Below are 72,089 nucleotides of genomic sequence, written 5' to 3' on the forward strand. Positions count from 1 at the left end.
CACCTGTATAAACATGCAAATTTCTCCACCGCTATCTGTATAAAAATGGAAATAACTCCACCGCTATCTGTATAAACATGGAAATACCTACACTTTGATCTGTATAAACATGGATGTAGCTACACCATTATCTGTATAAACATGAAAATATCTACATCGCTATCTGTATAAACATGGAAATATCTCCACTGCTATCTCTATAAACATGGAAATATCTACAACACTATCTTTATAAACATGGAAATATCTACACAGCTGTCTGTATAAACATGGAAATATCTACCACGCTCTCTGTGTAAATATGGAAGTATCTACACAGCTATCTGTGTAAACATAGAAATATGTACACTGCTATCTGTGTAAAGATGGGAATAACTACACCGCAGTCTGTGTAAATATGGAAATATATACACCGCTATCCCTGTAAACATGGAAATAACTACACTGCTATCTGTATAAACATGGAAATATCTACACCGCTATCTGTATAAACATGGAAATATCTAAAACGCTATCTGTATAAACATGGAAATACCTACACCGCTATCTGTATAAACATGGAAATAACTACATCGCTATCTGCATAAAAATGGAAATATCTCCACCGCTATTTTTATAAACATGGAAATATCTACACCGCTATGTTTATAAACATGGAAGTATCTACACAGCTATCTGTGTAAACATGGAAATATGTACGCCGCTAGCTGTGTAATGATGGAAATATCTACACGGCAATCTGTGCAAATATGGAAATATCTACAGCTCTATCTCTGTAAACATGGAAATATCTTCACCGCTGTCTGTATAAACATGGAAATATCTACACACCTATCTGTATAAACATGGAAATATCTACACTGTTATCTGTATAAACATGGAGATGTGAACACTGCTATTTGTATAAATATAGGAATATCTTCACCGCTATCTCTATAAACATCAAAATTTCAACACCGCTATCTGTATAAACATGTAAGTATCCACATGGCTATGTCTATAAACATGGAAATGTCTACACCGCCATCTGTATAAACATGGGAATACCTACAGAGTCATCTGTATAAACGTGGAAATATCTACACCACTATCTGTATAAACATGGATATATCTACAATGCCATCTGTATAAACTTGGAAGTATCTACACAACCATCTGTATAAACCTGGAAATATCTAAACAGCAATCTCTATGAACATGGAAATATCTACACAGCCATTTCTATAAACATGGAAATATCTACAAAGCTATCTATATGAACATGGAAATATTCACACTGCTATCTGTATAAACATGGAAATATCTACACCTCCATGTGTATAAACATGGAAATACCTACACTGCCATCTGTATACACATGGAAATATCTACACAGCCATCTGTATAAACATGGAAATATATACACCGCTCTCTCTATAAACATGGAAATACCTACACCGCAATCTTTACAAACATGGAAATATCTACACCGCTATCTGTATAAACATGGAAATATCTACACAGCTATCTGTACAAATATGGAAATAACTACACGGCTATTTCAATAAACATGGAAATATCTACACCGCTAGCTGTATAAACATGGAAATAACTACATGGCTATCTCTATAAACATGGAAATATCTACACCGTCGTCTGTATCAACGTGGAAATACCTACACAGTCATCTGCATAAACATGGATATATCTACACCACTATCTGTATAAACATGGAAATAACTACCCTGCTATCTGTATAAACATGGAAATATCTACACAGCCATCTCTATAAACATGGAAATATCTACAACGGTATCTGCATAAACATGGAAATATCTACACCGCCATCTGTAAAACATGGAAAGATCTACATTGCCATCTGTATACATATGGAAATACCTACACAGCCATCTGTATAAACATGGAAATATCTACACCGCTATCTCTATAAACATGGAAATACCTGCACCGCCATCTGTATAAACATTGAAATATCTACACTGCTATCTCTATAAACATGGAAATATCTACACCGCTATCTCTATAAACATGGAAATATCTCCACCGCTATCTGTATAAACATCTAAATATCTCCACTGCTATCTGTATAAACATGGAAATATCTACACCGCTATCTGTATAAACATGGAAATATCTACACCGCTGTCTGTATAAACATGGAAATAACTACACCGCCATATGTATAAACATGGAAATATCTACACCGCTATCTGTATAAACATGGAAATATCTACACCGCTGTCTGTATAAACATGGAAATATCTACACCGCTCTCAGTATAAACATGGAAATAACTACACCGCCTTCTGTATAAACATGGAAATATCTACACCGCTATCTGAATAAACATGGAAATATCTACAACATTCTCTGTGTAAACATGGAAATATCTACACAGCTGTCTGTGTAAACATGGAAATATGCACTCCGCTATCTGTGTAAAGATGGAAATATCTACACCGCAATCTGTGCAAATACTGAAATATCTACAGCTATATCTCTGTAAACATGGCAATACCTACACCGCTATCTGTATAAACATGGAAATATCTACACCGCTATCTCTATAAACATCGAAATGTCTACACCACTATCTGTATAAACATGGAAATATCTACACCGCAATATGTATAAACATGGAAATATCTACACAGTCATCTGTATAAACATGGAAATATCTACACCTCCATCTGTATAAACATGGAAATGTCTACACTGCAATCTGTAAACACATGTAAATATCTACACAGCCATCTATATAAACATGGAAATACCTACACTGCTATCTCTATCAGCATGGAAATAGCGGCATCGCAATCTGTATAAACATGGAAATAACTACACCGCCATCTGTATAAACATGGAAATACCTACACAGTCATCTGCATAAACATGGAAATATCTACACCGCTGTCTGTATAAACATGGAAATACCTACACTGCCATCTGTATAAACATGGAAATATCTAAACAACCATCTCTATGAACATGGAAATACCTCCACTGCTATCTGTATAAACATGGAAGTAGACACACCGCTATCTGTATAAACAATGAAATATCTACACTGCCATGTGTAAAAATATGAAAATATCTACACAGTCATCTGTATAAACATGGAAATATCTACACCTCCATCTGTATAAACATGGAAATATCTACACTGCCATCTGTATACATATGGAAAGATCTACACAGCCATCTGTATAAACATGGAAATATCTACACCGCTATCTCTATAAACATGGAAATACCTACACCGCAATGTTTATAAACATGGAAATATCTACACCACTATCTGTATAAACATGGAAATATCTACACCGCTTTCTTCATAAACTTTGAAATATCTACACTGCCATCTGTATAAACATGGATGTATATCCACCACTATCTATATAAACATGGAAATACCTGCACCGCTATCTGTTTAAACAGGGAGATATCTACAACATTATCTGTATAAACATGGACATATCTACAAGGATATTTCTATAAACACGGAAATACCTACACCGCAATCTGTATAAACATGGAAATATCTACACCGCTATCTATATAAACATGGAAATATATACACGGCAATCTGTATAAATATGGCAATATCTACACCGCTATCTCTATAAACATCGAAATGTCTACAACGCTATCTGTATAAACATGGAAATAGCCACACCACCATCTGTATAAACATGGAAATATCAACACCGCCATCTTTAAAAACATGGAAATATCTACAAAGTCATCTGTATAAACATGGAAATATCTACACCTCCATCTGTATAAACATGGAAATATCTTCACTGCGATCTGTATAAACATGGAAATACTTACACCGCTATCTGTAGAAACATGGAATACCTACACCGCAATCTTTATGAACATGGAAATATTTATGCCGCTATATATATAAACATGGAAATATCTACACCGATATCTGCATAAATATGGAAATATCTAGTCCGCTATCTTTATATACATGGAATTGTCTACACCGCTATCTGTATAAACATGGAAATATCTACACCGCTATCTGTATAAACATGGAAATATCTACACCACTTTCTGTATAAACATGGAAATATCTACAGCGCTATCTGTATAAACATGGAAATATCTGCATGGATATCTCTATAAACATGGAAATATATACACAGCCATCTGTATAAACATGGAAATACCTACACAGTCATCTGTATAAACATGGAAATATCTACACCTCCATCTGCATAAACTTGGAAATATTTACACTGCCATCTGTATACACATTGAAATATCTACACAGCCATCTGTATAAACATGGAAATATCTACACCGCTATCTCTATAAACCTGGAAATAACTTCACTGCAATCTGTATAAACATGGAAACAACTGCACTGCTATCTGTATAAAAATGGAAACATCTAAACCGCTATCTGTATAAACTTGGAAATATCTACACTGCCATCTGTATAAACAAGGCAATATCTCCACCGCTATCTGTATAAACATGGAAATATCTCCATCGCTATCTGTATAAACATGGAAATATCTACACCGCTATCTCTAAAAAAACATGGAAATATCTTCACCGCTTTCTGTATCAACATGGAAATACCTTCACTGCTATCTCTATAAACATGGAATTATCTACATCGCTATCTGTATCAACATGGAAATATCTCCACCGCTATCTCTATAAACAAGGAAATATCTACACCTGCATCAGAATAAACATGGGAATTCTACACTGCAATCTGTATACACATGGAAATATCTACAGAGCCATCAGTATAAACATGGAAATATCTACACCGCAATCTCTGTAAACGTGGAAATATGTACACTGCTATGGGTATAAACATGCCAATATCTACACCGCTGTCTGCATAAACATGGAAATATCTACAACGCTATCTTTGTAAACATGGAAATATCTACAACGCCATCTGTGTAAACATGGAAATATCTACACAGCTATCTTTGTAATCTCGGAAATATCTACACCACTATCTGTGTAAAGATGGAAATACCTACACCGCAATCTGTGCAAAGATGGATATATCTACACCGCTATCTCTGTAAACACGGAAATATCAACACCACTATCTGCATAAACATGGAAATATCTACACTGCCATCTGTATAAACATGGAAATATCTACACAGCCATTTGTATAAACATGGAAATATCTACACCGCTATCTGTATTAGCATGGAAATACCTACACCGCTATCTGTATAAACATGAAAATATCAACACCGCTATCCGTATAAACATGGAAATATCTACACCGCTATCCGTATAAACATGGAAATATCTACACCGCTATCACTATAAAGATGGAAATTCCTACACTGCTATCACTATAAACATGGAAATATCTACACTGCTATATGTATAAATATGGAAATATCTACACCGCTATCTCTATAAACATGGAAATATCTACACCACTATCTCTATAAACATGGAAATGTCTACACCGCTATCTTAATAAACATGGCAATATCTACACGGCCATCTGTGTAAACATGGAAATATCTACACCGCTACCTGTATAAAAATGGAAATATCTACACCGCTATCTTTAAAAACGTGGAAATATCTACACCGCTATCTGTATAAACATGGAAATATCTACACCGCCATCTCTATAAACATGGAAATATCTACACCGCCATCTTTAAAAACATGGAAATATCTACACACTCATCTGTATAAACATTGAAATATCTACACCATCATCTTTATAAACATGGAAATATCTACACTGCCAGGAGCTCAAGAGCAGCCTGGGCAATACAGCAAGGCCTCATCTCTACAAAAAAATTAGAAGTATTAGCTGGCCATGGTCTTGTGCTCCTGTAGTCCCAGCTTCTTGGGAGGCTGAGGTGGGAGGATCCACAGAGCCCAGAATTTTAAGGCTGCAGTGAGCTTGGATAACGATTGCACTCCAACCTGGATGACAGAACAAGAACCTGTTTCAAAAAAGAAAAAAGAAAAAAAAACCTAAAAACTATAAACTGGATGTAGTTTGCTAGTAACTAAACAGCAAATTAATTGTAACATGCTTACATATCAACGATGTCTTTCTTCTTTATCATCAACCTGCTCACTAAGAAGCTGCTGAAGTCCATGGTAGTGACAGGTACATGTCTGAATCCTTGTCCTGACCTGCATCTTCTTTGATTGTCCCCATCTGTGTCTCCGACTGGCACTGCCGAACCGTCTTGCTACCTGATCAATGTTGTACTGAACCGGACTGCTAACTGATCAATGTTGTCGAGCTCACTGCATAAAGCTGTTCTTACAAGGTAGATTTCTGCCTGGAATAGCCATACTTACACTGTTTATATTCCTTACTCCTGACCCATCCAACGCAGCACAAGTTCTATTTATTGCCATAGAAACATAGGTCATTTGGAAACACCTCCTTCATTTCTATGGAATGTTCAAACATTTCTGACATTTTGGACTCTGTTCTAGCCTCTTGTTAAATATATCCAGAAAAGAGACAAAGCTTTATGGGGGGGCTATATGCACACATATGCTATAGAATAAGCTATCTAAATGCTTAAAAATACTTTCCATCTGTCACCGCACCTTAATAGGTACACAGAAATTAAGTATGTGTATATCTGTCTGTATAGATACGTATAAATATATATCCCCAAAACAAAAACTCATTCTCTTACTTATACATAGGTAGAATATAGGTGAATATACATATTCATTTATAGGTAGAACAAAAAAACCCTCAGCCTCTTTAGGGCCATGTGTTTTCTCTGAGTAATTGTCACAATTAATTAAAATACATGTGTATGCCTTTTTAGATAAATTTCATCAGACCAGTTTCTGTCTGGTTGGAAAATAATAACTGCCTATTTGCTAAGTGCCCCTGCCCCCATACTATGTTCCAGTGAATTAAAGACCTCTGGCAATCATATATTTACAACTCAGCAAGATTAAACAATTTATTGTTATTTATGACATCCAAGCTGTATCTTCTGTATTATATTCCACATTAGCATCTATCACCTTACATTTGGGAGATCCTGTCCAAAAAATGATTATGCCTCCTAACCAAACATTCAGCAGGGCTGCAGGAACAGGCCCCCTGAACAAACATCCTGCCAAAGTACTTTAAAGCACCGTGAGCTCCCACAGCTGTGCATTTTCAGATGACTCAGCAGATTAGCGTGGAGTCTCTTAGCCTCTGCTTGGTCTGTTCCTTTCAGTGATCTCTCACATGGCCCAGTCCATTCGGTTTGAAAATCCTCATGAAATGAGCAGATTATGATCTGGCTTCAGTAGAGGGCCATGGGGTGGGCATGGAGGGGAGAGGGTTTGCTCTTAACACAGCCTGAGCCTCAGAAAGGTTTCAGATGGAAAAGCATGGCACTGACTCAGCTCATGCTTAACAGGAAATAATGCACAGACCACACCAAAAAAGCCCTTTATGTTGTGTGAAAGTCTATGCCGGAGCAGCTGCTGCCACCTCATGTACTGTGATAGAGTGTGCATGTGTGTGTTTGTGTGTGCATGAGTGTGAGTATGCACACAAATGTGTGCTGGGAGGGGGAGGAGATCACACCTTCCACAGTCGCCACCTCAGCCTTAGCTAGCAGCGTGGAGAATTGCCAAAAGTCAACAGGAAGCTGCACCAAAGCAACTGTGATCACCACATCAGCAGGAGCTTTCTGGTTAGTAAAGCTACTGGGACTGAAAAACACACACGATCTCGTCCTTCTTTTATTTTAATCAGAGCAAAATATTTTTATAATAATTGTGTTATATGAATAAATAATTCATAATGCTGTAACCCATTATCACATTCAATCCTCCCAACAACCCTAGAAGATCTGTAGACAAGTATTATTACTTTCCCTATTTTTATAAATGAGGAAATAAACCCCAGGAGGCTAGGCGACTTCCCCACGGTCATAGAAGTTGCAAACAGTAGTATCATGATTCAAATCCAAAGCTTCTCCTTTTGTCTTTATCATTTTAATTTTGAAGGTAATGCATATGCATGTATGATCTTTTAAATCCAGAGATGTATATGGAATAGATAGGAAAAGGGACTCTCCTTCCCCATTATACACCCTCTCCACCCAAGCTATATACACTGTTGACTAGAGTATGTCCTTTCAATCCTATTTTCTATGCCTACATTATATACAGAAAAGCAGGATTACGTTACACACAATATTCCAGTCATTGCTGTTTTTCACCAACAAGCTATCATTCACATCTTTTTCATACTACATATAAATTTATATCCTTTATTTTAGTGGTGTATATTGTGCAGTTGTGTCATAAATTATGTACCTGTTCTCTGTTGAACATATAGATTTTTTCTGAGTTTTTCCTTAGCAAAATGCTGCAGTGAGTACCCTTGTACACAGATGTTTGTACATTTGTTCTAGAAAAATCTACAGCAAAGATTCTTAGATTAAGAGATTCCCAGGTTATTAGAAAACTACTCTATTAATTTAGATATATACTTCCAAATTGCCTGACCAAAAAGTTATGTCAATTTAACTTCTATGAACAGTATACAAACATGACAATTTTCCATCACCTACACCAACTCTGGGTAATTTCATCTTTTTTACAAGTTGATGGATTGTTTTAATTGATATTTCTCTGGTTATTAATAAGGTTGGCCACCTGTTCATGTCTTATTATTGATGATATTTGTATTGAATTGTTTGAATTTTCTTGATTTCAAAAAACGTTTTACATGTCATAGATATTAAATATTTGTTGTAAAACTCTCCTTCCAGTATTGTGTATGTGTTTGGTCAAGTAGAATAAACTCTCGTCCTCTGATTTCAGATTCCTTTCTCTTTCCATTAGAAATCCCTAAATGTAAAACTACATATTGATAGCTAAAAACCAGGATGTTTACTAGAGAAAAAGAATACAAAGGCAATAATTAAATATTATATTTATACAAAATACCTACTAGTACAAACTTAAAAAGAGAAAGTAAAAGTCAAATGCTTCTACGACTTCAGACTAAGAAAAAGAACTTTTGAGGTTGAATGTTCCTGAAATTTTTCTTTTCATACAACTACGGACATGACTTCAAAAGTTGATGTGACTAAAAAATGTAAGATATGAAAGATATTTGAAGACTCCGAGAAGGTGGATTTTCATTTTAACAAGTCACATATATATTCTAGATATCCTCTTATTCGTAACTAAGAGAGTCAAATCAGATGAAAGAATCTAAAAATTTCCCTTTGACTGTGTTAAGTAGAAGTAGTAGAGGCATATTGGCCAAACCTTGAGTGTTTGCAAATTGACTCTTAAGGCTATAGGCTGGCACAGGTCATTGAAGCCCTAGCTTTTTATCTTTAATTTTAAAATCCCCAAACAATTTATACTAATTTTTCTTGTCCATTATTTCCAAATAATCTTGTTTAAAGGTTATTACAGTGCTTGCTCATGTTACTGTTGTCTAACAGAAGGGTATCCGGGGCCTTAAAACTGAGAGGGTTAGGATTAATGATTCCAATACCTATGCTTGGACATCTCCAAAAGTGGGTTCCAACTTCTTGTCCTCAAGTCTGTATAGAAACTAGCAAACTTCCAGAGTTCACAAAAGGCTCAAAGAGAACAGATGTTTTATAGAAAATTCTTAGAGCAAGTTTCACGCATAATGTTGCTGATGCGTGTCTGCCTTTTCAATAAACATCACTATGCTTTATCACAAGATTTAATAAAGCAGCTTAGTTAAAAATGCCATCTGGGTCTCTGGACACATTAAACAAAGCTTAAAATAACCACCCCAGCAACTGGGAGGACCCAGCTGTTCTCATAATCTGTCCCACTCCTTTTACTTCCCCATAAAAAGAGTGAATGAAGACCACAGACTAAAAGCATCCAGAAGGAACTGACACAAACAGGGAGATAGATGGAGCCAAGGGCTCCTGTAAGTTTGCTATTGCTCACATAATAGATTTGCTAATTCCACAACCTGCGGATGGTGATTAAGAACGGGAAGCAGAAAGAGGGAAGAGAGAATCATAGAAGGGCTCATTCAAGTTTTCTAATGTATCACAAACCTGTCCTCCCTAATGTCTGGATCATAGCAGCCCATTCCATTCACCTATTCTCTAGTGAACTCCAATAGAAAATACAAAGCCATCACCACCCAGTTCTTTCTCCCTTCTAGAGATGAGATATTAGCCACCCAATCCCAGATTCTCAGATCCATTCCAGGAAAGAAGCCCTAGGTATTGAAGCACAGCTTTCCCTCCCTCCCTTCTTTCTTCCACCCCAAGATTTGTTCCCCAGATAGTTCTAGTAAATGCAAAACCAAGTATATTCTCATTCTTTAGAGCAACCAGCTTTTCATGGCCAACTGGAATCAAACACAACCTGCACAAACATCTATCTGGAGGACACTCCCAAGGCTCCTACTGAGCCAGCCTTCTGCATACCACTGCATTTCAGCTTCCTAGTTCACAAGACACTGAGACATTCTTGAATTCTGCAAGGTGCACTGTGTGTTAATATCTTGGCTGCTCATCATGTGGCCAATAAAGGGCATGACTAGTCAACAAATAAATTTTCTCTTGGCTAAAACTTGCAACAAAACTGTAAGCTGTTTACCAAGGGGCCCACTACAGGTTATATTCAATATATACAGTCAAATCCTAACTATCTGAGATATATTCAGTTGACCATACACCTTTATATTTCAGTAAAAGGTCTTTACATTTCCCAGTGCTATCGATGTTACAAAGTGCTTTCATATGCAGTGCTTCATCTGATTTCCAGGATAATTAAATGATCCTGTCATACCTGATTTTTAGATGAGGAAACAAGTGGTTTCTGGGTATTTCAAGAGGCTAACGCATCTGCCCTCCAACTTGTATGTGAAAACCAAAAACAAAATTCCAAGGCCCTTCAACCATCTGAATGGACTTTGACTCTTTTGGTCAATATATGGCAGAGCTAGGAAAAGAAGGTGAGTCTTCCAGCTGCTGATACAGGGTTTTTTCTGCCATACTCCATTACCTCCAAGGCTAAAGTCAAAAGAGGGTGTGGTTATCACATGAAAAAATCTGGTTTGGATTTCCCAAATGTGTATGTAGTATTTGGGGATTTACCTTAATTTAACCTACAGTTCTTTTGGGTTGTAACAGTCTGACTCCATTTTTGAAAACAAAACAAAATCGATTTTAAATGCTGAATTATAGATCTTTACTGTCCAGTATGGTAGCTACTAACCACTTATGGTTATTTGCATTTCTATTTTAATTAATTAAAATTCAGTAAAATGCAAAATTCAGTTCTTCAGTTGCTCTAGCCACATTTCAAGTGTTACAGTAGTCACATATGGCTAGTGGCTGGGACAATGCAGATTATAGAACAGTTCCATCATCAAAGAAACTTCTATTGAACAGTGCTATTATATAATGTCATCTCCAGAGAAAGAAGACTTTAGAAAAAGTCAGAAACGGCCGGGTGCAGTGGCTCACACGTGTAATCCCAGCACTTTGGGAGGCCAAGGCAGGCAGATCCCTTGAGGTCAGGAGTTCAAGACCAGCCTGGCCAACATGGTGAAACCCCGTCTCTAGTAAAAATACAAAAAATTAGCTAGGCGTGGTGGTGCATACCTGTAACCACAGCTACTCAGGAGGCTGAGTTGGGAGAATCACTGGAACCCAGGAGACAGAAGTTGTAGTGAGCCAAGATTGTGCCACTGCACTCTAGCCTGGGTGACAGAGCAAGACTCCATCTCAAAAAAAAAAAAAAAAAGAAAAAGAAAAAGTCAGAAACATCTTGAGGCAGGCATAGTGCTGTCATCTGTCCAATATTGAAGATGATTTAAGAATAAGAAAGAAGAAGAGAACAAAGAAGAGAAAAAGAAGTTGCCTTAGGTGTACCTAACCAGAAAAGGACAAGGGCATTCCTGTAGTCATTGTGTTGTATTTTAGCTCTTAAACTTTTTAAGAGATTAGAATAATTTGACACACAGAAGATCTAAACCACTGAAGAGGCTCTGAAGCAGATAAAAGTAGAAAGAAAATAAAAAACTAATTAGGTACAAACTAAGCTTAACCACAATTCGTTTAAACGATACTATTTACTCTTCACATGATTGGTTTTTCTTTTGCTTTATAGTATGACATAGTTTATATCTTTAAAGGGGAATTAAAATATTTCTGGGAATTTTTAAAAGTAAGATCACACAGCCACATAAAAACTACAGAAACAGATAAAACCTATCTTCTCACTTATTCCCTAATCCATTCAAATTAAATATAAAAATCCAAGCAGCCACAGTGATATTCAAAAAAGCAAAAGTGAGACAAAACAAAATTCATTTGTCACCTGTGGAGGTAGTTAGCTCACCTAATCTTCACTCCAAACACCAGTAATTTTTAAAAGACAGAAATAAACATATGTTCTGCCTTCCCGGAAGGAACTATGTTTCAGGGTAGCCAAATAACCCAGTTGTGAAGAAAATGGTCTGCTTATAGAAAAATGCCAGCTAAAACATGTAGATAGAATTAGAGAATTAGAAATTCACCATTTTGAAACCCCTAATGAAATAATCAACTCAAGCAAGGATCATTAATAAATGCTAAAACAATCAAGTAACTATTGATACAGAATATAACTGAATATACACATGGTACAAAGTTCACGTCACAGACTACTGGCTTGACCCAAGGGGGAATATAGCAGAGGAGATAGGCAGTGATCACCCTAACCTTGCGATCATCTCACCATCACTAATGATGGGATGTGAATACACATTATTGCCTATGAAATAGTCTTTAAAAAAAGAAGTTGAACCTGAATCTAACTAAACCTTGCAATGGGCTGAACGTGTATGTCTTCCCCAAATTAATATGTTGACATCCTAACCCCAAAGGTGCTGGTATTAAAAGGTGGGGCCTTTAGGGGGTCATTAGATCATAAGGACAGAGGATTCATGATTGGAATTAGTGCCCTTATAAAAGAGGCCCCAGAGAGCTAGCTAGTCTCTCCCACTATGTGAGGGCCCAGCAAGAAGGCCAATCTATGAACCAGAAAGTTGGTCCTAACCAGATATCAAAACCACATGCTCCTTGATTTTAAACTTGCTAGCCTCTAGGACTGTGAGAAATAAATTTCTGTTCTTTATAAGTCATCCAGTTTTTGGTATTTTGTTATAGCAGGCCTAAAAGCCTTTAGAACTAACTTCCAGTTAACCAGGAAAAAACAGAGTGAAAAGTTAAATGACACCATAAAAAGCAACCAGAAAATTCCAGAAGGGGAAATATTCTACAGGACAACTGACTAGTTTTTCAACAAGTCAATTTCACTAAATAAATACATAAACAAAGAGTATGGGTATTTTCCAGGTTAAAAAAGTCTTGAGCTAAATAATCAAATGCAATGTGTATCCCTTGATTAGAAGAAACTAATTTGAACAAACCAGCCACAAAAGATATTTCAGGGAGACCAAGCTGGAAGGATCACTTGAGGCCAGGAGTTTGAGACCAGCCTGGGCAACGTAGTAAGACCTCCATCTCTACAAAAACAATAAATTAGCTGGGCATGGTGGTGTGCACCTCTAGTCCTAGCTACTCAGGAAGCTGAGGCAGGAAGATCACTTGAGCCCAGGAGTTTGAGGCTGCAATGAGCTATGATTGTTTCACTGCACTTCAGGCTGTGTGAAAGAGCAAGACTTTGTCTCAAAAAATAAAAGGACATTTCATAATAATTGAGGAAATCTGAATGTGGACTGGGTAATAAATGATATAAAAAAGCCATTTTTTATTTTGTTTGAAAAGATGATTTTGTAACTATACAGGAAAATGTTCTTATTTTTTTAGAAATCTGTACTAAAGAATTTAGGGGTAAAATATCATTTTCTTTAATATACTTTCAAACACAAGCAAAAAATAGTCATGACACAAATATAGCAAAATGTTTACAATCTATGTTCTATGCTTGCCTGTGAGTGCCATTAATCTCATCTCTCTGCTTTTCTGAAAGTTTGAAAATTTCAAAGTTTTATAATAAATTTTTTTACATCCCATAATTTTATAATAATTTTTTTAAAGTTTGAAGCAAATCAACAACTATAGCTTCAAAAATATCCTGACCCACAATAAACATTGAACAGGGTATATTTCTCCCATTTCCTAAAAAAGTTGGCCCAGGAAGGAGTATGAGAGCTGCCATAGCTCTCCCAAGGCTCATTATTCTCCATCACTCCATGGGAAATCCCAAAATAAATTTTTAAAAAACTTGTTTAAATTTATAATGTTTTTGATTCTATAATAATTTGATAAAATAATTGTAAAATGTTTTTGATTTTATAATTTATAAAAATTTTTATACATGTTTATGTTTGAAATGTCTATTTCAAACTTTATGAGATATTAAAATATAAGTAATATAGTTCATCATTTTAGAAATGCCATGCTTTTCTTCTCCAGCAATTACATCATCAAAGAGTAACTGTAGTTTTTCCTAGAACATTGCTTTGTAGGCTGGGCATGGTGGTTCATGACACTTTAGGAGGCCAAGGCAGGCAGATCTCTTGAGATCAGGAGTTTGAGACTAGACTGGGCAACAGAGAAACCCTATGAGTAGTAAAAACACAAAAATCAGCTGTGCTTAGTGGCGTGCACCTATAGCCCCAGCTACTCAGGAGGCTGAGGTGGGAAGATCACCTGAGTCTGGGGAGGTCAAGGCTACAGTGAGCCAAGACTGTACCATTGCACTCCAGCCTGGGCAACAAAGTGAGACCCTGTGTCAAAAAAAAAATGAAATTTAATTGAAAAAAAGAAAATTGCTTTGTAAAATTAATTTTTCAATCAAAACCAAGATTTTTCAGATATAGAGAATGCAGCCCACTGGTCAGATTTGTCAGTTCAAAGAGAATAAATTCTAGTTTCCTATTTTTCTAGCCTGCTTATGATTATCCAATAGGATATCAAAAAAGACCAAAGCCTTTGGGATCCATGTTCAGTATTCCTGAGTCTAACTCAGGATGCCAAATCAGGAGACAAGCACATTCTCATCAATTTTCAATCATTCGAGACCAATTTTGCTTATAATTATCCAGTTCTTTTAGACCACCTTTCTCCTGAAGCCAGCCTTATGGCTATTCACTTCACTTTAGCATAAGCCCCCAAGAAGGTGAACAAAATGAGGAAACGATTGGTTAAAGTTGGCATTTGAAATTCTGAAACATGTCCACCATTCCCTTCACCCATGCCCGCCCCTCTTAGAAGTAGTACTTTCAGATTATTTAAGAGTCGATGCTTCTATGTGGATTTTGTCAGCTGTCCTTTATAACAGCTAGTGCGTTTAATTTGACTCTATTTTAAGCATATATTGACCTATGCTAATTATCTGTTAAAATAAATTCCACTCTTAGAGTTAATAAAGTGTGTGTGTCATGGAAGACCCATTGAAGTAAGAAGCTGAGGAGCCCTTATGGTAAAGTGGGACAAGAAATAATAAGACATAATAATTTTCCCATGCAAATCAACTACCGTAGCTTCAAAAATATCCTGACCCACAGCAAGTATTGGACAGGCCATGTTTCTCTCACTCCCTAAAAAATTGGCTCGGGAAGGAGTATGAGAGCTCCCATAGCTCTCCCAAGGCTCATTATTCTCCATCACTCCACAGGAACAGCCTGTCAGAGAAGAGTGAAAGACCATTTGTCAACCTCTCTTCAACTCCCTGATTCTAGCCAAACTTCATCAATCTCAAGTGAGGAGCCAGAGAGAAATCAAACCCCATATATCCAGCATCATTGTCTACTGGAGTCAAAAATCACAATTCCACTACCCACCCCAACACCACTGGCCCTGTTTCTCCCAATTGCTTTTTATTGTGTTTTTTAAAAAATCCTCTTTCCCTATCCCTGCAACACCGAGAAGGAGGAATTATAGTAGATAAATATGAAGCATGGAGATCCTTTAAAAATGTTTTTAATAATAAATGAGAAAATGAAAAGGAAAGGGTTGGGAAGGAAGGAGGGAATACAAATGCCAGGGAAATGTTCAGTTTTGCTTTTAAAGATGTTAACACTCATTTATACATCTGCAAGACACTCCCCTTAAAGACAAGTTCTATGAGTGTGGGTCTGGTTGCATGAATAAGGATAAAATTACCTTTTTAGACGACGTTTCCCACATATCATTCAGAGACCCCTGAAGTTAGGTATCCCTCTTGTAGATGTCCTTGAGATGCTGCTGGACCTGGGAAAGAGGAAACTGGGATACGGGTCTATGCCAAAAGGTGCTTCTAGTTATAGGACACAGAGGAAAGGGGCAGAGGGAGAAAAACCCGAAGTCTGAGAATCTGGATTGCAGAAGACTACCGAGGTCGTGGGAGAAGGGAGAGAAAACAAGGATGAAAAGCGAAAGGGGAAGAGGCATGAAATGTTGTCAAATGTCAAAAGGCATTTGGAGAGAAGTTGGGAATTGCATTAAGAAAACCACTGCAAATCTCATTTCAGACCATTTAGAGATATGCCCCCTGGGAACTGCGAGCTCAGGCTGTTTAGCATCAAACAAATGGATCCACTCCATCCCTACCCTAATTAAATAAATCATTCAGTAATTCCACTGGGTTAAAGAACCAAAATATTAAAAACCTTCAGGAACTACTCTTGCCAAATATGTCAGGGATCGTATGTGTTTGTGTGTGTGTGTGTGTGTGTGTGTGTGTTCTGAGACACCACTACTGTTAAATAGGCAGAGCTAAGACTTAGGGGACTGGCAGATTATTGCAAAAAGGGCACGGGGAAGAGGGACTATGTTGTGAGCCTGGGAAAGAAGTTTGTGTGGGGACTGTGGGCAGTGAACGCGTTGGGAACAATATGGAAAACTGGGAGCTGCCTTGGAATCTACAGGGCCGGGTAAGAGAATGTCCGAAAGAAAAATGAGCAGGTGCGGGATGTGTGCAGAGTCGGAGAAGAGTCCAGGGCACCCGGAGTGGCTCCAGGAACGACGGACACCCCTCAAGGCTTTTGGGGGCGGTGGGTACTAATAGAACCCAGTGTCCAGGGTGCGCCGGGGAGGCTGCGAGCGCGGCGGGAGTGGGGCGCTGGAGGGTGAGGACGCAGGAGTGAGGAAGCAAAGCCTGGGCCGGGCAGGGGCCTCCCAGCTGGGCCCGGAGGCAGCAGGGGGAAAAGGGCTAGGAGAGGGCATGGCGGCAGCACGGCGGGAAGCGAGGGGCATCCGGACACTCACCCCGTTGGCCGCAGCCATCTGCCCCACGATCTCGATGGCCGTCCTGCTAAACTACCTGCCGTCGCTGCCCACCACCGTGGTGCAGCCCCGGCGGTCGCGCAGGTCGATGGACGATAGCACGCTCTGGATGAATTTGGGCAGGTAGTTGCGCTGGCCCTCGAAGAGGCCGGTAGGTCGCCGCAGACCTCCGCCGCCGGCCGGCCGCCGGTCCTCGTAGGGCACGGTGGGCACTGTCAGCACCGGGATGGGGCTCCCCTCCGTGGCGCCTCCTGGCCGGTCCTGCTGAGGCTTCCGGGGCCGGAGGCAATCTGCAGCCTGCCAGGGGCCTCCGCCCACCTGGCCGCTCACCGGGACTCCGCCTCGCGCCCAGGCCCCCTCTCCGGCAGGTCGGCACCCTGCGCCCTGCACCCGCCCGCCTGGGGACTGCCCGCCCCTCCTCTCCGTGCGGCTGCTCGCTGACTCCCTCGGCGGAGATAGCTTCTGCCTTCCTGTAAAGTTTTCTCCCGCCCACCTTCTCCGCTGACAGACCGCCCGAGGTGTCCTCAGTTTCTCCCCAAGTTGGACTCACTTTCGGGGTGTCCCAAAAGCCTGATTCCAGGGCCTGCTAGCCCGACCCCGGTGACACCTGCACCCGCGCCTGGCCCCAGCCTTCACGCGCGATCGCCGCCCTCCGGGGCACACCCTGTGCCAGAAAACAGACGGCGGGCGGCGAGACTTTGGGCAGAGTCCGGGTTCCTCTCTGGCGCCAGGCCCGTCTCCCTGTCTCCCTGGGAGTGCGCAGCCTACACGCACCAGTTTCTCTTTAGAACAAGCACGGGGAGGGATTTAGGAGGGGGCTGAAACATTTTGCCATCAGCGAACAGCCTCAGCCAAAAATAACCCTGGAAAGGCGAGCTAAGAATGGTTATCTCCTGCCAGCGCTGAAATCGGAGGCTGGGCGCTGCATGTGGGGTGTGTGTGTGTGTGTGTGTGTGTGTACCCTCCCACCCCGACCATTTGTTGAAGGGAATCACCACTGTCAGACTTCAATCCAACAGGACCCACTCGAGCCATCCACACTTTCCCCAGCCTCCTCCAAAACAGCACACTTTCTGGTATGGACAATTCTTTTTTTTTTTTTTCACTTGTTTGTTTGTTTTGGTGGTTGCAACAGCAGCAACACAGACGACACATATTTCCCTATTCTTCTCGCCCTTCTCACCCTCCCTACCCAGCTCCTGCCTTAGAAACAGGCTTGGCCTACACTGTATCTGTCCACACTGCCTGAACTCTTCCCTGAATTAATCGTTTTCAATAGGAGGGGGCTAAATCCCTTATTAATGCCCTACCAGGAGTGAATGAATAAAGCCAAGTTAAAGGGGAACTGGGTACCACATACTGTGCTAGGTTCCTTTGCATGTATCCTTTCATTCTGCTGGAGCTAAAGATGTTCTGCCTCCTCTCCATAAAACGCACCCAAACTCCAAAACCAGGAAATTCTCCATAGAAAATAGGAGTGAAGAGAGACAAGACTAACAGGAGAAACCCCAAAGCAGGAAGAAAGTTTTGTCTCCCATTTCGCTCAAGGAATTTTTGGACCCACCAAGGCTACTGTCCTGAAAGATCCTGCTGCTTCTCCTTCCCCAAATATTGTCCACTTCCTGAGAGTAAGGCTGACTTGCCGCAGGCTTATAAAGTGTTTGGTCACAGTAAGACAACTGTGAGTAATAACACACATTGTATACTGTTTTGCATTTTGCAATTGATAAAAGGCTTTGCATCTGTTTTTTCTTTGGAGGCTGAAGAAAAGAAGAATGGTATTCACGCAGTTCCCATTTTACAGATGAAAACAAGAGGACTTTTTCTGTGAAGTCAGGAAAGTGGTTACAATGGTACTTTCTGCCTGTCCGAATTATGTATTGCCCCTCCCCTTTCTATTAATAACATTGAAGTGTGATGGGACAACCACTGAAGCTGTCAGTTGAAACCTGCTGGGACTTTTTAGCCATTCTCTTCAACATAAAGAATGGGTGTTTTTGGAGGGGGTGAGAGGAATGGGGAAATGTTGTCAAAGAGTACAATGTTTTAGTTGAGACAGGAAGAATACATTTTGTTGAGATCTACAGCACAGCATGGTGACTGTAGTTTACAATGAAGTATTGTGTATTTCAAAATTGCTAAGACAATAAATTTCAAATGTTCTCACCACAAAAAAGATAGGTTTTGAGGTGATGAATCTATTAATTCTCTGGATTTAATTATTCCACAATGTATACATATATCATAACATCACATTATACCTCCGTAAATACATACAATTTTAATTTGTCAATTAACATTTTTTAAAAGAATAGTGTGGACAGTTGGGGAGGTAGTTTTTTTTTTTTTTTTTTCCTCTAGTCTCTACTCAGTCTCCAAGATCCCATTCCCCATAAAGTTCCTGTCACCCAGGTGGAGTGCAGTGGCACAATCATGGCTCACTGCACCCTCTCCCTCTTGGGCTCAAGCGATCCTCCCGCCTACAGGTACATGCCACCACGCCCAGCTAATTTTTGTAGTTTTTGTAGACATGGGGTTTCACCATGTTGCCTAGGCTGGTCTCGAACTCCTCAGCTCAATCAATCTGCCCACTTTAGCCTCCCACAGTGCTGGGATTACAGGTGGGAGCCACCAAGCCCAACCCATAAAGTTCCTAACTTTTTATCTCCCTGGGAGTGCACAGCCTACACACACCAGTTTCTCTTTAGAACATACTTAAGAGTCTTGGCTTAGCATCCAACAGACAGAACTTTAACACTTCTACGGATCTGTGCACCTGTCTATGGTGTGGGGTTTTTAAGATCTCTTTCTAATGACACTTTATTTTGCAAAGCAGGACAGTTTCATTCCCAGAAGAGCAGGTATGGTAAATCCTTTGTTCCAGTAACGAAGACAATGATCCAAACCCTAAGCCTCAGAGAAGCCCAGAAACCCTCCAGGCCTCCATGTCTCTGCTCCTAGCACCTGCCTCTCTCTTGACATCAACATCATTCTCCCCTCTCACAGCCCAGCTCCTTCCACAGACCCAGGGATTAGGCACCAGCACCTCAGACTAGATTTTAGAGAATTACCATTCAAGAGGCAATCCTCTTCCCTTGGTTCCAATTTCAAGGTTCTCAAAGACGGGAACAGGGCTAGTTTGAGGCAATGTGCCCCATCGCATAGCCAGAAAGAACCTTACAGTGAAAAGGAAAACAATTCTTCCAAAGTAAGGGGGTGCTGATCCCAGAGGGAGGACAGATGGGCAACCAAACAGTAACCGGGCCACCACATGCTTCACACTCACTGATCAAGGATTTCTAAAACCACTTTTCTTTTCTCTGAATTTACATAGGACTTTGTATCACTCATAAAGGAATGTCTTAGAGGCTAATAACACCTTTCTATTCATGCTTATACTTAACATTTAGGCTAGGATAATTTCCTAACCTCAGTGTCCTCACTATAAGATGGGAATTATTATAATCCCTACCTCATAAATTGTTGGGAGGATTAAAATACTTAGTAAAGTGCCTGACTAATAGAAAAGCATTCAATAAATGTTAGCTATTCATGGTGTCATCATCATTATATTTACCATTATTACTAATCTCCTGTATTGCAAGAATTACAGTTTATATTTTTGTAGACCATCACTGTAGCTAAAGGGTCTTTGGGCCATAGGTGATATTCCATAAAGGTTGGTTAAATTGATCTGTGGTTTTTGACTATGGAAACTCAGAACTCCCTCAAAATGTACAAAACAGATTTACCTGCTAAATAAATCTCTTCAAAGCTGACCCCAGGTTTAATTGAATTAATTCCAATGAATTTGTCACAATGATGGAGAAAGGAAACTTAGAGGGCCCCACAGTTGTTTGCTGGTAAAATGAGAAGTTTGGATTAGATCAATGTTTCCCAAAATATTTTCCTCAGAATGTTAGTGCCCCTCGAATCCTGCACAAAGCAAGAGTTTCATGACCAAGTAGCTTTTAAAACTCCTGTACACTCTACTCCCATTCTTCACAATGCACACTTTCATATTAAAAGTTCTGAGAGGTCCTCAACAGAAGACATCACTTAACTTTTTTTTTTTTTTTTTTTTTTTTTTTTAAGACAGATTCTCACTCTGTCACCCAGGCTGGAGTACAGTGGCCACCACTCCTGGCCTAAAATTTTTTTAACCTGGTGCTTCCCAATCTAAACTCACAGGGACCAGTTTTCTTAATGAAAGAGAATCAGACTAGCTTGTAACCATAGCTGGTGACACTCCCCTGCCCCATTCCTTGTATGTCCTCAGTGGACTAGGTCAGGAATAAATAATCCTGATTCTCAAGGGCTGGTCACTCCTTTGCACTGAGCTCAAAGCTTCTCTGTAGCATGGGTCACAATGAATGGTAGCCCTGATAGCCTAGAGTAGCCTTTCAGCCTTCTCTGAGCCTCTAAAGACTGAGGATCCTTGGCATGAAATGGAGCAACTGATATACCCTTGCTTCCCCTGGGGACTCTCTTGCTCTCAAAAAGGAGTCAGCCATCATCTCCATCTAGAGAATATACTATCTGACTCAGCTTGACCAGCCTGTCCAAAAATGAGAATCTGGGTAAAATAAGCATTGAAACACTTCATTCCTTGTAGATTCACAAAACATATTAGCATATTAAAGACTATGAAGTTCTGCAGGAAAAAAAAAAAAAAACCTATTTAACTTTAATCCAACATTGCCAAGTTTTATTTGACCATGGAAGATTTTTCCAAAACACTTACAAACAGATCAAGGACATTAATCTTTCATGAAACACTAGATCCCCAGGGTCCTCTCCAGCTACATCATTCTGTGATTTTCTTTTTTATTTATGATGCATTAAAAGATTAATCTCTATCAGACTTCCATTTAGAAATTCACCAGAATGTGCAAAGGCAGCAGGTAAAATTGCTGAAGGGTATTATAAAAATACCCTCCAGTGATTTTTGAAACTTAAACTGAAATATTTATATAACTATATATTTCAGTTTGTATATTATATATATATGTATATACACACATATATATGTATGTATATACACACATATATATGTGTGTATATATATGTATACACACATATATATGTGTGTATATATATTGGTGTATGTATATCTATATCTATGTATATATGGCATTATATCCATTTTACAGATGCAGAAACTGAGCTTTAGAGGGGGTGAGCAATTGGTCCAAAGCCACACAGCACACAGGTAGTCATTGATAAAGGTAAAAACAAGAGTTGAAGCCTGAGGTGTAAGGACACAGAGACAAGTACACAAATGTTTACAAGTTACACATATGACACGTGCCTTTAACATGAATTTCTTGAACATTCATTTAGAGGCCTTACAATGAAGACTTCAGAGTGGCAGCAAGTTCTGTTGGAATCAGGGGAGCGTGTTCTTCTATAATCCCCTGGCTAACAGGAAAGCACACTGATTTGGCCCATGGTAGTTATACACTCCCATTGAGTCAGGGGCCACTTCTATGCACACAGGAGGTGCTAAAAATATGCTGTTGACTCATTGCCTCTAAGAGCAGAAGAAATGCCAAAAGTATAGGACAAGAGGCAGAAAAGCACACGGAAAAATGTCGTAGGGCAGTCCTCTGAGGAAGTGTTAGATCCCTTTGAAATCTGTCCAAACACTTTCTTGTGCTGGGGAAAGTCAATTACATATTTCAAGCAACCCCACATGTCATACGAGTATCTTGTACATGTTTGTGTACTCGTGTCTGTGAACTTACATCTCAGACTTCAACTTCTCGCTCCCCACACTTATCAATGACTGCCTGCATGGCCTTGGGCAAGTTGCTTTCCCTCTTCAAAGCTCAGTTTCTGCATCTATAAAATGGACATAATGCTACCTACCTCATGGGGTTAGTGATCACATTTAAGGAGCTAATATGTGGAAATTGCTTACACAGTACCTATCACATAATAAGGGTTTAATAAGTGTTTGATGTAATTGTTTTGATTATTACTACTATTACTAAAATAATAATTACTACAATAATAATGATTCTTATTCTCTATATTAGTATTATCTTTGAAAATGGGCATGGATTATGTCTATGTAACACTTTTGGCACAATATCTAGCATTATATCACACACAAATTAGAGAATTCATGTTATTAAGGATGAAAAAATATTTTTACTGACCCTTAAATTCTTCGTAAGTAACTGCAAAAGAAGCCATTATCCCAACACATGAAATAAAAAGAAAAAAAATTCAGTTCCTCTGGAGTTTGTTTTTGGAGGTAGCCACAGGATACCTAATTTTTTTTTCTTTTCAGAGAGACCGAGGGGCTCACTAGGTTGACCAGGCTGGTCTTGAACTCCTGGTCTCAAGCCATCCTCCCACCTCAGCCTCCCAAAGTGCTGGGATTACATGCATGAGCCACCACATCCAGCCTACCTAAAATATTGAATGCTGTTAATAAATCTCCTGAGGCCAGCATAAGAAGGTGATGGGCAAAACTAATGCAGGTATGTTTTTCTGGCTTTTTCATGTATTGGGCCAAACTTTGAAAAGCACTTACTATTAATGGCTAACTTGCAAAATTTGTGATTTATTAAAAGCAGATTTTAATTGTTTTACCTAAAAATAATAGGCCTCTGATCTGCCAAAGATGAAGATTTAATTTCTAGGTGTTCCCCACAATACCTAGAAACATCAGTGGAATCGAGTATTAAACACTTTAGAACTATTCTCATCAAAGTTCTTTAATATATAATACAGCAAAAGAAAAGTTTCTTTTCTAAAGGCTTCTCTATACTTTTTTTAATAGTTGAATTTGATTTCTGAAGGCTCCTAAAAAGAATAGAATTTATATCTTTATTAAAGAGGAAATATATTTTCCATGTTTAATTTAAATGACATTCCATCAGTCATTTGCAATCTTAGCCTACACGGAATTTCTTTTTTTGGTAGTTTTTATGTTTGGGCTTTAGGAGGGGATTCCCAATAATCTCTATATAAATATTTCTAATCTCTATATAAATATTTTAACATTTCAATGTAAATTAGTTTTTTAAAGCTATTTTATCCATAAAAATAATGAATTTGCATGGCTGAGGGTGAAATAATGTGTTACCAGGACCCCTCAGTTTTGGGGGTTGTGAGTAGATCCCATCTTCATGTTCCTCCAGCCCAGCCCAAGCCTGGCTCAGGGCCTCCTCCCCCATTTGCCAGGAACCACCATCCCCAGGGATTCTATGTGCCCTGCCTGACCAGTGTTCTCCATCAGAGTTTACCAATCTTTTGTTCATTCCCTCAGAGCACAGCTAAGCAAGAGTACACTAATTTGAAAATTAACTCAAGGAAATAGAGGAACAATATCCCCAACACATTGCATTTTAACATAGGGTTTCCTGGACACACTGTTTCAACCCAAGAGTTGGGCTAATAGTAGGAGTTCCATCTGCTAAAATACGGCTGTCAGCTTCAGAGGGAAATTCATGAACCTCTTCGTAGTTTGTTTTTACGTTTCACTTGGCACTGTTTCTAAAATTTCCTCTGAAGCCAAAAAATAAGTTATTTCCCAGAACACTGGGCACTTTTCATTTATCATTGGATTGATTTTTGTAACTTGCAGTAGGAGCTGAAATCGACCAGGGGGTTCTTATCCAACAGACAGCAGCAAAACTCTTTGTGTATCTGCGTTCCTTTCAACAAGCGTGACTTCCTCAATGGCATCATTCGTGAGCGTAACACAGAGCTCAGCAATAACGTTTCTTCACTAACCCTACCAGGTATCCAACATAGGATGTTACTTCCTTTCACTGTTTTCCGACTCCTGGCAGATATTAATCATTGGGATTTGGGAACAAGGAAATAGAATTTCTGAGAATGCTTGGGAATTCCCAAATTCATATGATTTTCATAACACTTCACTTACAAGTTTTTGAAAAATAATAAGTGACTATAATAACAAGCAAATAGTCGTTTTTTTCTGTAACAGGATTATATGAAAAGTTTTAGTAGTCTTCTGTTTTTAAAAGATATGATAACAAATGATGATTTCTTATTATTAGGAACCAACATATTGTAACAAGATTATAAAATCCAATAGCATTAATAGAGAAAACATTAAAAAGAAATGAATATTATCACAAAATAAATGCTAAAGAAAAGTCCTTTAAAGATTGAAAGGTAACACCACAAATACTTAATGCTTTAATCGTTGTTTACATGACATTGTTAAACAAGGCATCAATCATCCCCTCCAATACCATTTAAATAACATAACATTCTGATCTCCTGGCAAGATGAATAGCACTAGAAAGAAGCAACTGTCAAAATGGCCGATTTAAGGGCATATTTTGTTTCTAAAACTTGGCATTTCTTAGAAAACCTCTCATAGGATTTGTAAAACATATACTATGCCTATGAACACATTAAAATTTATTTGCAGAAATGGTTCACTGTTAGCAGTGGACAAGGCCATGAACACACACTTGTAACACAGCAGCAGATACAAGAAAGTCTGACTGAGGCTCCTTTACTGCTCCTGTCCTGTTCACCTTAACTTTCATCTCCACATGTCAGTGCTTCCTCATCTTGCTTGACTTGAAGTCAGTGCATTTCTTCAAGCCAGTAAGTTCTCTATACTGACTATTAAGCTGTAATTTTCACAGGAAAATTAGAATGTTCCTTCCCATTTTCCTAATTTCTCAACTGATTTTTCTCAGAATTCAGAATCCATAAATATTGAAATGCCAGGAGAGAATTTCCAAATGGAAATGCTGTTCCCTTAGTCCATTTTCAGAAGAAACCGTAGGATAGTGTTATCCTTCTCTTCTCCAATTTTTTTTTCCTGCAAACTTATGGTTATCACCTCTTTAAGTGAGTAGCTCATAATTTTGCCTCCCCTGCAAATCGTCCCAAAACAGTGAAGTGGGTCTTCTTTAGCTGTGTCTTTAGTACATAATCCTGCATTTCTGACCATATGCAGGGAGTGTGACCCAGGGAAGGATCCCTGACTCAATGGGATTTCTCTTGCTGTCTCTAGAATTTGAACACTGGAACCCAGACGTACAGAGGCTGGGAGCCATCGTGGTGTGCTATATTGATGACGGCAGCAGTGGGTGGTGTGGGGGCAGTTAATTGACAGCTACCTGTTGCTGACATTCCAGGAACTGCCTGAACCTCCTCTTTCCCAGTCATAAGATATCTAAGATTCTGCAGTATTCTTCATTAAATCCTAGCATGGTTTAAGCTAGCCAGAATTAGGTTCTGTTGCTTTCAATCAACAGAACCTTAGCTAATACGTTGTTATTTCCTGGTCTTTGTTCCTTTAATTTTCCAGGAAAAGAAGGGAAAATGGCTTATTGGTTTTAAAAAGAGACAAGGGACAACATACCATTTATGCAAAATTTAGAAGCACTCAAAGGAAACTCTGGAAAGTTCCTGAGACATACCTAGGTAGGATCAGCATAAAACTTGAACAGTGTATCTAGATCATGGTTGCCATGGTTGCCTTGACACAATGAACATCTGTATCAAGATCATATTTTCTTGGTGGGACAGAGAGAAGCACAAGGCGGGACTCACATTTACAGTAATCCTTGTTTTCCAGGGACCATACAACCCAGTTTGTCCAGAGCTGTTCATCTTAAGTTTGTTATCCCACCATAATTATAAATAGAACCTCCTTTTTCTCTCAAGAATATCCCACTTTGGATGATAATTTCTGTGACTACCCATTAACAATATTTAATAACTATAGAAAACTGCTTCTCTATATTTTTTGTATGTTTGAAACATTTTATAACAAAAATATCTTTAAAGTTATCACCTACACAGAATATAGCTGCCAAATGCTCCTACTCTGCTATTCTAACCATGAATCCCTCTGGGGCCCCTTCCTCCTACGGCGCTTGTGAGGATGAAATGAAATAAGCTCTATGAAGTGCCCAACAGTGACCAACACTGAATAAAATACAGCCACCATAGGTGGCCTTCCCTTATGTTCACCAAACTCCTGATAAGTTATTCGGTGATGTTTTAATCTTAATATTTTATGTAGATTATACATTCATCTGATTCAAAATGCAAAAGGTACAAAAGCGTATACAGTTAAAAGTTTCCCAACCCACTACCATTTATGTCCCTGGAGGCAACTGTTTCCAGATTTTTGAATATCCTTAAAGAATATCATATGTATGGAAAAGAAAGATTATATATTTATATGCATCTGTGTATGCATTTTCCTATGAGAGGCTCACAAAGTCTCCTTGAAGAGATATCATTATTACAAATACCCCTCAATTTACAATAGGGTTATATTCCAATAAACTTATGAAAATATTGTAAGCTGAAAATGCATTTAATACACTTAACCTACTAAACATCATAGCTTAGCTCGGCCTACCTTAAACACTCACATTAACCTACAGTTAGGCAAAACCATCTAACAGAAAGCCCATTTTATAATAAAGTGGGCTTTGAATATCTCATGGAATATAATGAATACTGTACTGAAAGTGGAAAACAGAATGGTTGTATGAGTACTCAAAGTACAGCTTCTGCTGAATGTGTATTGCTTTCAAACTATCTTAAAGTTGAAAAATCATAAGTCAAAATATTCTAAGTCATGGATTGTTTGTACTTCTACTTTACATGATGAAATTGAGCCTTGAAAAGATTAAGTGACTCGCCCAAGGTCACACTGGCAGTTAAATAGTGAAACTTGGATCCAAATTGTTCAGTCACTACATGTATTGTCTTGAAATTTGAAAAAGTGGAAGAGGAATTAAACTACTAAATTGAAGGACTATTTTAGGCATAGAAGAAGCAGATGCCTTCATGTCCAAGTGATTGTGAAAAGCCCACTTGCCCCAAAATATGTCTCCTGGTCATATGAAATTCCACCATTTCAGATTTTTACCTGGGGATTTAGAGTAATCTGCTGTTTTCCTAGAGCTCCCCTAAAATAGAAATAGAAAATTTTGGAAGGCTAAATATATGCTAACATTGGAAAACTCATTTTCTCCCCTTCGTAAGGCAAGGTACTGAAGGAGGGGGCCCTACGGGCTGTGCAGGGACATCCTGGAGGCATGGGGAGAAGAAACTGAAAGGCAAGTTTGTATGGAACAAAGAATACCGATCTCAGGATTCTCCCTTGAACCTGCCCTAACTTTGTTCAAATAGACTTAGCTACTGACCTGCTGTCAAAAGACCACAGCCAATCTGACTTGTTTTCAATATAATGATGAATATTGATTTGGTCCCTTCATCCAACATTCTCAGCTGGATCTTTTTTGACCAAGGATATACATTACTAGGTGAGTACAGGCAGTTAATTCTTCCACACGGGACTTCGGAGTTTCTGAGTTAACCAGAATCACCCACCTTAACATCTGCCAGTTTATACCCCAAGTCCTGACCAGTGCCCCCTACCTGCTATGCCTCATGTTTTCAATAGAGCATAAAATCAGAAATGAAAGATGAAACATCATAGCCAATATCACAGAAATACAAAGGATCCTAAGAAACTGCTAGGTATAATTACACACTAACTAATTGGATCATCTAGAAGAAATGGATAAATTCCCAGACACATAAAACCTACCAAGATTGACTCATGAAGAAATTTAAAAATCTGAACAGACTAATAGCAAGCAAGGAGGTTGAATCCATAAGAAAATGTCTCCTATCAATGAAAAACCCAAAACCAGATGGCTTCCCAGATTAATTCTACCAAATATTTTAAGAAGAACTAATACCAGTCCTTCTCAAACTCTTCCAAAAAGCTGAAGTGGAGGGAATACTTCCAAACTCATCTTACAGGGCCAGCATTACCCTGATTCCAAAGCCAGACAAGAACACTACAAGAAAGGAAAATGACAGGCCAATATCCTTGATCTACATAGATGCAAAAATCCTCAACAAAATCCTAGCAAACCAAATTCAATAGCACATTGAAAGAATCATTCACCATGATCATGTCATGGTTCAACATAAGCAAATCAATACATATAATATACCATATTAGAAAAATAAAGGATAGAAACTATATGGCCATCACAATAGATATAGAAAAAGCTTTTGACAAAATTAGAAACACTTTCATGGTGAAAAAAAAAAAAACACCCAACAGATCACGTATTGAGGGACTGTATCCCAACAAAATAAAGGCCATATATGACAAACCCATAGCTAACACCATGATCAATGGTGAAAAGTTGAAACTTTTCCTCTACCATCAGGAACAAGACAAGGATGACCACAGACACCACTTCTCAGGGTAATTAGGCAAAAGAAAGAAATAAAAGGCATCTTAATAGGAAAGGAAGAAGTGAAACTGTCTCTACTGACGGCATGATCTTGTTATATATAGAAAACCATACAAACTTCACTAAAAAAAGGTTAGAACTCAACACAAAGAAGGGAACAATAGACACTGGGGGACTCCAAAGGTGGGAGGGAAGGATGGTGGGAGCAAGGGTTGAAAAACTACCTATCGATTACTATGCTCACTGCTTGGGTGGTGGGATCATTAGAAGCCCAAACCTCAGCACCATGCAATATACCTGTTTAAGAAACCTGTACATCTACGCTCCTGACTCTAAAATGAAACATGCAATATTTAAAAAACAAAAACAAATAAATAAAATTTGAAAACTGTTAGAACTGAACTGATAGGTGATATCAGTAAAGTTGTAGGATACAAAATCAACATATAGAGCCTTGAACACAGCAACATCCAGCTGTCTGACACGAAAGTCTCAGGGGCAATAAAACCTCTATATGAACTCAGAAACAATGAGCTAAGTTGTGTTTATGTCTGAAAGGATGTTAAGAACTTCATTCATGTTATATCAGAGCCAACAGAAAGAACCAACAGGAAACCTGTACCCAACAAACAGAAATGACAAGATGAAGGGAAAGCAGAGGTAAGGGCTTACCTTAGAAAGGGCAAGTGATTAGCTCAATATACAATACAATGTTTGCTCCTGAGCCAAAAATTTGTACAATAATTTGGATATTACTTGCACAACCAGAAAAATCAGCCACTCATTAGGAAAATGTGTTTCTGTAGAAGTCTTAGGACTCAGCTATCTATAATAACATGAAAAGACAATATTTTCATCCAAAATGAGTATTTTTGTTTGTCTTGGCTTGTTATTCTAACGTCAACAGCCTCTAAATAAACTGTTGAAGTACATGATATAACCACCTCTTTCTCCATCTTTCCCATTGCTCCCATAGGGTTTCAGTTGTGCAATTTCACCATTAGCAAAGCTTTTTGCTGAAATCTGGCTTTTCAAAGGGAGAGTATCCAGAAACAGAAGATGCTGATCTGGGAGGCTCTTCCTAATAGAACTGCTGCTTCAGTTTAACTTGAAAAAGCCCACACCCAGTTCCTAATGACAAACATCTGAACACCGGGTCTTCCCCTGAGCAAGACCATGCTATGCCTCCTGCTCGCTCTGTTCTATAAGCAACCCACAGATTGCTCCCTGTGAAGAGGAGCCTGCCAGGGGAGCAGCATTCCACCAGACCCTGATTTAGCAAGATATTTCCGTATCATTCCCCCAACCAGCTGGAAGTCCTCCACTGCTCTTGTGTAAAAATCTAACTCATCTCGCTGAATTTCCTGATTTAAAAGTCTAATTCATTTCACCAAAAGTGTGACAGAAGGAAACCAAGTACACCATCTCTCTCTTACCAAACCAAAGCTATTGCATGTGCATTCTGGGGGGAAAACATGGTCCAAATATGTTATGGAGGGGGTGCCAGCCCAGTGTCATCCTCTTACTATTGCCATAGGATCTTGGCTGATGGCATCAGAGGAAAAACAAGTTTATCGATTACTTTCAACCATTAAGCTCACTCCTCCATGAAAAATAAGTCACAAGTCCAATGTCTCTTATTAAAATAAGCACTGCAAAATATAAAGGAGTCACAGTTTTAAAATGGGACACACGTTCTCTAAGCAGTGAACCATGTTAGAGGTGCACTGTTTACATTGTATAAAGTCCCCTGGAGCCAGGGTTAGGAAGCGCATCTGTTCTTTGGTGTTCTGGGATGAAGGAGAAAGGAAAATGTGCTGCCAGAAGTGAGTGGGAAGGAGCCCATGAGATAAAGGAAGTAAATCCATTTGCTGATTGCAATAATAATGGTAATACACGAAGCTATACATACATACATACATACATGCAAATTTTCACATTTTTTTAAAAAAAGAACTTAAGGCTTCCACTCATGTAATCAGCCCTTATGAACTCTCCTGATTAGCTGCAAGGAAAATCTTCCTTTCTCCTCTTTCTTGCACCATCCGGGGCTCCTTTTTGACTTTTTTTTTTTTTTAACTTATAAACGAACAGCTCATATTCTGAAGTTTGTAGTCCCCTCCCGCCCCCTCTCTCTCTATACGGCTCATTTACATTGGCAGCTGTCGTGCTGCTGGGCATCCTCAAACCCACAAGTTTCCCTTTAATGTTTGAGCAGACAAACATGATCATGCACTAGGCATCACTGTGCCACTCAAAATGCTTTTTTGTTTTTTTTATTGCATCTGAGAGAAATCTCAAGGTTGCAAACCTGGAGTCAGAATTGTCTCCATGTGTCTCAGTGGGAAGAGTATCGTGTGAAGGAACAAGTTGATTCTACTAATCAAAAGGAATTTTTTTTGATATCAGGTCATCCTCCGAATGAATTTATATTACCGAGTGGAGGGTCACATGAAGAAAATGGTCAAACAGCACCACCTAGAGCAAGAGCTGAGAAGTGCAGTGGAGCCGGGCTGTGTCAGGAAAGAAAAGCAAGCTGGGGCCTGGCTCAGCGCTCTCCCCTCTGCTCCTGTCTGCATGGAAAGATTAGGATGACAGTGGCAGGAAGCCTGTGCACCTAGTATGCATCACTTGAAGGGAACACACAGATTCCAGTAAACAGTTGGAAGGAAATGTTAATACCAGGCTCTGCTAAACAATATCAAATGAGTCCTAGATGAGGCAAGCGACTTTCATCAAAGTTTCCTGATACCTGAAAAGACAGCCCAGGGGATCCTGCACTACATGTGGTGTATGTAAATTAAGCGGGTTTTTTTCCCCTTTGTAATCAAGGCTCATACACAAACAAAATCACACTTTAGAAATGGCCTATTTCAACTTGTAACTATCTTGCTTTCAGGGGCTCCAGGTCAAAAAGAAATAGAGCACAAAGAGGCTTTCTCCTTAGGGATCATACACAAATTCACTCTGTCCGTTTCTTTCCCACATGGAGCAACAAAGCCGTCAGACCTCTCCATTCACACATCGGGTCCTTCCTGATTAAAGTGAGATAAATCACAGCCCTCTCTCTCCAGATGGCAGGCGACAAGAGGGGGATGCTTGCCTCAAGAAGTCCTCCCCATCCCTCTGCATTCATGCAAGCCCGAGCGGAGAGATGCAAGAAATTACGGATGCATTTTAATTCCCCAGACCCTGCAATTAAAAATGAAAATTTTTTGGCCACGCCTGTTGGCTCAGGCCTGTAATCCCAGCACTTTCAGAGGCCGAGGTCGGCAGATCACCTGGGGTCAGGAGTTCGAGACCAGCCTGGCCAACATGGTGAAACCCTGTCTCTACTAAAAATACAAAAATTAGCTAGGAATGGTGGTGGGCGCCTGTAGTCCCAGCTACTCGGGAGGATGAGGCAGGAGAATCACTTGAACCCGGGAGACAAAGTTTGCAGTGAGCCAAGATCACACCACTGCACTCCACTCCGGGTGACAAAGCAAGACTTCATCTCAAAAAATGTTTTTAAAAAATGGAAGTGTTGTTCTTTCACTTGTAAATGTGTTTTGGTAAAAGAGGGGCAGTTTAAGCAACCCTTTCTATTGTCTACATTGTTAAAATTCATCCGACATGGACTCTTGACTCTGTTTTGCCTTGGCAGACCCAATTCAAGCATTTACAACAGCTATAACCTCCTCAAATCAAAAAGAGGAATCAGCATTATTGCTAAGTTCAAATAAGGTCTTGTTTTATTTCATTTTTATTTTTGAATGCAGCCATTCCTCCATGTGCTGTCATCAGGTAAGATTGTCAGTCCTGATTAGGTAAAGGTATTATTACAAAATGCAATTCTTAAAAATTCAGTGTCTAACTACACTTTTAATAAGCCTTTCCCCCTCCCCTATGTATTCTCCCTTAGACACCCCTTCTCAAATTTAAAATCACAGAAACTAAAATATGATGCCTAAAGAGAGCCTAGCGACTGCCCAGTCCTCTAATTTGATGAGTGGGAGTACTGAAGCCCAGAGGAGGTCAAGTAATTTGTTCCCAATGTCTTAGATAAGAAGAAAATGACCAGCTGGGAAATCCCACTCATGTCAAGGCAGAGGCACAGGGCCACAGACTGTGGTTGAATTGTGCCACACTCCTACATCCTTCTTTAGGAATCACAGAACATTCCTGTGTTGAGTCGGAGTCACTGACTTCCTTTTCAGGCTGATTGAGTTCTGTCCTTACAGGCTGCGACAAGAAGTTTTGGTATTATGCTACACCAAGACCATTTATCTAGTTCAAGAAATGCACAGTCCTTAGAGCCCAGCAACTTTCCCCATGTCCAGTAAATGTAGCTTCTCCATTAGAAGCTGTCAGAATGGAGCCTTCTGGCTCATCTTGATTTTGATTTGTGCAAGAATGAATGGTTATGCTAAGACAGCTTTCCTAGCTGATAGAGAGCGAAACTTTTTTCTCATAATCTGTGAAAAAATATTAAATTAAATCTGGCTCGTCTTGATTTTGATTTGTGCAAGAATGAATGGTTGTGCTAAGACAGCTTTCCTAGCTGATAGTGAGCAAAACTTTTTTCTCATAATCTATAAAAAATATTAAATTAGAAGCATAGAGTTTATTTCATGACTTTTATCTTCCTGCAATTTTCTTGTGGGCATAAATGATTTGTTTTTATCCTGCCTGCCCCCCAATCCCTTTTCCAAGAGACTAAAAGAGTATCTAGTGCAAAGTGGAGACTCAAATATTTTTTAATAAACAGTGATCCCAGCCACCCAGTGCATGTTGCCAAATGCCAACCCCATAAATAATCAAACACATCATCTCATTCAGCCAATCAAAATCAAGTGCTACCTATTTTTTTAAGTTTTCATAGCCCTTGGGCATCTGCTTTCTCAGTATTTCCCAAACTTGAGTCATTCACATCCTGCCTTCCTAATTTTGATCTGTCAATTACCTCTACTATTATTTATTTCATATATTTTTAAATAGACCCACTTTTGAAACTTAAATACACGCCTTTTAAAAGGAAGCTTTCTTACTACTATACATCAAAAGCCATTATTACTTGTTCTAAGTACTCATAACAAGATGGTCACAACTATTAAAATTTACTAATGTGCATCCACATACTCTCTAAATTCATGGAGCATCTGCACACACTTTAAGAAACAATTCTGCATTACTCACTCAATTTTCTTGACATCCTTCTGAGGCAGGACAAACCTTGGGCCCAAAGAATTGAGGTAGGAGTCCAAGCAAGTTGCCAGCCACATAAAGGCAAACCTTGGCTCGGAAGTCAGGACTACCAGCCCCTAGGTTATGGTTCATGCTCTTTCCTCTGCTCTCCAGAACCTCCTATCTCCAAGTGTAGTTAGCAGCCCAGATGCAGCAGCATCCTCTAGAGACTTGTTAAAAATGCAGAAGCTCAGGCTCCACCCCAGGCCTATGCAGACTGAATCTGCATTTTAACAAGGTCCAGGTAATTCACATGCACATTAAGTTTGAAAAGCCTGGTCTAGATCAGCGGTTCTCTAACTTAGCAGCACATTAGAACCATCTGTAGAGACTTTAAAAATACCAGTGCCTGGGCTTCACCTCCCAGAGAATCTGACTTAAGTGTCTGGGGTTTGCCCTGAGTCTAGGTATTTATAAAAACTCCTCAGCTTATACAAAGCTGGCAGGGCCGGGCACAGTGGCTCATGCCTATAATCCCAGCAGTTCGTGAGGCCAAAGTGGGCAGATTGCTTGAGTCCAGGAGTTTGAGATTAGCCTGGGCTAAAACCCCATCCCTACAAAAAAAAATACAAAAAGTAGTTGGGCATGGTGGTGGCACATACCTGTAGTCCCGGCTACTCAGGAGGCTGAGTCCTCACTTCAACCCAGGAGGTCACGGTCTGGTCAACAGAGCAAGACCCTGTATCAAAACAAACAAACAAGCAATCAAAAAATGCTAGCAGCTTACCAGCTAGGGAGGCCTGTAGAGCCAAGTTTTCCAAATGGGGCTACATAAGTTGTTCCAGAACTTTAGCTGCATCAAAACCACCTGGATGGCTTGTTCAGCTACAGAGGGTCTGGCCATGCCCCTAGAGTTTCCAGCTGAGGGTCTGGAATGAGGCCCGATGATTTGCATTTCTAACAATCTCCAGGTGATGCTGATGCTGTGGGTCCAGGGACCACATTTTGAGAATCTATGCTAAATGAATCGGAGAAGACCAAAGCTCAAACTTATTCCAAGAACTTTTCAAGGCCCACCTGCAAGTTGTAGTGGAAGTAAGCATCTAAGGGTGCAAAAAAGTTTCACTGTAGACTAAGGCCTTTTACCTGAGCTCTCAAATGTTCCCATTTCTCTTATCAACATAAATAACAAACAGAGAGAGGCTCTCCACAAGAAAAAGATATTCGTTTGGAAACAGAGCCTTGCAATAGAAACAGGCAAGCCAGAGTAAACTATACGCATATTCACGGAGGTAAAGGAAGACAAAAGAAAAAATGAGGAAGATTATATGATCATTTGGAAATGATTATCCTTGGCTACAAAGATCAATAACAAAGGTGATGCCAGGCCCAGGTTGGACAGGCAGTTGTTGGGCAAATATCCTTCAGAAGCATGGTTGTGTTTAAAGTTGCAATGAGCTTTGTGCAAGATTGTGTTTTTTGCAGTCTTCTGTGATAAGTTTTTGTTATCAGGCATACAAGCCCAAGAATCCTTTATTGCATGGCCTTCTCTGGCTCTATTTGTCAGGGTTTTGGTTAGGGGAGGGGTATTTTTAACACTCTCAATGTAAAAAATGCCATAAGGTAGGTACCCCAATTGCTTGTTTCGTCTTCATAAAATAACTTTTCCACCCGAACAAAGTCTACACATAAATTGTAAAAATACCCTGGCATGCAGTCCCTGGAAAAGTCTGGAGTCATTCTCGGGGTTCCCACCCAGGTGGGCAAGCGCAGCCACCACAGATAAACAAAAAGTAGGGGTCCCCGCTGGGGTTCAGCGGCAGGCAGTGGCCCTGGTTCTGATATTTAGCTGAAAACACAGCTCCTCTTTGTCACCCTCAGGACATTTCAGCTATTTCCTAGATAATAATCTCACTTCACCCTGCACAAAACAGGCACATGATCATGTCACTCTGACTTGGTTTGAGTCCAAGGAGAATTTTGTTTTTAAAATAATTTAGGTTAGTAGTTAAAATATGAACTTTGAGCCAGGAGTGGTGGCCCATGCCTATAATCCCAGCACTTCGTGAGGCCAAAGTGGGCAGATTGCTTGAGTCCAGGAGTTTGAGACTAGCCTGGGCTAAAAACCCATTCCTACAAAAAAAAATACAAAAAGTAGTTGGGCATGGTGGTGGCACATACCTGTAGTCCCGGCTACTCAGGAGGCTGAGTCCTCGCTTGAACCCAGGAGGTCACGGTCTGGTCAACAGAGCAAGACCCTGTATCAAAACAAAGAAACAAACAAAAAATGCTAGCAGCTTACCAGCTAGGGAGGCCTGTAGAGGCAAGTTTTCCAAATGGGGCTACATTAGTTGTTCCAAAACTTTAGCTGCATCAAAACCACCTGGATGGCTTGTTCAGATAGAGAGGGTCTGGCCATGCCCCTAGAGTTTCCAGCTGAGGGTATGGAATGAGACCCGATGATTTGCATTTCTAACAATCTCCAGGTGATGCCGATGCTGTGGGTCCAGGGACCACATTTTGAGAATCTATGCTAAATGAATCGGAGAAGACCAAAGCTCAAACTTGTTCCAAGAACTTTTCAAGGCCCACCTGCAAGTTGTAGTGGAAGTAAGCATCTAAGGGTGCAAAAAAGTTTCACTGTAGACTAAGGCCTTTTACCTGAGCTCTCAAATGTTCCCATTTCTCTTATCAACATAAATAACAAACAGAGAGAGGCTCTCCACAAGAAAAAGATATTCGTTTGGAAACAGAGCCTTGCAATAGAAACAGGCAAGCCAGAGTAAACTATATGCATATTCACGGAGGTAAAGGAAGACAAAAGAAAAAATGAGGAAGATTATATGATCATATGGAAATGACTATCCTTGGCTACAAAGATCAATAACAAAGGTGATGCCAGGCAAAGGTTGGACAGGCAGTTGTTGGGCAAATATCCTTCAAAAGCATTGTTGTGTGCAAAGTTGCAATGGGCTTTGTGCAAGATTGTGTTTTTTGCAGTCTTCTGTGATAAGTTTTTGTTATCAGGCATACAAGCCCAAGAATCCTTTATTGCATGGCCTTTCCTGGCTCTATATGTCAGGGTTTTGGTTAGGGTAGGGGTATTTTTAACACTCTCAATGTAAAAAATGACATAAGGTAGGGACCCCAATGACTTGTTTGGTCTTCATAAAATAAATTTTCATAAAATCTCTGTAAACGTGGAAATATCTACACCGCTATCTCTGTAAATGTGTAAACATTTACAACGCTATCTGTATAAACATGGAACTATTTACACCGCCGTCTCTATAAACATGGAAATATCTACACCGCTATCTCTATAAACATGGAAATACCTACACCGCTATCTCTGTAAACATGGAAATATCTACACCGCTATCTGTGTAAACATGGAAATATTTACACTGCTGTCTCTATAAACATGGAGATATCTACACCTCTATCTGTATAAACATGGAAATATCTACACCGCTGTCTCTATAAACATGGAAATAACTACAATGCTATCTCTATAAACACGCAAATATCTACATCACTGTCTCTATAAACATGGAAATATCTACACCGATATCTCTATGAACATGGAAATATCTACACCGCTGTCTCTAGAAACATGGAAATATCTACACCGCTATCTCTATAAACGTGGAAATATATACACCGCTATCTCTAAAAACATGGAAATATCTACACCGCTATCTCTATAAACGTGGGAACATCTACACCGCTAACTCTATAAACCTGGAAATATCTACACCGCTATAAGTATAAATGTGGAAATAATTACACCGCTATCTCTATAAACATGGAAATATCTACACCACTATCTCTATAAACATGGAAATACTTACACCGCAATCTGTATAAACATGGAAATATTTACAAAGCTATCTCTATAAATATGGAAATATCTACACCGCTATCTCTATAAACATGGAAATATCTACACCACTATCTGTAAAACATGGAAATATCTACACTGCTCTCAGTATAAACATGGAAATATATACACGGCTATCTGTTTAAACATGGAAATATCTACACCACTGACTGTATAAACATGGAAATATCTACACCGCTATCAGTATAAACATTGAAATATCTACACCGCTGTCTCTATAAACCTGGAAATATCTACAACGTTATCTGTGTTAACGTGGAAATACCTACACCGCTATCTGTATAGACGTGGAAATATCTTCATCGCTATGTCTACAAACGTGGAAATATCTACAACGCTATCTGTATAAACAAGGAAATATCTACACCGGTATGTGTATAAACGTGGAAATATCTGCACTGCTATGTGTATAAACTTGGAAATTTCTACACCACAATCTGTATAAAGTTGGAAATATCTTCACCGCTATCTGTATAAACTTTGAAATATCTACACCACTATCTCTATAAACGGGGAAATATCTACACCGCTATCTGTATAAACGTGGGAATATCTACAACGCTATCCCTATAAACGTGTAAATATTTACACGGCTATCTGTATAAACATGGAAATATTTACACCGCTATCTCTAAAAACATGGAAATATCTACACCGCTATGTCTATAAACATGAAAATATTTACACCGCTATCTGTATAATCATGGAAATATTTACACCGCTATCTGTAGAAACTTGGAAATATTTACACCGCTATGTCTATAAAAATGGAAATATCTACACCGCTATCTCCATAAACATGAAAATATCTACACTGTTGTTTGTATGAACATGAAAATATCTACACCGCTATCTCTATAAACATAGAAATATGTACATTGCTGTCTGTATAAACATGGAAATATCTACACAGCTATCTGTATAAACATGGAAATATCTACACCGCTATCTGTATAAACATGGAAATATCTTCACGGAAAGCTGTATAAACATGGAAATATCTAGACAGTCATCTCTATAAACATGGAAATATCTATACCGCTATCTGTATAAACATGGAAATACCCACACCGCTATCTGTATAAACTTGGATATACCCACACCGCTATCTGTATAAAGATGGAAATATCTGCACCGCTATCTTTATAAACATGGAAATATGTGCAACTCTATCTGTGAAAACATAGAAATATCTACACGGCTATTTGTGTAAAAATGGAAATATCTGCACTGCTACCTGTATAAAGATGGAAATATGTACACCACTATCTGTAAAACGTGGAAATATCTACACCGCTCTCCGTATAAACCTGGAAATATCTACACCGATATCTGTATAAACATGGTAATATCTATACCGCTATCTGTATAAACAAGGAAATATCTACACCGCCATCTGTATAAACATGGAAATACCTACACCGCTATCTGTATAAATATGGAAATATCCACACCGCTATCTCTGTAAACATGGAAATACCTACACCGCTTTCTCTGTAAACATGGAAATATGTACACTGCAATCTCAATATACATGGAAATATCTACACCGCCATCTCTGTAAACACGAAAATATCTACACCGCCATCTTCAGAAACATGGATGTATCTACACCGCCATCTGTAAAAACATGGAAATATCTACACCACTATCTGTATAAACATGGAAATATCTTCACTGCCATGTGTATAAACCTGGAAATAACTACACCACCATCTGTATAAAGATGGAAATATCTACACCACAATCTGTATAAATATGGAAATACCTACACCGCTACCTCTATAGACATGTAAATATCTACACCGCTATCTGTATAAACATGGAAATATCTACACTGCCATCTGTATAAAGATGGAAATATCTACACCGCGAGCTGTATAAACATGGAAATATCTACACTGCTATCTGTATAAACATGGAAATACCAACACCGTTATCTGTATAAACATGGAAATATCTACACGGCTATCTCTGTAAACATGGAAATATCTACACTGCTATCTGTATAAACATGGAAATATCTACACTGCCATCTGTATAAACATGGAAATATCTACAGCGCCATCTCTAAAAACATGGAAATATCTATACTGCCATCTGTACACACATGGAAATATCTACACAGCCATCTGTATAAATATGGAAATATCTACACCGCTATCTCTATAAACGAGGAAATATCTACACCGCTATCTGTATAAACATGGAAATATCTACATCGCTATCTGTATAGACGGAAATATTTCCACCGCTATCTGTATAAACATGGAAATATCTACACCGCTATCTGTATAAACATGGAAATATCTACACCGCTATCTGTATAAACATGGAAATATATACAATGCTATCTCTGTAAACATGGAAATATCTACAAAGCTATCTGTGTAAACTTGGAAATATCTACACAGCTATCTGTGTAAAAATGGAAATATCTACACAGCAATCTGTGCAAAGATGGAAATACCTACACTGCTGTCTCTGTAAACATGGAAATATCTACACCGCTATCTGTGTAAACATGGAAATATCTACACTGCTGTCTCTATAAACATGGAAATATCTACACCTCTATCTGTATAAACATGGAAATATCTACACCGCTGTCTCTATAAACATGGAAATATCTACACCACTGTCTCTATAAACATGGAAATATCTACAATGCTATCTCTATAAACACGCAAATAACTACATCACTGTCTCTATAAACATGGAAATATCTTCACCGATATCTCAATGAACATGGAAATATCTACACCGCTGTCTCTAGAAACATGGAAATATCTACACCGCTATCTCTATAAACGTGGAAATATATACACCGCTATCTCTAAAAACATGGAAATATCTACACCGCTATCTCTATAAACGTGGGAACATCTACACCGCTAACTCTATAAACCTGGAAATATCTGCACCGCTATAAGTATTAATGTGGAAATATCTACACCGCTATCTCTATAAACATGGAAATATCTACACCACTATCTCTATAAACATGGAAATACTTACACCGCAATCTGTATAAACATGGAAATATTTACAAAGCTATCTCTATAAACATGGAAATATCTACACCGCTATCTCTATAAACATGGAAATATCTACACCACTATCTGTAAAACATGGAAATATCTACACCGCTCTCAGTATAAACATGGAAATATATACACGGCTATCTGTTTAAACATGGAAATATCTACACCACTGACTGTATAAACATGGAAATATCTACACCGCTATCAGTATAAACATTGAAATATCTACACCGCTGTCTCTATAAACCTGGAAATATCTACACCGTTATCTGTATTAAAGTGGAAATACATACACCGCTATCTGTATAGACATGGAAATATCTTCATCGCTATGTCTACAAACGTGGAAATATCTACAACGCTATCTGTATAAACAAGGAAATATCTACACCGGTATGTGTATAAACGTGGAAATATCTGCAGCGCTATGTGTATAAACTTGGAAATTTCTACACCACAATCTGTATAAAATCGGAAATATCTTCACCGCTATCTGTATAAACGTTGAAATATCTACACCGCTATCTCTATAAACGGGGAAATATCTACACCGCTATCTGTATAAACGTTGGAATATCTACAAAGCTATCCCTATAAACGTGTAAATATTTACACAGCTATCTGTATAAACATGGAAATATTTACACCGCTATCTCTAAATCATGGAAATATCTACACCGCTATGTCTATAAACATGAAAATATTTACACCGCTATCTGTATAATCATGGAAATATTACACCGCTATCTGTAGAAACTTGGAAATATTTACACCGCTATGTCTATAAAAATGGAAATATCTACACCGCTATCTCCAAAAACATGAAAATATCTACACTGTTGTTTGTATGAACATGAAAATATCTACACCGCTATCTCTATAAACATAGAAATATGTACATTGCTGTCTGTATAAACATGGAAATATCTACAGAGCTATTTGTATAAACATGGAAATATCTACACCGCTATCTGTATAAACATGGAAATATCTACACGGAAAGCTGTATAAACATCGAAATATCTAGACAGTCATCTCTATAAACATGGAAATATCTATACCGCTATCTGTATAAACATAGAAATACCCACACCGCTATCTGTATAAACATGGATATACCCACACCGCTATCTGTATAAAGATGGAAATATCTGCACCGCTATCTTTATAAACATGGAAATATCTGCAACTCTTATCTGTGTAAACATAGAAATATCTACACGGCTATTTGTGTAAACATGGAAATATCTGCACCGCTACCTGTATAAAGATGGAAATATGTACACCACTATCTGTAAAACGTGGAAATATCTACACCGCTCTCTGTATAAACCTGGAAATATCTACACCGATATCTGTATAAACATGGAAATATCTATACCGATATCTGTATAAACAAGGAAATATCTACACCGCCATCTGTATAAACATGGAAATACCTACACCGCTATCTGTATAAATATGGAAATATCCACAACGCTATCTCTATAAACATGGAAATACCTACACCGCTTTCTCTATAAACATGGAAATATCTACACTGCAATCTCAATATACATGGAAATATCTACACCGCCATCTCTATAAACATGAAAATATCTACACCGCCATCTTCAGAAACATGGATGTATCTACACCGCCATCTGTAAAAACATGGAAATATCTACACCACTATCTGTATAAACATGGAAATATCTTCACTGCCATGTGTATAAACATGGAAATAACTACACCACCAACTGTATAAAGATGGAAATATCTACACCACAATCTGTATAAATATGGAAACACCTACACCGCTACCTCTATAGACATGTAAATATCTACACCGCTATCTGTATAAACATGGAAATATCTACACCGCTATCTGTATAAACATGGAAATATCTACACCGCTATCTGTATAAACATGGAAATATCTACAAAGCTATCTCTGTAAACTTGGAAATATCTACACAGCTATCTGTGTAAAAATGGAAATATCTACACAGCAATCTGTGCAAAGATGGAAATACCTACACTGCTGTCTCTGTAAACATGGAAATATCTACACCGCTATCTGTGTAAACATGGAAATATCTACACTGCTGTCTCTATAAAGATGGAAATATCTACACCTCCTTCTGTATAAACATGGAAATATCTACACCGCTGTCACTATAAACATGGAAATAGCTACACCACTGTCTCTATACACATGGAAATATCTACAATGCTATCTCTATAAACACGCAAATATCTACATCACTGTCTCTATAAACATGGAAATATCTATACCGATATCTCTATGAACATGGAAATATCTACACCGCTGTCTCTAGAAACATGGAAATATCTACACCGCTATCTCTATAAACGTGGAAATATATACACCGCTATCTCTAAAAACATGGAAATATCTACACCGCTATCTCTATAAACGTGGGAACATCTACACCGCTAACTCTATAAACCTGGAAATATCTACACCGCTATAAGTATAAATGTGGAAATATCTACACTGCTATCTCTATAAACATGGAAATATCTACACCACTATCTCTATAAACATGGAAATACTTACACCGCAATCTGTATAAACATGGAAATATTTACAAAGCTATCTCTATAAACATGGAAATATCTACACCGCTATCTCTATAAACATGGAAATATCTACACCACTATCTGTAAAACATGGAAATATCTACACCGCTCTCAGTATAAACATGGAAATATATACACGGCTATCTGTTTAAACATGGAATTATCTACACCACTGACTGTATAAACATGGAAATATCTACACCGCTATCAGTATAAACATTGAAATATCTACACCGCTGTCTCTATAAACCTGGAAATATCTACACCGTTATCTGTGTTAACGTGGAAATACCTACACCGCTATCTGTATAGACGTGGAAATATCTTCATCGCTATGTCTACAAACGTGGAAATATCTACAACGCTATCTGTATAAACAAGGAAATATCTACACCGGTATGTGTATAAACGTGGAAATATCTGCACCGCTATGTGCATAAACTTGGAAATTTCTACACCACAATCTGTATAAAATTGGAAATATCTTCACCACTATCTGTATAAACGTTGAAATATCTACACCGCTATCTCTATAAACGGGGAAATATCTACACCGCTATCTGTATAAACGTGGGAATATCTACAACGCTATCCCTATAAACGTGTAAATATTTACACGGCTATCTGTATAAACATGGAAATATTTACACCGCTATCTCTAAAAACATGGAAATATCTACACCGCTATGTCTATAAACATGAAAATATTTACACCGCTATCTGTATAATCATGGAAATATTTACACCGCTATCTGTAGAAACTTGGAAATATTTACACCGCTATGTCTATAAAAATGGAAATATCTACACCGCTATCTCCATAAACATGAAAATAACTACACTGTTGTTTGTATGAACATGAAAATATCTACACCGCTATCTCTATAAACATAGAAATATGTACATTGCTGTCTGTATAAACATGGAAATATCTACACAGCTATCTGTATAAACATGGAAATATCTACAACGCTATCTGTATAAACATGGAAATATCTACACGGAAAGCTGTATAAACATGGAAATATCTATACAGTCATCTCTATAAACATGGAAATATCTATACCGCTATCTGTATAAACATGGAAATACCCACACCGCTATCTGTATAAACATGGATATACCCACACCGCTATCTCTATAAAGATGGAAATATCTGCACTGCTATCTTTATAAACATGGAAATATCTGCAACTCTTATCTGTGTAAACATAGAAATATCTACACGGCTATTTGTGTAAACATGGAAATATCTGCACCGCTACCTGTATAAAGATGGAAATATGTACACCACTATCTGTAAAACGTGGAAATATCTACACCGCTCTCTGTATAAACCTGGAAATATCTACACCGATATCTGTATAAACATGGAAATATCTATACCGATATCTGTATAAACAAGGAAATATCTACACCGCCATCTGTATAAACATGGAAATACCTACACCGCTATCTGTATAAATATGGAAATATCCACAACGCTATCTCTATAAACATGGAAATACCTACACCGCTTTCTCTATAAACATGGAAATATCTACACTGCAATCTCAATATACATGGAAATATCTACACCGCCATCTCTATAAACATGAAAATATCTACACCGCCATCTTCAGAAACATGGATGTATCTACACCGCCATCTGTAAAAACATGGAAATATCTACACCACTATCTGTATAAACATGGAAATATCTTCACTGCCATGTGTATAAACATGGAAATAACTACACCACCAACTGTATAAAGATGGAAATATCTACACCACAATCTGTATAAATATGGAAACACCTACACCGCTACCTCTATAGACATGTAAATATCTACACCGCTATCTGTATAAACATGGAAATATCTACACCGCTATCTGTATAAACATGGAAATATCTACACCGCTATCTGTATAAACATGGAAATATCTACAAAGCTATCTCTGTAAACTTGGAAATATCTACACAGCTATCTGTGTAAAAATGGAAATATCTACACAGCAATCTGTGCAAAGATGGAAATACCTACACTGCTGTCTCTGTAAACATGGAAATATCTACACCGCTATCTGTGTAAACATGGAAATATCTACACTGCTGTCTCTATAAAGATGGAAATATCTACACCTCCTTCTGTATAAACATGGAAATATCTACACCGCTGTCACTATAAACATGGAAATAGCTACACCACTGTCTCTATACACATGGAAATATCTACAATGCTATCTCTATAAACACGCAAATATCTACATCACTGTCTCTATAAACATGGAAATATCTATACCGATATCTCTATGAACATGGAAATATCTACACCGCTGTCTCTAGAAACATGGAAATATCTACACCGCTATCTCTATAAACGTGGAAATATATACACCGCTATCTCTAAAAACATGGAAATATCTACACCGCTATCTCTATAAACGTGGGAACATCTACACCGCTAACTCTATAAACCTGGAAATATCTACACCGCTATAAGTATAAATGTGGAAATATCTACACCGCTATCTCTATAAACATGGAAATATCTACACCACTATCTCTATAAACATGGAAATACTTACACCGCAATCTGTATAAACATGGAAATATTTACAAAGCTATCTCTATAAACATGGAAATATCTACACCGCTATCTCTATAAACATGGAAATATCTACACCACTATCTGTAAAACATGGAAATATCTACACCGCTCTCAGTATAAACATGGAAATATATACACGGCTATCTGTTTAAACATGGAATTATCTACACCACTGACTGTATAAACATGGAAATATCTACACCGCTATCAGTATAAACATTGAAATATCTACACCGCTGTCTCTATAAACCTGGAAATATCTACACCGTTATCTGTGTTAACGTGGAAATACCTACACCGCTATCTGTATAGACGTGGAAATATCTTCATCGCTATGTCTACAAACGTGGAAATATCTACAACGCTATCTGTATAAACAAGGAAATATCTACACCGGTATGTGTATAAACGTGGAAATATCTGCACCGCTATGTGCATAAACTTGGAAATTTCTACACCACAATCTGTATAAAATTGGAAATATCTTCACCACTATCTGTATAAACGTTGAAATATCTACACCGCTATCTCTATAAACGGGGAAATATCTACACCGCTATCTGTATAAACGTGGGAATATCTACAACGCTATCCCTATAAACGTGTAAATATTTACACGGCTATCTGTATAAACATGGAAATATTTACACCGCTATCTCTAAAAACATGGAAATATCTACACCGCTATGTCTATAAACATGAAAATATTTACACCGCTATCTGTATAATCATGGAAATATTTACACCGCTATCTGTAGAAACTTGGAAATATTTACACCGCTATGTCTATAAAAATGGAAATATCTACACCGCTATCTCCATAAACATGAAAATAACTACACTGTTGTTTGTATGAACATGAAAATATCTACACCGCTATCTCTATAAACATAGAAATATGTACATTGCTGTCTGTATAAACATGGAAATATCTACACAGCTATCTGTATAAACATGGAAATATCTACAACGCTATCTGTATAAACATGGAAATATCTACACGGAAAGCTGTATAAACATGGAAATATCTATACAGTCATCTCTATAAACATGGAAATATCTATACCGCTATCTGTATAAACATGGAAATACCCACACCGCTATCTGTATAAACATGGATATACCCACACCGCTATCTCTATAAAGATGGAAATATCTGCACTGCTATCTTTATAAACATGGAAATATCTGCAACTCTTATCTGTGTAAACATAGAAATATCTACACGGCTATTTGTGTAAACATGGAAATATCTGCACCGCTACCTGTATAAAGATGGAAATATGTACACCACTATCTGTAAAACGTGGAAATATCTACACCGCTCTCTGTATAAACCTGGAAATATCTACACCGATATCTGTATAAACATGGAAATATCTATACCGATATCTGTATAAACAAGGAAATATCTACACCGCCATCTGTATAAACATGGAAATACCTACACCGCTATCTGTATAAATATGGAAATATCCACAACGCTATCTCTATAAACATGGAAATACCTACACCGCTTTCTCTATAAACATGGAAATATCTACACTGCAATCTCAATATACATGGAAATATCTACACCGCCATCTCTATAAACATGAAAATATCTACACCGCCATCTTCAGAAACATGGATGTATCTACACCGCCATCTGTAAAAACATGGAAATATCTACACCACTATCTGTATAAACATGGAAATATCTTCACTGCCATGTGTATAAACATGGAAATAACTACACCACCAACTGTATAAAGATGGAAATATCTACACCACAATCTGTATAAATATGGAAACACCTACACCGCTACCTCTATAGACATGTAAATATCTACACCGCTATCTGTATAAACATGGAAATATCTACACCGCTATCTGTATAAACATGGAAATATCTACACCGCTATCTGTATAAACATGGAAATATCTACAAAGCTATCTCTGTAAACTTGGAAATATCTACACAGCTATCTGTGTAAAAATGGAAATATCTACACAGCAATCTGTGCAAAGATGGAAATACCTACACTGCTGTCTCTGTAAACATGGAAATATCTACACCGCTATCTGTGTAAACATGGAAATATCTACACTGCTGTCTCTATAAAGATGGAAATATCTACACCTCCTTCTGTATAAACATGGAAATATCTACACCGCTGTCACTATAAACATGGAAATAGCTACACCACTGTCTCTATACACATGGAAATATCTACAATGCTATCTCTATAAACACGCAAATATCTACATCACTGTCTCTATAAACATGGAAATATCTATACCGATATCTCTATGAACATGGAAATATCTACACCGCTGTCTCTAGAAACATGGAAATATCTACACCGCTATCTCTATAAACGTGGAAATATATACACCGCTATCTCTAAAAACATGGAAATATCTACACCGCTATCTCTATAAACGTGGGAACATCTACACCGCTAACTCTATAAACCTGGAAATATCTACACCGCTATAAGTATAAATGTGGAAATATCTACACCGCTATCTCTATAAACATGGAAATATCTACACCACTATCTCTATAAACATGGAAATACTTACACCGCAATCTGTATAAACATGGAAATATTTACAAAGCTATCTCTATAAACATGGAAATATCTACACCGCTATCTCTATAAACATGGAAATATCTACACCACTATCTGTAAAACATGGAAATATCTACACCGCTCTCAGTATAAACATGGAAATATATACACGGCTATCTGTTTAAACATGGAATTATCTACACCACTGACTGTATAAACATGGAAATATCTACACCGCTATCAGTATAAACATTGAAATATCTACACCGCTGTCTCTATAAACCTGGAAATATCTACACCGTTATCTGTGTTAACGTGGAAATACCTACACCGCTATCTGTATAGACGTGGAAATATCTTCATCGCTATGTCTACAAACGTGGAAATATCTACAACGCTATCTGTATAAACAAGGAAATATCTACACCGGTATGTGTATAAACGTGGAAATATCTGCACCGCTATGTGCATAAACTTGGAAATTTCTACACCACAATCTGTATAAAATTGGAAATATCTTCACCGCTATCTGTATAAACGTTGAAATATCTACACCGCTATCTCTATAAACGGGGAAATATCTACACCGCTATCTGTATAAACGTGGGAATATCTACAACGCTATCCCTATAAACGTGTAAATATTTACACGGCTATCTGTATAAACATGGAAATATTTACACCGCTATCTCTAAAAACATGGAAATATCTACACCGCTATGTCTATAAACATGAAAATATTTACACCGCTATCTGTATAATCATGGAAATATTTACACCGCTATCTGTAGAAACTTGGAAATATTTACACCGCTATGTCTATAAAAATGGAAATATCTACACCGCTATCTCCATAAACATGAAAATAACTACACTGTTGTTTGTATGAACATGAAAATATCTACACCGCTATCTCTATAAACATAGAAATATGTACATTGCTGTCTGTATAAACATGGAAATATCTACACAGCTATCTGTATAAACATGGAAATATCTACACGGAAAGCTGTATAAACATGGAAATATCTAGACAGTCATCTCTATAAACATGGAAATATCTATACCGCTATCTGTATAAACATGGAAATACCCACACCGCTATCTGTATAAACATGGATATACCCACACCGCTATCTCTATAAAGATGGAAATATCTGCACTGCTATCTTTATAAACATGGAAATATCTGTAACTCTATCTGTGTAAACATAGAAATATCTAAACGGCTATTTGTGTAAACATGGAAATATCTGCACCGCTACCTGTATAAAGATGGAAATATGTACACCACTATCTGTAAAACGTGGAAATATCTACACCGCTCTCTGTATAAACCTGGAAATATCTACACCGATATCTGTATAAACATGGAAATATCTATACCGCTATCTGTATAAACAAGGAAATATCTACACCGCCATCTGTATAAACATGGAAATACCTACAGCGCTATCTGTATAAATATGGAAATATCCACACCGCTATCTCTATAAACATGGAAATACCTACACCGCTTTCTCTATAAACATGGAAATATCTACACTGCAATCTCAATATACATGGAAATATCTACACCGCCATCTCTATAAACATGAAAATATCTACACCGCCATCTTCAGAAACATGGATGTATCTACACCGCCATCTTTAAAAACATGGAAATATCTACACCACTATCTGTATAAACATGGAAATATCTTCACTGCCATGTGTATAAACATGGAAATAACTACACCACCATCTGTATAAAGATGGAAATATCTACACAACAATCTGTATAAATTTTGAAATACCTACACCGCTACCTCTATAGACATGTAAATATCTACACCGCTATCTGTATAAACATGGAAATATCTACACTGCCATCTGTATAAAGATGGAAATATCTACACCACGAGCTGTATAAACATGGAAATATCTACACCGCTGTCTGTATAAACATGGAAATACCAACACCGTTATCTGTATAAACATGGAAATATCTACACGGCTATCTCTGTAAACATGGAAATATCTACACTGCTATCTGTATAAACATGGAAATATCTACACTGCCATCTGTATAAACATGGAAATATCTACAGCGCCATCTCTAAAAACATGGAAATATCTATACTGCCATCTGTACACACATGGAAATATCTACACAGCCATCTGTATAAATATGGAAATATCTACACCGCTATCTCTATAAACGAGGAAATATCTACACCGCTATCTGCATAAACATGGAAATATCTACATCGCTATCTGTATAGACGGAAATATTTCCACCGCTATCTGTATAAACATGGAAATATCTACACCGCTATCTGTATAAACATGGAAATATCTACACCGCTATCTGTATAAACATGGAAATATATACAATGCTATCTCTGTAAACATGGAAATATCTACAAAGCTATCTGTGTAAACTTGGAAATATCTACACAGCTATCTGTGTAAAAATGGAAATATCTACACAGCAATCTGTGCAAAGATGGAAATACCTACACTGCTGTCTCTGTAAACATGGAAATATCTACACCGCTATCTGTGTAAACATGGAAATATCTACACTGCTGTCTCTATAAACATGGAAATATCTACACCTCTATCTGTATAAACATGGAAATATCTACACCGCTGTCTCTATAAACATGGAAATATCTACACCACTGTCTCTATAAACATGGAAATATCTACAATGCTATCTCTATAAACACGCAAATAACTACATCACTGTCTCTATAAACATGGAAATATCTACACCGATATCTCAATGAACATGGAAATATCTACACCGCTGTCTCTAGAAACATGGAAATATCTACACCGCTATCTCTATAAACGTGGAAATATATACACCGCTATCTCTAAAAACATGGAAATATCTACACCGCTATCTCTATAAACGTGGGAACATCTACACCGCTAACTCTATAAACCTGGAAATATCTACACCGCTATAAGTATTAATGTGGAAATATCTACACCGCTATCTCTATAAACATGGAAATATCTACACCACTATCTCTATAAACATGGAAATACTTACACCGCAATCTGTATAAACATGGAAATATTTACAAAGCTATCTCTATAAACATGGAAATATCTACACCGCTATCTCTATAAACATGGAAATATCTACACCACTATCTGTAAAACATGGAAATATCTACACCGCTCTCAGTATAAACATGGAAATATATACACGGCTATCTGTTTAAACATGGAAATATCTACACCACTGACTGTATAAACATGGAAATATCTACACCGCTATCAGTATAAACATTGAAATATCTACACCGCTGTCTCTATAAACCTGGAAATATCTACACCGTTATCTGTATTAAAGTGGAAATACATACACCGCTATCTGTATAGACATGGAAATATCTTCATCGCTATGTCTACAAACGTGGAAATATCTACAACGCTATCTGTATAAACAAGGAAATATCTACACCGGTATGTGTATAAACGTGGAAATATCTGCAGCGCTATGTGTATAAACTTGGAAATTTCTACACCACAATCTGTATAAAATTGGAAATATCTTCACCGCTATCTGTATAAACGTTGAAATATCTACACCGCTATCTCTATAAACGGGGAAATATCTACACCGCTATCTGTATAAACGTTGGAATATCTACAAAGCTATCCCTATAAACGTGTAAATATTTACACAGCTATCTGTATAAACCTGGAAATATTTACACCGCTATCTCTAAATCATGGAAATATCTACACCGCTATGTCTATAAACATGAAAATATTTACACCGCTATCTGTATAATCATGGAAATATTACACCGCTATCTGTAGAAACTTGGAAATATTTACACCGCTATGTCTATAAAAATGGAAATATCTACACCGCTATCTCCAAAAACATGAAAATATCTACACTGTTGTTTGTATGAACATGAAAATATCTACACCGCTATCTCTATAAACATAGAAATATGTACATTGCTGTCTGTATAAACATGGAAATATCTACAGAGCTATTTGTATAAACATGGAAATATCTACACCGCTATCTGTATAAACGTGGAAATATCTACACGGAAAGCTGTATAAACATCGAAATATCTAGACAGTCATCTCTATAAACATGGAAATATCTATACCGCTATCTGTATAAACATAGAAATACCCACACCGCTATCTGTATAAACATGGATATACCCACACCGCTATCTGTATAAAGATGGAAATATCTGCACCGCTATCTTTATAAACATGGAAATATCTGCAACTCTTATCTGTGTAAACATAGAAATATCTACACGGCTATTTGTGTAAACATGGAAATATCTGCACCGCTACCTGTATAAAGATGGAAATATGTACACCACTATCTGTAAAACGTGGAAATATCTACACCGCTCTCTGTATAAACCTGGAAATATCTACACCGATATCTGTATAAACATGGAAATATCTATACCGATATCTGTATAAACAAGGAAATATCTACACCGCCATCTGTATAAACATGGAAATACCTACACCGCTATCTGTATAAATATGGAAATATCCACAACGCTATCTCTATAAACATGGAAATACCTACACCGCTTTCTCTATAAACATGGAAATATCTACACAGCAATCTCAATATACATGGAAATATCTACACCGCCATCTCTATAAACATGAAAATATCTACACCGCCATCTTCAGAAACATGGATGTATCTACACCGCCATCTGTAAAAACATGGAAATATCTACACCACTACCTGTATAAACATGGAAATATCTTCACTGCCATGTGTATAAACATGGAAATAACTACACCACCATCTGTATAAAGATGGAAATATCTACACCACAATCTGTATAAATATGGAAACACCTACACCGCTACCTCTATAGACATGTAAATATCTACACCGCTATCTGTATAAACATGGAAATATCTACACCTCTATCTGTATAAACATGGAAATATCTACACCACTATCTGTATAAACATGGAAATATCTACAATGCTATCTGTGTAAACATGGAAATATCTACAAAGCTATCTGTGTAAACTTGGAAATATCTACACAGCTATCTGTGTAAAAATGGAAATATCTACACAGCAATCTGTGCAAAGAGGGAAATACCTACACTCCTGTCTCTGTAAACATGGAAATATCTACACCGCTATCTGTGTAAACATGGAAACATCTACACTGCTTTCTCTATAAAGATGGAAATATCTACACCTCCATCTGTGTAAACATGGAAATATCTACACCGCTGTCTCTATAAACATGGAATAGCTACACCACTGTCTCTATACACATGGAAATATCTACAATGCTATCTCTATAAACACGCAAATATCTACATCACTGTCTCTATAAACATGGAAATATCTATACCGATATCTCTATGAACATGGAAATATCTACACCGCTGTCTCTAGAAACATGGAAATATCTACACCGCTATCTCTATAAACGTGGAAATATATACACCGCTATCTCTAAAAACATGGAAATATCTACACCGCTATCTCTATAAACGTGGGAACATCTACACCGCTAACTCTATAAACCTGGAAATATCTACACCGCTATAAGTATAAATGTGGAAATATCTACACCGCTATCTCTATAAACATGGAAATATCTACACCACTATCTCTATAAACATGGAAATACTTACACCGCAATCTGTATAAACATGGAAATATTTACAAAGCTATCTCTATAAACATGGAAATATCTACACCGCTATCTCTATAAACATGGAAATATCTACACCACTATCTGTAAAACATGGAAATATCTACACCGCTCTCAGTATAAACATGGAAATATATACACGGCTATCTGTTTAAACATGGAATTATCTACACCACTGACTGTATAAACATGGAATTATCTACACCGCTATCAGTATAAACATTGAAATATCTACACCGCTGTCTCTATAAACCTGGAAATATCTACACCGTTATCTGTGTTAACGTGGAAATACCTACACCGCTATCTGTATAGACGTGGAAATATCTTCATCGCTATGTCTACAAACGTGGAAATATCTACAACGCTATCTGTATAAACAAGGAAATATCTACACCGGTATGTGTATAAACGTGGAAATATCTGCACCGCTATGTGTATAAACTTGGAAATTTCTACACCACAATCTGTATAAAATTGGAAATATCTTCACCGCTATCTGTATAAACGTTGAAATATCTACACCGCTATCTCTATAAACGGGGAAATATCTACACCGCTATCTGTATAAACGTGGGAATATCTACAACGCTATCCCTATAAACGTGTAAATATTTACACGGCTATCTGTATAAACATGGAAATATTTACACCGCTATCTCTAAAAACATGGAAATATCTACACCGCTATGTCTATAAACATGAAAATATTTACACCGCTATCTGTATAATCATGGAAATATTTACACCGCTATCTGTAGAAACTTGGAAATATTTACACCGCTATGTCTATAAAAATGGAAATATCTACACCGCTATCTCCATAAACATGAAAATACCTACACTGTTGTTTGTATGAACATGAAAATATCTACACCGCTATCTCTATAAACATAGAAATATGTACATTGCTGTCTGTATAAACATGGAAATATCTACACAGCTATCTGTATAAACATGGAAATATCTACAACGCTATCTGTATAAACATGGAAATATCTACACGGAAAGCTGTATAAACATGGAAATATCTAGACAGTCATCTCTATAAACATGGAAATATCTATACCGCTATCTGTATAAACATGGAAATACCCACACCGCTATCTGTATAAACATGGATATACCCACACCGCTATCTCAATAAAGATGTAAATATCTGCACTGCTATCTTTATAAACATGGAAATATCTGCAACTCTATCTGTGTAAACATAGAAATATCTACACGGCTATTTGTGTAAAAATGGAAATATCTGCACCGCTACCTGTATAAAGATGGAAATATGTACACCACTATCTGTAAAACGTGGAAATATCTACACCGCTCTCTGTATAAACCTGGAAATATCTACACCGATATCTGTATAAACATGGAAATATCTATACCGCTATCTGTATAAACAAGGAAATATCTACACCGCCATCTGTATAAACATGGAAATACCTACACCGCTATCTGTATAAATATGGAAATATCCACACCGCTATCTCTATAAACATGGAAATACCTACACCGCTTTCTCTATAAACATGGAAATATCTACACTGCAATCTCAATATACATGGAAATATCTACACCGCCATCTCTATAAACATGAAAATATCTACACCGCCATCTTCAGAAACATGGATGTATCTACACCGCCATCTTTAAAAACATGGAAATATCTACACCACTATCTGTATAAACATGGAAATATCTTCACTGCCATGTGTATAAACATGGAAATAACTACACCACCATCTGTATAAAGATGGAAATATCTACACAACAATCTGTATAAATTTGGAAATACCTACACCGCTACCTCTATAGACATGCAAATATCTACACCGCTATCTGTATAAACATGGAAATATCTACACTGCCATCTGTATAAAGATGGAAATATCTACACCACGAGCTGTATAAACATGGAAATATCTACACCGCTATCTGTATAAACATGGAAATACCAACACCGTTATCTGTATAAACATGGAAATATCTACACGGCTATCTCTGTAAACATGGAAATATCTACACTGCTATCTGTATAAACATGGAAATATCTACACTGCCATCTGTATAAACATGGAAATATCTACAGCGCCATCTCTAAAAACATGGAAATATCTATACTGCCATCTGTACACACATGGAAATATCTACACAGCCATCTGTATAAATATGGAAATATCTACACCGCTATCTCTATAAACGAGGAAATATCTACACCGCTATCTGTATAAACATGGAAATATCTACATCGCTATCTGTATAGACGGAAATATTTCCACCGCTATCTGTATAAACATGGAAATATCTACACCGCTATCTGTATAAACATGGAAATATCTACACCGCTATCTGTATAAACATGGAAATATATACAATGCTATCTGTGTAAACATGGAAATATCTACAAAGCTATCTGTGTAAACTTGGAAATATCTACACAGCTATCTGTGTAAAAATGGAAATATCTACACAGCAATCTGTGCAAAGATGGAAATACCTACACTGCTGTCTCTGTAAACATGGAAATATCTACACCGCTATCTGTGTAAACATGGAAATATCTACACTGCTGTCTCTATAAAGATGGAAATATCTACACCTCCTTCTGTATAAACATGGAAATATCTACACCGCTGTCGCTATAAACATGGAAATAGCTACACCACTGTCTCTATACACATGGAAATATCTACAATGCTATCTCTATAAACACGCAAATATCTACATCACTGTCTCTATAAATATGGAAATATCTATACCGATATCTCTATGAACATGGAAATATCTACACCGCTGTCTCTAGAAACATGGAAATATCTACACCGCTATCTCTATAAACGTGGAAATATATACACCGCTATCTCTAAAAACATGGAAATATCTACACCGCTATCTCTATAAACGTGGGAACATCTACACCGCTAACTCTATAAACCTGGAAATATCTACACCGCTATAAGTATAAATGTGGAAATATCTACACCGCTATCTCTATAAACATGGAAATATCTACACCACTATCTCTATAAACATGGAAATACTTACACCGCAATCTGTATAAACATGGAAATATTTACAAAGCTATCTCTATAAACATGGAAATATCTACACCGCTATCTCTATAAACATGGAAATATCTACACCACTATCTGTAAAACATGGAAATATCTACACCGCTCTCAGTATAAACATGGAAATATATACACGGCTATCTGTTTAAACATGGAATTATCTACACCACTGACTGTATAAACATGGAAATATCTACACCGCTATCAGTATAAACATTGAAATATCTACACCGCTGTCTCTATAAACCTGGAAATATCTACACCGTTATCTGTGTTAACGTGGAAATACCTACACCGCTATCTGTATAGACGTGGAAATATCTTCATCGCTATGTCTACAAACGTGGAAATATCTACAACGCTATCTGTATAAACAAGGAAATATCTACACCGGTATGTGTATAAACGTGGAAATATCTGCACCGCTATGTGCATAAACTTGGAAATTTCTACACCACAATCTGTATAAAATTGGAAATATCTTCACCGCTATCTGTATAAACGTTGAAATATCTACACCGCTATCTCTATAAACGGGGAAATATCTACACCGCTATCTGTATAAACGTGGGAATATCTACAACGCTATCCCTATAAACGTGTAAATATTTACACGGCTATCTGTATAAACATGGAAATATTTACACCGCTATCTCTAAAAACATGGAAATATCTACACCGCTATGTCTATAAACATGAAAATATTTACACCGCTATCTGTATAATCATGGAAATATTTACACCGCTATCTGTAGAAACTTGGAAATATTTACACCGCTATGTCTATAAAAATGGAAATATCTACACCGCTATCTCCATAAACATGAAAATACCTACACTGTTGTTTGTATGAACATGAAAATATCTACACCGCTATCTCTATAAACATAGAAATATGTACATTGCTGTCTGTATAAACATGGAAATATCTACACAGCTATCTGTATAAACATGGAAATATCTACAACGCTATCGGTATAAACATGGAAATATCTACACGGAAAGCTGTATAAACATGGAAATATCTAGACAGTCATCTCTATAAACATGGAAATATCTATACCGCTATCTGTATAAACATGGAAATACCCACACCGCTATCTGTATAAACATGGATATACCCACACCGCTATCTCTATAAAGATGGAAATATCTGCACTGCTATCTTTATAAACAGGGAAATATCTGCAACTCTATCTGTGTAAACATAGAAATATCTACACGGCTATTTGTGTAAACATGGAAATATCTGCACCGCTACCTGTATAAAGATGGAAATATGTACACCACTATCTGTAAAACGTGGAAATATCTACACCGCTCTCTGTATAAACCTGGAAATATCTACACCGATATCTGTATAAACATGGAAATATCTATACCGCTATCTGTATAAACAAGGAAATATCTACACCGCCATCTGTATAAACATGGAAATACCTACACCGCAATCTGTATAAATATGGAAATATCCACACCGCTACCTCTATAAACATGGAAATACCTACACCGCTTTCTCTATAAACATGGAAATATCTACACTGCAATCTCAATATACATGGAAATATCTACACCGCCATCTCTATAAACATGAAAATATCTACACCGCCATCTTCAGAAACATGGATGTATCTACACCGCCATCTTTAAAAACATGGAAATATCTACACCACTATCTGTATAAACATGGAAATATCTTCACTGCCATGTGTATAAACATGGAAATAACTACACCACCATCTGTATAAAGATGGAAATATCTACACAACAATCTGTATAAATTTGGAAATACCTACACCGCTACCTCTATAGACATGTAAATATCTACACCGCTATCTGTATAAACATGGAAATATCTACACTGCCATCTGTATAAAGATGGAAATATCTACACCACGAGCTGTATAAACATGGAAATATCTACACCGCTATCTGTATAAACATGGAAATACCAACACCGTTATCTGTATAAACATGGAAATATCTACACGGCTATCTCTGTAAACATGGAAATATCTACACTGCTATCTGTATAAACATGGAAATATCTACACTGCCATCTGTATAAACATGGAAATATCTACAGCGCCATCTCTAAAAACATGGAAATATCTATACTGCCATCTGTACACACATGGAAATATCTACACAGCCATCTGTATAAATATGGAAATATCTACACCGCTATCTCTATAAACGAGGAAATATCTACACCGCTATCTGTATAAACATGGAAATATCTACATCGCTATCTGTATAAACGGAAATATTTCCACCGCTATCTGTATAAACATGGAAATATCTACACCGCTATCTGTATAAACATGGAAATATCTACACCGCTATCTGTATAAACATGGAAATATATACAATGCTATCTCTGTAAACATGGAAATATCTACAAAGCTATCTGTGTAAACTTGGAAATATCTACACAGCTATCTGTGTAAAAATGGAAATATCTACACAGCAATCTGTGCAAAGATGGAAATACCTACACTGCTGTCTCTGTAAACATGGAAATATCTACACCGCTATCTGTGTAAACATGGAAATATCTACACTGCTGTCTCTATAAACATGGAAATATCTACACCTCTATCTGTATAAACATGGAAATATCTACACCGCTGTCTCTATAAACATGGAAATATCTACACCACTGTCTCTATAAACATGGAAATATCTACAATGCTATCTCTATAAACACGCAAATAACTACATCACTGTCTCTATAAACATGGAAATATCTACACCGATATCTCAATGAACATGGAAATATCTACACCGCTGTCTCTAGAAACATGGAAATATCTACACCGCTATCTCTATAAACGTGGAAATATATACACCACTATCTCTAAAAACATGGAAATATCTACACCGCTATCTCTATAAACGTGGGAACATCTACACCGCTAACTCTATAAACCTGGAAATATCTACACTGCTATAAGTATTAATGTGGAAATATCTACACCGCTATCTCTATAAACATGGAAATATCTACACCACTATCTCTATAAACATGGAAATACTTACACCGCAATCTGTATAAACATGGAAATATTTACAAAGCTATCTCTATAAACATGGAAATATCTACACCGCTATCTCTATAAACATGGAAATATCTACACCACTATCTGTAAAACATGGAAATATCTACACCGCTCTCAGTATAAACATGGAAATATATACACGGCTATCTGTTTAAACATGGAAATATCTACACCACTGACTGTATAAACATGGAAATATCTACACCGCTATCAGTATAAACATTGAAATATCTACACCGCTGTCTCTATAAACCTGGAAATATCTACACCGTTATCTGTATTAAAGTGGAAATACATACACCGCTATCTGTATAGACATGGAAATATCTTCATCGCTATGTCTACAAACGTGGAAATATCTACAACGCTATCTGTATAAACAAGGAAATATCTACACCGGTATGTGTATAAACGTGGAAATATCTGCACCGCTATGTGTATAAACTTGGAAATTTCTACACCACAATCTGTATAAAATTGGAAATATCTTCACTGCTATCTGTATAAACGTTGCAATATCTACACCGCTATCTCTATAAACAGGGAAATATCTACACCGCTATCTGTATAAACGTGGGAATATCTACAAAGCTATCCCTATAAACGTGTAAATATTTACACAGCTATCTGTATAAACATGGAAATATTTACACCGCTATCTCTAAATCATGGAAATATCTACACCGCTATGTCTATAAACATGAAAATATTTACACCGCTATCTGTATAATCATGGAAATATTACACCGCTATCTGTAGAAACTTGGAAATATTTACACCGCTATGTCTATAAAAATGGAAATATCTACACCGCTATCTCCAAAAACATGAAAATATCTACACTGTTGTTTGTATGAACATGAAAATATCTACACCGCTATCTCTATAAACATAGAAATATGTACATTGCTGTCTGTATAAACATGGAAATATCTACAGAGCTATTTGTATAAACATGGAAATATCTACACCGCTATCTGTATAAACATGGAAATATCTACACGGAAAGCTGTATAAACATGGAAATATCTAGACAGTCATCTCTATAAACATGGAAATATCTATACCGCTATCTGTATAAACATGGAAATACCCACACCGCTATCTGTATAAACATGGATATACCCACACCGCTATCTGTATAAAGATGGAAATATCTGCACCGCTATCTTTATAAACATGGAAATATCTGCAACTCTTATCTGTGTAAACATAGAAATATCTACACGGCTATTTGTGTAAACATGGAAATATCTGCACCGCTACCTGTATAAAGATGGAAATATGTACACCACTATCTGTAAAACGTGGAAATATCTACACCGCTCTCTGTATAAACCTGGAAATATCTACACCGATATCTGTATAAACATGGAAATATCTATACCGCTATCTGTATAAACAAGGAAATATCTACACCGCCATCTGTATAAACATGGAAATACCTACACCGCTATCTGTATAAATATGGAAATATCCACAACGCTATCTCTATAAACATGGAAATACCTACACCGCTTTCTCTATAAACATGGAAATATCTACACTGCAATCTCAATATACATGGAAATATCTACACCGCCATCTCTATAAACATGAAAATATCTACACCGCCATCTTCAGAAACATGGATGTATCTACACCGCCATCTGTAAAAACATGGAAATATCTACACCACTATCTGTATAAACATGGAAATATCTTCACTGCCATGTGTATAAACATGGAAATAACTACACCACCATCTGTATAAAGATGGAAATATCTACACCACAATCTGTATAAATATGGAAACACCTACACCGCTACCTCTATAGACATGTAAATATCTACACCGCTATCTGTATAAACATGGAAATATCTACACTGCCATCTGTATAAAGATGGAAATATCTACACCGCGAGCTGTATAAACATGGAAATATCTACACCGCTATGTGTATAAACATGGAAATACCAACACCGTTATCTGTATAAACATGGAAATATCTACACGGCTATCTCTGCAAACATGGAAATATCTACACTGCTATCTGTATAAACATGGAAATATCTACACTGCCATCTGTATAAACATGGAAATATCTACAGCGCCATCTCTAAAAACATGGAAATATCTATACTGCCATCTGTACACACATGGAAATATCTATACAGCCATCTGTATAAATATGGAAATATCTACACCGCTATCTGTATAACCCTGAAAATATCTACACCGCTATCTGTATCAACATGTAAATAACTATACCGCTATCTGTATAAACATGGAAATAGCTACAATGATATCTCTGTAAACATGGAAATACCGACACAACTATCTGTGTAAACTTGGAAATATCTACACTGCTCTCTGTGTAAAATTTGCAGTGTCTACACCGCAATCTGTGCAAAGATGGAAATATCTTTACCGCTATATCTGTAAACATGCAAATATCTACACCGCTATATGTATAAACATGGAAATATCTACTCCGCCATCTGTATACACATGGAAATATCTACACAGCCATCTGTATAAACATGGAAATATCAACACCGCAATCTCTATAAACATGGAAATATCTACACCGCTATCTGTATAAACTTGGAAATATCTACATCGCTATCTGTATAAACAGGGAAATATCTCCACCGCTATCTGTGTAAACATGGAAATATCTACACCGCTATCTGTATATACATGGAAATATCTACATCGCTATCTATATAAACAAGGAAATATCAACACCGCCATCTTTAGAAACATGGAAATATCTACACCGCCATCTGTACAAACATGGAAACACATACACCGCTACCTGTATATATATGGAAATGTCTACACCGCTATCTCTATAAACATGGAAATACCTACACCACTTGCACTATAAACATGGAAATATCTACACCGCAATCTCTGTAAACATGGAAATATCTACACCGCCGTCTATGTAAACATGAAAATATCTACACTGCCATCTTCAGAAACATGGCTGTATCTACACTGCCATCTGTATAAACATGGAAATACCTACACCACTATCTGCATAAAGATGGAAATATTTAAACCGCTATCTCTATAAACATGGAAATATCTACACTGCTATCTCTATAAACATGGAAATATCTACACCGCCATCTGTATTAACATGGAAATATCTACACAGTCATCTGTATAAACCTGGAAATATATACACAGTCATCTATTTAAACATGGAAATATCTAGAGAGAACTCTGTAAAGACATGGAAATATCGGCACAGCCATCTGTATAAACATGGAAATATCTACACCGCTATGTGTATTAACGTGGAAATATCTCCATTTCTATCTGTATAAACATGGACATATCTCCACCGCAATCTGTATAAACATGAAAATATCTACACGGCTATCTCTATAAACATGGAAATATCTACACTACCATCTGTACAAACATGGAAATATCTACACAGTCATCTGTAGAAACATGGAAATATCTACACAGCTATCTCTATAAACATGGAAATAACTACACCGCTATCTCTATAAACATGGAAACATCTACACCACTATCTCCATCAACATGGAAATATACACACCGCCATCTCTTTAAACATAGAGGTATCTACAACGCCGTCTACATAAACAAGAAAATACCTACACTGCCAACAATATAAACATGGAAATATTTACACCGCCATCTCTATAAACATGGAAATATCTACACTGCCATTTGTAGAAAGATGGAAATATCTACATCGCCATCTGTATAAACGTGGAAATATCTACACCGCTATCTGTATAAACATGGAAATATCTACAATGCAATCTGTATAAACATGGAAATATCTACACCGCTATCTACATAAATATGAAATATCTAAACCGCTATCTCTATAAAAGTGGAAATATCTACACTGCTATCTGTATAAACATGGAAATATCCTCACTGCTATCTCTGTGAACATGGATATATCTACACCACTATCTCTATAAACATGGAAATATCTACACCGCCATCTTTATAAACATGGAAATATCTACACCGCGATCTGTATAAACATGGAAATATCCAGATCGCTATCTGTAGAAACATGGTAATATCTACACAGTTATCTCTATAAACATGGAAATATCTACACGGCCATCTGTATAAACATGGAAATACCTACAAAGTCATCTGTATAAACATGGATATATCTACACAGCCATTTGTATAAACATGGAAATATCTACACCGCCATCTGTATATACATGGAAATATCTACACCGCTATCTGTATAAACATGGAAATATCTACACCGCTATTTGTATAAACAAGGAAATATCTACACCGCCATCTGTTTAAACATGGAAATATATACACAGACATCTGTTTATACATGGAAATATCTACACCGCTATCTGTATAAACATGCTAATAACTACACCGCTATCTGTATAAATGTGGAAATATTTGCACCGCTATCCCTATAAACATGGTAATATCAACACCGCAATCTGTATAAACATGGAAAATCTACACCATGATCTGTATAAACATGGAAATATCTACACCGATATCTGTAAAAACATGGAAATATCTACACCGTGATCTGTATAAACATGGAAATATCTACACCGCCATCTCTATAAACATGGAAATATCTACACCCCTATCTGTATAAAAATGGAAATATCCACACAGCTATCTCTATAAACATGGAAAAATCAACAACGCTATCTCTATGAACATGGAAATATCCACACTGCCATCTCTATAAACATGGAAATATCTACACCGCGATCAGTATAAACATGGAAATATCTACAACAATATCTGTATAAACATGGAAATATCTCCACTGCCATCTCTATAAACATCGAAATATCTACACCGCCATCTGTATAAACTTGGAAATACTAACAAAGTTATCTGTATAAACATGGAAACACCTACACCGCCATCTGTATAAACATGGAAATATCTACACAGCCATGTGTATATACATGGAAATATCTACACCGCTATCTATATAAACATGGAAATAACTACACCGCTATCTGTATAAACATGGAAATATCTCCACTGCTATCTCTATAAACATCGAATTATCTACACCGCCATCTGTATAAACATGGAAATACTTACAAAGTTATCTGTATAAACATGGAAATATCTACACCGCCATCTGTTTAAACATGGAAATATATACACAGACATCTTTTTATACATGGAAATATCTACACCGCTATCTGTATAAACATGCTAATAACTACACCGCTATCTGTATAAATGTGGCAATATTTGCACCGCTATCCCTATAAACATGGTAATATCAACACCGCAATCTGTATAAACATGGAAAATCTACACCATGATCTTTATAAACATGGAAATATCTGCACCGCGATCTTTACAAACATGGAAATATCTACACCGTGATCTGTATAAACATGGATATATCTACACCGCCATCTCTATAAACATGGAAATATCTACAACCCTATCTGTATAAAAATGGAAATATCCACACAGCTATCTCTATAAACATGGAAAAATCAACAACGCTATCTCTATGAACACGGAAATATCCACACTGCCATCTCTATAAACATGGAAATATCTACACCGCGATCAGTATAAACATGGAAGTATCTACAACGCTATCTGTATAAACATGGAAATATCTCCACTGCCATCTCTATAAACATCGAAATATCTACACTGCCATCTGTATAAACTTGGAAATACTAACAAAGTTATCTGTATAAACATGGAAACACCTACACCGCCATCTGTATAAACATGGAAATATCTACACAGCCATGTGTATATACATGGAAATATCTACACTGCTATCTATATAAACATGGGAATATCTACACCGCTATCTGTATAAACATGGAAATATCTCCACTGCTATCTCTATAAACATCGAATTATCTACACCGCCATCTGTATAAACATGGAAATACTTACAAAGTTATCTGTATAAACATGGAAATATCTACACCGCCATCTGTATAAACATGGAAATATCTACACAGCCATGTGTACATACATGGAATTATCTACACCGCTCTCTATATAAACATGGAAATAAGTACAGCGCTATCTGTATATGCATGGAAATATCTACACCACCATCTACATATCCATAGAAATATATGCGCCGCCATCAGTATAAACATGGAAATATCTACACGGTCATCTGTGTATAGATGGAAATATCAACACCGCCATCTGTACAAACATGGAAATATCTGCTCCGCTATCTGTATAAACATGGAAATACCTACACCGCGGTCTGTATAAACATGCAAATATCTACACCGCTATCTGTATAAACATGGAAATATCTACACCGCTATCTCTATAAACATGGAAATATCTACACCGTGGTCTGTATAAACATGGAAATATTTACACCGCTATCTTTATAAACATGGAAATTTCTACACCGTTATCTGTATAAATATGGAAATATCTACACCGCTATCTCTATAAACATGGAAATACCGACACCGCCATATGTATAAACATGGAAATACCTATACAGTCATCTATGTAAACATGGAAATATCTACACCACCATCTGTATAAACATGGAAATATCTACAATGCCATCTGTATACACATGGAAATACCTACACGGCAAACTCTGTATAGATGGAAACATCAACACCGCCATCTGTACAAACATGGAAATATCTACACTGCTATCTCTATAAACATGGAAATATCTACACTGCGGACTGTATAAACATGGAAATACCTACACCGGTATTTGTATAAACATGGAAATATCTACACCACGATCTGTATAAACATGGAAATATATACAACGCTATCGGTATAAACATGGAAATCTCTGCACCGCTATCTCTATAAACATGGAAATTTCTACAAAGACATCTGTATAAACATTTAAATACCTACACAGTCATGTGTAGGAACATTTACATATGTACACTGCCATCTGTATAAACATAGAAATATCTACACAGCCCTCTGTATAAATATGGAAATATCTGCATAGGCATCTGTATAAACATGGAAATATCTGCACCGCTATCTGTATAAACTTGGAAATACCTACACCGCTGTCTCTATAAACACGGAAATATGTACACCGTTATGTGTACAAACATGGAAATATGTACACTGCTATGTGTATATACATGGAAATATCTCCACTGCTCTCTGTATAAACATGGAAATATCTCCATCGTTATCTGTATAAACATGGAAATATGTACAGCGCCATCTCTATAAACATTGAAATATCTACACTGCCATCTGTAAAAACATGGATATATCTACACAGTCATCTGAATAAACATGGAAATATCTACACCACCATCTGTATAAACATGGAAATACCTACAATACCATCTGTATACACATGGAAATATCTACACAGACATCTGTATAAATATGGAAATATCTACACCGCCATCTCTATAGACACGGAAATATCTACACTGCCCTCTGTAGAAAGATGGAAATATCTACACCGCTATCTCTATAAATATGGAAATATCTACACCGCCAACTCTATAAACATGTAAATATCTGCACTGCCATCTCCATAAAGATGGAAGTATCTACTCCGCCATGTGTATAAACAGGGAAATATCTACACCACCATCTGGGTAAACATGGAAATATCTACACCGTTATCTGTATAAACGTGGAAGTATCTACACCGCCATCTGCATGTCCATGGAAATATCTACGCCGCCATCTTTATAAACATGGAAATATCTACACGGCCATCTGTGTATAGATGGAAATATCAACACCGCCATCTGTACAAACATGGAAATATCTACAACGCTATCTCTATAAACATGGAAATATCTGCACTGCCATCTGTAAAAACATGGAAATACCTCTACAGTCATCTGTGTAATCATGGAAATATCTACAATGCCATCTGTATACACGTGGAAATATCTACACAGCCATCTGTATAAACATGTAAATATCTACACTGCTATCTCTATAAACATGGAAATATGTACACCGCCATCTCTATAAACATGAACATATCTACACTGCCATGTCCATAAACATGGAACTAACTACTCCGCCCTCTGTATAAACATGGAAACATCTACACCGCCATCTGTGTGAATAAGGAAATATCTACAATGCCATCTGTAGAAAGATATAATTATCTGCACCGCGAGCTGTATAGGCATGGAAATATATACAGAGCCATCTGTATATACATGGAAATATCAACACTGCTATCTGTATAAACATGGAAATAACTACACCGATATTTGTATAAACAAGGAAATATCTACACCGTGATCTGTAGAAACATGGAAATATCTACACCGCCATCTCAATAAACATGGAAATATCTACACCCCTATCTGTATAAACATGGAAATATCCACACCACTATCTCTATAAACATAGAAAAATCAGCACCGCTATCTCTATGAACATGGAAATATCTACACCGCCATCTCTATAACATGGAAATATCTACACCACAATGAGTATAAACATGGAAATATCTACACCGCTATCTGTATATACATGGAAATATCTCCACTGCTATCTCTATAAACATCGAAATATCTACACCGCCATCTGTATAAACGTGGAAATATCTACACAGCCATGTGTACATACATGGAAATATCTACACCGCTCTCTATATAAACATGGAAATAAGTACAGCGCTATCTGTATATGCATGGAAATATCTACACCAGCATCTACATATCCATAGAAATATCAACACCGCCATCTGTACAAACATGGAAATATCTGCACCGCTATCTGTATAAACATGGAAGTATCTACACCGCGGTCTGTATAAACATGGAAATATCTAAACCGCTATCTGTATAAACATGGAAATATCTACACCGCTATCTCTATAAACATGGAAATATCTACACCGTGATCTGTATAAACAAGGAAATATTTACACCGCTATCTGTATAAACATGGAAATTTCTACACGGTTAACTGTATAAATATGGAAATATCTACACCGCTATCTCTATAAACATGGAAATATCTACACCACCATATGTATAAACATGGAAATATCTATACAGTTAACTATGTAAACATGGTAATATCTACACCACCATCTGTATAAACATGGAAATATCTACAATGCCATCTGTATACACATGGAAATACCTACACGGCAATCTGTGTATAGATGGAAACATCAACACCGCCATCTGTACAAACATGGAAATATCTACACTGCTATCTCTATAAACATGGAAATATCTACACTGCGGTCTGTATAAACATGGAAATATCTACACCGGTATTTGTATAAACATGGAAATATCTACACCACTATCTGTATAAACATGGAAATACATATAACGCTATCTGTATAAACATGGAAATATCTGCACCGCTATCTCTATAAACATGGAAATATCTACAAAGACATCTGTATTAACATGGAAATACCTACACAGTCATCTGTAGGAACATTTACATATCTACACTGCCATCTGTATAAACATAGAAATATCTACACAGCCCTCTGTATAAATATGGAAATATCTGCATAGGCATCTGTATAAACATGGAAATATCTGCACCGCTATCTGTATAAACTTGGAAATACCTACAACGCTGTCTCTATAAACATGGAAATAGGTACACCGCTATGTGTATAAACATGGAAATATGTACACCACTATGTGTATACATATGGAAATATATCCACTGCTCTCTGTATAATCATGGAAATATCTCCACCGTTATCTGTATAAACATGGAAATATCTACAGCGCCATCTCTATAAACATTGAAATATCTACACTGCCATCTGTAAAAACATGGATATATCTACACAGTCATCTGAATAAACATGGAAATATCTACACCACCATCTGTATAAACATGGAAATACCTACAATACCATCTGTATACACATGAAAATATCTACACAGACATCTGTATAAATATGGAAATATCTACACCGCCATCTCTATAGACATGGAAATATCTCCACTGCCCTCTGTAGAAAGATGGAAATATCTACAACGCTATCTCTATAAATATGGAAATATCTACACCACCAACTCTATAAACATGAAAATATCTACACTGCCATCTCCATAAAGATGGAAGTATCTACTCCGCCATGTGTATAAACAGGGAAATATCTTCACCACCATCTGTGTAAACATAGAAATATCTACACCGCTATCTGTATAAACGTGGAAATATCTACACCGCCATCTGCATGTCCATGGAAATATCTATGCCGCCATCTGTACAAACATGGAAATATCTACACCGCTATATCTATAAACTTGGAAATATCTGCACTGCCATGTGTAAAAACATGGAAATACCTATACAGTCATCTTTATAAACATGGAAATACCTACAATGCCATCTCTATAAACATGGAAATATCTACACCGCCAACTCTATAAACATGAAAATATCTACACTGCCATCTCCATAAACATGGAAGAACTACTCCGCCATCTGTATAAACATGGAAACATCTACACCGCCATCTGTGTGAATAAGGAAATATCTACAAAGCCATCTGTAGAAAGATATAATTATCTGCAACGCGAGCTGTATAAAAATGGAAATATCTACATCGCTATCTGTATAAACGTGTAAATACCAACACCGCTATCGGTATAAACATGGCAATATCTACAGCGCCATCTATATGAACATGGAAATATCTACACCGCTATGTCTATAAACATGGAAATACCTACACCGCTATCTCTATAAACATGGAAATATCTACACCGCTATCTGTATAAACATGGAAATATCTACACCGCGATCTGTAAAAACATGGAAATATCTTCACCACGATCTGTATAAACATGGAAATATATACACCGCTATCTGTATAAACATGGTAATATCTACACCACCATCTATATAAACATGGAAATATCTACACCGCCATCTGTATAAACATGGAAATATCTACAATGCCATCTGTAGAAAGATGGATAT

This window comes from Pan troglodytes, chromosome 13 (genome assembly GCF_028858775.2).
Source record: "Pan troglodytes isolate AG18354 chromosome 13, NHGRI_mPanTro3-v2.0_pri, whole genome shotgun sequence".
In the NCBI taxonomy this organism is placed as follows: Eukaryota; Metazoa; Chordata; class Mammalia; order Primates; family Hominidae; genus Pan; species Pan troglodytes.